The sequence below is a fragment of the Alligator mississippiensis genome, chromosome 1 (genome assembly GCF_030867095.1).
Source record: "Alligator mississippiensis isolate rAllMis1 chromosome 1, rAllMis1, whole genome shotgun sequence".
Classification (NCBI taxonomy): domain Eukaryota; kingdom Metazoa; phylum Chordata; order Crocodylia; family Alligatoridae; genus Alligator; species Alligator mississippiensis.
In genome coordinates, this window is record NC_081824.1 from 115144874 (window position 1) to 115216962 (window position 72089).

The window sequence follows — 72089 nt, forward strand, 5'->3', positions numbered from 1 at the left end:
TGTAGATCAGAATGTATCTGGTGCATTCCATACCTGCAGTACCTTGACAGTGCTTTCACATTTGCCAAAAATACTTTTGCAGGATGGAAGACAAAGCTTTTAGAAACAGCCACCAACCAGCATATTAATGGAGAATCTCATAACTAAATATACAAATAACATCGTGAAATGGATTTTCCTTGGTTTTTTCGCAACCATCTAGTTGAAGACTGAGCAAACTCTCCCCCGTTAAAAAAAGAAGAAACAAAACAAAGCTCTAGTAATTACTAATGATTATTTGTATACATTTCTTTATCTTTATGCAAACAGTTGACTTGTTTGGTGCCGCTTAAATGAAAAAAACCACCAAACAAGCATTTGTTGATTTGCATTAAAACTCTGGAAACCTGCAGTTTTTGGAATGGTTTGCTGTTATGGGATGTTATAGGCCTCATCCTCATGAGGAAACTAGCTGCCTAGTTTTGGTAATGCATATTCCAGAGTGCATATTCCAGAATGACTCCCTGTTAAATTACTCCTCCTCCCACAACAGTTATGCCAATTAATTTCTCCATGTAGACAAGGCCCCAGTCTTTACATAGGCAATTAAGACTTGACTGCAAACTCAGAGCTGGAAGAATGATTCTGGCTGTGTTTACAGAGTACTTGGCATTGTAGAAGCAAGGGAAAAGAAAGAAAGGTAACCTTGGTAAAGCAGGGAAGCATAGTCCTACATGCCCTCTTCTCTTGAAACATTAGTGATTGCTCAAAAAGTTCCATTTTTTAAAGAAGAGTCCCTGCAGGATTCAGAACATGCTGCCCACTGCACACTGCCAAACTAGTATAAAGACATAACTTTAAAAGCACTGCTCCTGCCAGCTCCATTTGCATCTGAGGGATACAGGTCTGAGAACCAGTGTCATTTCCCCACCATCCTACAAGGGCTAAAAATAGGTTAAAATGCCAAAAACAATTTCTCTGATGGCCAGTATCTATTCCATCCCTACTCTCCAAACACTGACATTCCAATGCATGCTGACTTTACACGCACACATTAGGGGTCCCGCTTGAAGAAGCAATTGGATATTAAGTTAGTTTGCAGATCCTGTATAACTTGATGAATGCTAAGAACAATTTCCAAGACAGAATGAGACAAAAGGTAAAACGAAACAAAACAAAAAAGAAACATTTCACAAGAATGTTGTGATTTTTCAGCCCTTTGAGAAAGCAGGGAAGAAAAAGTACTCCTGGTATATGGTTAAGATAACTGCAAAGAAAATATTCTCATTGGTGGCACTGAAGTGTGTTTTGATTGCATTTTTTGTTTGCCTTGCTAATCTGACAGATATTGATGGATAATTTAGAAAGGCCAACTTTATTCTGAAAAAGAAAACTGCTTCTCATACACATTATAGCCAGATGTTTTGCTAGGTTCCTAATAGATATCAAAGCTTTCTTTCAATACATGGAAATTACATTTAATAATAGTTGAGATGTGTCGGCTGGCAGCAGCGGATCACTGTCCAAAACCATAGGGTCCTCCATGTGGTGCAACATTGTGCAGCCATGAGGATACAGCTGACTTTGTGGATTGTCTACCACATTCATCTACACTGCTGTTCTTTCCACTAGTCTCCATTAGTAATAATTACTTCTAAAAACTGATTATTTTTAGATTTACTGTTTAGAGGACTCCTACCATATGACTTCCTCATCAAGTTGTGTGAGGACCATAAGTGCCAAGAATCTGTTTGAATTAAATAAGTTGGGCCCTTACTCAATGGGGCTGGTGTTTTCAATGGATTTTGGAGCTTTTGGCTTAGGCTGCTCCACCTCCCAACACAGAAACAACAGTGTAGATGAATGCAGTGGACAATCAACAAAGTGAGCTATACCCTTGTCACTACATTATGTTATAGCACATCGATTTAATAGATTTCTAGGAGACACGGGAAACCCTATGATTTTTGACAGCCATTCTCTATCAACTCCCATATCAGAAAAATGAAAACTATAGTGTTTCCTTTTGAATTGTTATTTGTATAATCGGAACAAGACTTAACCCAGATGGATCTACTAACCTCATTCAGGAATGAGAATCCCTGAACTTTAAACCTAATCCAAGCCTTCCTACATGGCACTGGTAATGAGTGGACATGTTTTACACATAAACCCACTAATATTTCCTAATACAAACGGAGCATATGCACTGTAACTGCTTCTGGTTCCCCAAGTAAGATAGTTTGGATGTTTCTATAGTACACTGCATGGTGCAGTACAAAATGTACAGTAAGAGTCTGCCAGTGAAACTTGTCTCTTCAGAGTTAAATACTCACTTACAGGGACCCATTCTCTGCTAAGAGCTCCTCTTCTTTATAGTAAAACAAGTTATAACAAATACACAGAGAAGGCTGGCACCTACCATTACCCACACCCTTAACAGAAGAAAAAAAAAATCTAGACGTTGATTTAAAATGGTATACATTTAAGCACTGGACCTGAAAACTGATATTTTTCTAAGTGAACTGTCATCTCTCCAATGTGGAATCCAATTCATGTCAATAGGCCAGCAACCAATGGCCGCAGTGCTCTCATGTGAACAAAAATGAAAGTCTGGGGACTGGCAGTCAATTTTCATGAATTGTAATCATTCATTAAAAAAAAAAAAAACCAACACAAAAACAAAAATAACTGTGAGTTTCGAATAGGGGGAAGGGTAGAGAGGAACAGGGAAAGACATTCTGAAAAAGGAAATGGGAAATACATATTCAGTCTTTAAAAACATCTTTATTTTGATTATGTGGCTACAATTTTAATCCATTGATGCTTACAGTTAAATTGTTCCCAATAAATTTCATATCTTGCCATGTAAACAGTGCATTCTCTATTAAACTGCTGTACAAGAACTTTTATAAAATACAGATTAACTGACATTTTCATCTGTACACTATTCTGGATTAGTGCACTAATATATCAATTAAAAAGACAAGACAATGTTGGCAAAACTCATTACCGTTCTAATACGGATTAGTACAAAATGGCACTATAAAGAAAAAGGCTGTAAGTGTAACCAAACTTCTGAGCAAGCTGAATCAGTTCTACTGATTAGGATCTTACCTCTAAATACCAAGACTCTGAATTTAACTCTTAGTCCTCCTCTCCCGTAGTTAAGAAAAATGCATTTTTGCAAACTGGACCTGTTGTACTATTTTAGAAGCTGAATCATGCCAGCAGGCTCAGATGATTGGAGTTCAAGTGCAGTTAAAGAAACAGGGAATTTTCACGATTCCCAATATCATATTTGGATTCCATAAGAAGTTAGAGCTAGATTTTCTTTTAGTCACATTCACTTATGTGCACTTATTTTATAGATACAGGTGTGCATAAGTTAGGTGTACAAAATGCCAAGTCCTATTTCTAAATTCAAGAATCAAATCAAAAGGTCTATGTTCATAAATTATACCATCAACCATATCTTTACAGCAGGCTTTTCTAGGCACACTGGTGTTTAGTGCCAGGTAGAGAAGTATGAAATGTCTGAAAGATTTCTCAGGCAAACAAACTAAAGGCTTCATCCAAAGCCTTCAATAGTAAAGACTGATTACATTGATATTAGCGACCTGTATTTTACTCACAATGACCCATAGCAAATAGTCAGTTTACTTCATTAGTTCAAACATAATTTGAAAGACAAGTGTGTTGCCTCAAGGACAGCAATGAGTTCAAGAACATTTGATTTGATGAGGCAACACTTAAACACTCCCTCCCCCCAGAAAAGTTATGCCCATCTTAGATCAGAGTGGTTGATTAGCTCCCACATTTAGGAGGTTTTAATTTCCTTAAGTTTAACAATGATACGGTAATTTAAAAAGTTGACCAACTGCCCTTGCAAGACAGCAATCACAAGTCCAAGACTGTAAGAAAGTTATACGAGCTTGCAATACTGAGGAAAAAAAGGTCACCTCTCAGGTTTAAAAATAATTGTTTTATAAAAAGCAAAAACTATAAAGTATGCAATCATTATTTACTCAACAGCTTCACAATGAGAAACCATGATTGTAGCAGTTTCCTTGCATAATTTAAATATCAATTACAATGGTCTTTCTACAATCTTATTTTACAGATGCCCATATGATGAGTCCAAGAACCAATGCTCCAACAGCCAGTATAAGAGCAAGGATACACATTTTCTTTCGTGACTTGTGCTGCCAAAAGAAAGAGGGAAAAAAAAAAACTTGGTTGTTGTACAATTTTCAGTATTAGAAATAATTGATTCTATGACTTTAGTCATCCAACCTAAATGACTGCATACTTAGAAAATTAGAAATGTCAAATAGCAAAAGTCATTCAGGAAATAATGGAAGTAATAGCTTTGCTCCTTAACTTTCAGAATAGTCTGCTATTTTCAGCAGAGGGAAGAGGAGCATGGGGGGTGAACAGAGATCAGGTGAGGAAGGGAGTTGCCCTGTTGAAATAAGGCAACAGACAAACTTTAATGACAGCGCATGTGGTGGCTGCCACAGTGAAAGGCTCAGAAAGCCAGGTAAAAAGCAAGGTATATGCGTTATGCTCCTGTAGTGGCTGGACTTTAGAAGGCAGGCATTTTATACAGTGAAAGAGGCAGCAGTCCTGCAGAAAAACAGCATGCAATTCCGTTAATTAAGGACTATATCATCATACTACTACAAAAGGGGGAATGAGCAAGTTAAAGTTATACCCAACATCTTAATTCTGATAACTGCCCAACTTTTGTATTTTTAACTTTGCAAGCAAACATCTTGGCAGCATTATAATGATGACCATGTGAACTGGAACTTTTAAATCCAGCACACAGCCTTTTCTTGGTATCAGTTATTCCATTAGCTCCAGTGATTGGTCTGTCATCCTCTATGGGGATCCAGCACTAGAGGAAGAACATTTACCACTAGATTTTCATAGATATTTGATTGCAGGAGAGGAACGGCAACACTTCAGTCTTGGGTTCCAGCCCAGGCTTTACAAGACAGATGAAGTGGACATATCTAGTGGATAGATATTTCTAGTGGAAATATTTCTAATGAGACACCTCTAATGGACAGATATTTCTGTCTACTTCCTACCCAAGCTTCACCACTTCAGAAGCTCTGCCCAGCTACATTGGTCACTGTCCCAGTCCTGTCTTTCTCATTTCTGGTTTCTTGTCCCAATCCCATTCTCCTCACCTACCCAGTCCCACTCTCCAATCATCAGACTTCTTTTTCCCGTTAATCTTCTTGACTGGTCAGTCAAAGTCTCCTCTTTCAGGCTTTCTGTCTGAAGGCATGGACAGATGACACATTTACACCAGTGTAATCTATTTCACCCTGGTGTAAGAAAGCAGCAGACAGATGACAAACCAGGGTAACTTCACACAATCCAGTGGAGAATTACCCTTGGAATGATCAAGGCAAAACTCTACCCATTTAGGTCCACTGACATTCTGACTTGCTAAAAATGAAAGGGCTATTACCAGCCCCCACAAGTGCCTTAAGACAAAGCACTGTAATAGCAGTCAACTGTGGTCTCTGACATTCATTTGAAGGAACAATGGGATCTGATCCACAATCCCAAGAACTGTACCTCCCTTCCATGCCACGTGTGCAAGGCAGGAGATGTGACTGTGACATCAGGGATCAGATTCTAACTGCACTAGCAATTTGGGTGCCCAGCTGATCATCAGCTGACTGAGACAGCCTTGGGACTTGAATCCTGCTACAGTCCCTGCCAGGCCAAGGCAGATTGGGACAGCACTGGGTGGGGCGGAAATTCCAGGACAGTTCCTATCTTGCCCACGATCAGTTCATCGGGACTGTTCCTGGGCTGACACCCTGGGGTGGTCCCTTTCACACATTCCATTTAAGGCAAGATGGAAACCAGACAGTTAATAAACATGTATAATTTTTTTTATAGTTGGCTTCCCATTTTATTGCACCATTAATCCCCGAAAATGTGACCACTTTACACTTTGAGACACACGATTAACTAGATCACATCTTAAGTGTCACATCTGCCTGGGGCCTGTGTGAACTACTCCAAGACTGTTGTACCTCTTTGTGTTCCTAATCCCCATGCATTTTTCACCTGTTACAAAACAGATGTAAACTGCACTGGGTATGTGTTCACCAGTCCATGCCCAGAGGCCCATTATCACTTCCTGGAGCCTGAATACTTATTCTCCCCTTCCTCCCCACAAGATTCTTGTCAAATTTAATCATACTTTCTCCCTAGCCAACTTCACGTTTTCTCCCTCTGCCATTTCACTAACTGGTTCTCATGCCCAGATTCCTTGCCCAAACAAGTCTAGCCTCCTTTCAACTATCAATCCCAGCCTCAGACTCCTAAACACTGTTTCTCTCTATACTTCTTATAGGGACATCCTACTACTTCACTCCCCTCCATCTTCTCCTTTCACCTCTGATCCAACTTGCTTCCTCTGCATTTAAATTAGGCTGATCTTTCCTCTGTGGGGCAGAGAGTTCAATGAGGGTACAGAAGAGACAGGCATTCCTGCTTCAAGCTCAGTTTCTGGCCTAACTCAAAGCATTCATTATGGGGAAAAAAGAGTGCTGTCCTTCTTGGTCTGGGCTGCAGCATGCTCACTTGATCTCTGGGCAAGAGGAAGGTGGTAGATGCACAACCTAGTAGGAGCTGTGAGGGGAGGGAACTCGTTCATTTGCTTTGGGAACAGAGTACATCCAGTTGCACCAGAACTAGCCTGTTGAGCCTTTCAATACTCCTCAGTGAGGAATGAACAGGAGGAGATTTTAGCATCTGAAAAAGGAGCCTCTATGGAACAAAGACTGCAGGAGACTGGGAAGAAGGAGGAAAGTTATTGTTACATCAGAGGTGCTCCAACGGTCGGTGTGGCCTCGGGACTGACTGAACCCATCTGATCCGATTTTTCAAGGACTTAGAACTTAGCCAAGTTTGGACATATTTTCATGGGAACCACAAAAAAGCACAGCCCGAATAAAAGGCCATGCCTGTCATATATTTCAAGTGTCTGCTCTAAAACACGTCAGAATAGAGCTGCTACCAGAGTGGTCGCCAAAATGTTTTTATTTGACTTAAAAATAAAAATCTGTTTTCCATTAGAAAATGGAAGGGATGAGCTGTTTGGCTGAAATTAAAAAAGACATCTCTCATGGAAAAAAACAGCTGGAATGGTTAGTTTGGCAAAGCTATAAAAAACTGAAAGCAGTGTCCCAGAAATCAGAAGTGTCAGGCTACTTTAATAATGGTTAGTGTTACCAGCCTCACCTATAAACACATCTTACAGAACTTACACATCCTGTTTTTCCCACCTTAGAAATGAGGTAACAGTTCTTCAAATTGGAGTATAATGACATTTTCCCATCATTTCTTTTGCCTAGCTATTACTTCAACATGTTATAGAAGGTTTAAAAATGAAAGGACTAAGGTTAGTCGAGAAGGAGAGCTTATTAGTAATAAGTTCTTTCTAACGATGCCAAAATCCATGAAACTTAAAAAACTCATTCATAAAGATTCTCTTTGAAGGCCTGAGGACAGGGGGGAAAACAGATGGGAGTCTAGAAAACTATGAAGTCAATTTAGGGACTGTGCAATCTGTGAGATATATAGCCCCAGGAAGCAAAAAGTTGATGTGCACAACAGGGATATGCTGTCAAAGCAGTACCCCTACTACCTGGGCCTTTAATTCAGAGCAGTGATTCTCAACCAGGGTGCTGCGGTAATTTGGGACACCTTGAGATCCTTGCAGCAGAGGGCGTCACATAATATTAGCACCATTAGGTGTGCTATTCTGTCTCTTCCTGATCTTGGACCCTTTAAAAGCCTTCAGGCTTTTTTTCTTCTTAATAAACTGTAAAACAGATTTGAATAGTAACCTGGACATAACAGAAACCTTCACACCTGAAATAATTAGTTATTGACTACTGTCTGACCATTAACATTGATACTACCTGATAGTCTGCTGCTCTTGAAAGCTGCTGGTTTGCTTGCTGGACATGGACCTCAGCATTTTCTACGTTGGCTTCTATGCTGTCTTTATTGCGAGAGAAAAACAAAACAAAAAAAGAAAAAAGTTTTTCAATTAAAGTTTAAGCTAATAAAGCCTGATGTGTTGATCAACCATGTTACTAATTAACTGTGATTAAACATATTGCAAATCTGTTTCTCTAGAATCCCAGAGAAGATATTTGCTTTTTTAAAAGAAATTCTAGTCGCTTTTCCCTTGAATTGCTATATGTAACTGATCAAATCAAACATTTCATTCAGAGAAAGCCACCACTAATTAAATTAGTAACGCGCAAAATGAAAATATGTGTCTCATAACAGGTTAAGAGATCTGCAACTCTTAAAAAGCATGGACCAAACTGTATTTTATGAACACAATAGTTGGAACACCAAAATATATGCAGACCAGTCGTTTGATGCTTTTGGTTTACCTTCAAGGACATGCTGACTTTTTACTACTGCTTTGTGAGTTTTCTCCTTTTCATGTTTCCTATAGGTAATGTATCAATGCCAAAACTAACTTCTGAACCACACAGGGTATTCCAAGGTTTCTTTCATGTTTCATAACTTTCTAATTCAGGCATTGGGGTGGGGTGGGCCTGGAATATGAACTCTGGAGGAAAATTTCTTGCATGTTGATTTTTCTCTCCCACACAAGATGGACTCGAGTCAGTGGAGAACTTAGAAGGCCTTGTGGGTCAGTAATTACTCAGACAAGTTATGGGGACCAAAAAATCCTCAGCAAGGCCATGAATGCTGGATAAAAGGTGTATTGTTTTAATTAGAAAAACCCACCTACATGGGAAAAATTTACCAGTGTTTTTATACTGCTATGCAGATTTAACTGCCAGTGTGGACGGTCTTTCAAAGTAACAGTGACCTTTTTTTGGTTTAACTTAATTAGTTTTGGCTCTCATAACTGCAAAGGGCATGTGTGTGCATATGCACGCTTTCATATTTTCATTCTGCTCTAACAGATCATCCAGCAATCTCACTCTAGCTAGAGAAAAACAGACTGCCCCTTAAGTACCTAAGAAGTGCTTTCCCCTCTGAGAGTGGCCAAAGTAGATTCAGGGAGAGCACTGAACCAGATCTCAAGAGTGATTTAGTATCCCCCACCTTTATTGGTTTAGAGATACCAGAGGAAACATCTCCCTTATCTTAAATTCAGACTGTCTCATGAAATGAGGAGTACTAACTGTTCGCTGAAACCAAATCACTTTGCTTTCTGGAAAAAGTAAGATTTCACTATTTAAAACAGAGATGCATGAATTTTATAAAGTGACATGTTAATTTCCTTTAACCACTGGGATGTTATTCTTAAATTTTCCCCAAGTGTTTACTTCAACATGAGTTCCATAACAAGCATTCAAAAATACTTCCATGGGGCTTACCTATCACATCTCCTTGTTCATGAATCATCATTCCTAGATCTTTAAATATTTCATTAATATCCATAATATCTGCCTATAGGAAGAGATAACGACAAATTATGATCAGTGAACATAACAGGAAATTTCTGTACCTAGGGGGAATTTTCATAGATTGATAGATTTTTGGTTGGAAGTGTCCTCAGCAGATCATCAAGTTCAACCCCCTGCCCTGGGCAGGAAAGAGCACTGGAGTAAGACGACCCCAGTCAGGTCTAGCCTCCTCTTAAAGACGCCCCAGGTAGGGGAGAGCACCACCTTTCTTGGAAGCCCAGTTGATATACATTTGGTTTTTAAAATACAATGAATATTTATTTACAAGGTATAAAATACATGGGATATAAAAAGTACAAGGGACAATTATTTGAATACTGTAAAAGCTTTGTTATCCGGCATCCCCCAGGAATGGAGGATGCCCGATAACAAAATATGCCGGTTAATTGAGTGGCCCCAGCTGCCACTTCTCCTGCCACGTCTGCGGCGTCCCTCCACCCCTCCCGCGGCATCGCCACCCCTCCCGTGGCATCACCGCCCATTCCACAGGCCCTGTGGGACAGGGAGGCAGACCCTGCATGGCCCCGCGCAGCCTGTTATGCCCCCAGGCCATGGGGGCTCGGCAGCGCAGGATGCTTTGCCCTGGGCCATTGGGGTCCGAGAAACCAGAAGCGCCGTGGTGGGCACTTCTGGTTTCACTTTATCTTACAAGTCTGCATGCCGGTTAGTGGAGCTTGCCAGCTTGTAAGATACCGGATAGCGCAGCTTTTACTGTATATCCAAGATTTATCCATCTGCTTACATCTCAGCTGAATCCAGGAGGTTTAATAAAGTAGGGCAGCACTTAATGTTTCACTGATCCATTGTTTTCACATAAAGTTCTTCCCTTGCCATGTGATAGCAATTTTTGCTTTAAAAAAATAATTACTAACCTCTCAACACAATTCTCCCCCTGATTAACTGCTCGTACTAGCTACATTAAGACATGCTTTTTGGAAGCATTATAAAAGTGTTGTCAAGACTGCTATATTCTAAATATGTACAGTGCTGTCTTGCTTACCTCAAGCTGCCTGATGGAAGACTCTCTCTCCTCAATAAGACGAAGATCATCTTCTGTAATTTCTTCATCTTGCACTTGTGCTTGAGGTTGGCTAGAAGGGAGGTGAAAATAATAATGGAAAAAGAACAATCAGCCCAACTAAATTCTTATTAAGACTAAGGTTAGGATACACTTTACAACAGGAAACTATACAAAGATATATATAACTTGCTCTTACCAGCATTCACATATGCATATGCGTTTGCATATATTTTACCCTTGAAAAAATCTAGGAGCAGCTGATGCAAAAAACCTGAATCCTCAGGGTGTTGTACATGTATGCTTTAAAGGATTTTGACAGATTAAGCTCCTATGTCTGTTTAGCTGGCTGCTGAATATTTTCTAACTAAGAAGACTGACAGACAAAAATATTTACATGGGTATAACTGGCATTATTCCAGTGTTAAAAAAAAAAAATCAACACAAACCCCTATTCTGGAGTAACTTTAGCCCAATATGGTGGCAAACTATCCCATGAGAAGAGGAGGTCAAGCTTTAATGGTTTAAAAGTTACACTAGTTAGTTTCATCTGTTTGCATCCAACCCAGGATAACCATTCACTAAAGGCAAACAAAGCTAGTAACTCCTCCTTTGCTATCTAGCAGTGAGGAGCAGTTAAAACAGTCTATTTTGTCACCTAGCCCAGGCATAGATGTTTGATCTTGGCATAATGTGCCATCACATACAAAGCTGTTGCAAACTATATAGGAATATGCATTCCTGTATCCATCCCCTGGATCCGCATATAGGGAATGCTTTTTTAGATTTGCATTCTGAACTGCAAGCGTGTCATGTAAAGTTAAAATTCATTTCTAAGTACAGACCCCCCCCAAGTTAAAACAGCCTGAGAATGAGAAGCTGCTTTTAGAGAAGGCAGGTATTCAGTCTAAACCTTAAATATCTTGATTCAAATTTCAGAGACTTAGATATCCCTAATTCAGAAGGATAAAAGAAAAGGCTATGCTGCTTTAAATCATTGTCTACTATAGAGGCAGTTGAATGAACGCTAACTACTACTGCTTCTTGCTTCAGAAAATCCTAGCATGCCAGAAGGATCATCACTGAATTTAAATTGTTGTTTTAAAACAAACAAACAAACCTGGCTATGCAAAAATTATGTTCTTATGCTTGCAGATTTTTAGTTAACAGTACTGTTGATGCACATGCACTCTTCCTCCCATCTGCGCTGCTTTATCTTGCACTTGGTGTTTTCATTACTGAAAACAAACCAGAGGGACAGCAACTGGTTGAAAGTTTCTGTTTGGGGCACTTAAATTAGTCAAAGCTGAGCAGCAACCTTGGACAAAAAAAAAGGTGACAGTAGAATCAGCACCCCAGGATGCCTTGAGATCCTTTCAAGAGTGATGTGGGGTGTCATGCAATGCTAGTACTGTCAGATGTGCAAACATGATTCATAAGATAAACCCCAAGATCTCATCTAGAAATCCACAGTGTTAAAAATATTGGGCACCTATACACATGTTGGATGCGTTGAAGCAAACTCAGGGACTTTACTCGGGAACAGATTTAGCAAAAGCTGTACAAACCAGACCAGAATCCAGAGTATGTACGGAGGGGTGGCTAGCCTCCATCAAAATCTATGTTATTTTGGCTTCACTGCCATTGTTACCAGAGGCAGGAAAATTAAGCCAGGCCAAGTATGCCACAGTCATGCCAATGTGGAAAGTCATAACCTATCATTAACTCTGCCACAAGAACTCAAGGGTGGAGACTTTTCCAATCAGCACGCTTCAGCAGCCTGTGTCACATATATTCAGCATCCCTGTGCTTCAAAATAGCAGTAGGAGTGCTTAAACTAGTTAGTTGAATTAGTTTTAAAGCACTTCCGCCACCATTTTGAAGCACGGGATGCTGAATACATGTGATACTGCAGGCAATTCAATTAAAGTGCCCCCTCCCCCCACCCTGGAGCACATGTAAAGATGCCCATTTTGATACATTGTGGGTTTTCTGAGTTCTCTGCAACAGAAACATTGCTCTACTACTTTTCTGTAGTCAGAAAACTGAGTAAGAGTTCAGAGGTGCCATTGCCAAGGGGTGCCTTGAGTCTAACATGGGATGCCACGAGTCTAAAAAAAGGTAAGAACCACTAGATTCACAGGATTAGGAACCAGAACTGCCATGAGACTTGGGGTGAAAAATTATTTCTCATTTTATGATTTATAGTCCAGAGATACTGCAGCCTTAACAATAAATCACAAATAGAATATAATAATGATATTCACACCTCATTTGCACCTGAGAGTGTTCCCATCCCCCAGCACAGGGACTTTATTTCGGAACAGACTTCAGCAAAGGCTGTACAAGCCAGACCAGAATCCAGACTAGCCTGCACCAAGATCTGTGTTATTTTGACTTTGCTGCCATTGTTACCGGAGGCAGGACAATTAAGCCAAGCCAAGTATGCCACAGTCATGCCCATGTGGAAAGTCATAATCTATCATTAACTATTCCACAAGAACTCAGGGGTGGAGGCCTTACTATAACTTACATCCCTCTTCCAGCATTTTGCTTATATCTCAGTTCACGCTAACTTGCGAACAGATGTTTGAGAGAAGGAGAGGCATTAGGAGTGTCAGATGCCGCAGCAATGTTAGCAACATTAGATTTTCAAACATGATTCACAAGATAAAACCAAACATTTCAAAGGAATTCATAGTGTTAAAACCCTTCTGCCCTGTTGTGGGCTTTCTGATCTGTTCGTAACAGAAGAATTGTTCTATTTTCCTGTAGTCAAAACATGAATGAAAACCAAAAGCTGACATTTACCTATGGGTGCCTCAAGCCTATCAAAGTTAGAACCATTGATAAAGGGATATGAAGTTAATTTGATAAATATAATTCTGTTTTGTATAGCATCTAGCATCAGTATTTCCTCACTCTTGTTTGAGAGTCTTCTGGCTTTACTGCAAGAAAAAAAATTACTTGTATTAACTAGGGGTACACCGATAAAGATTTTTTGGGCCGATACCAATGGCTGATTATTAACAAGCCATATCGACTGATACCAATCCAATTGCCAATGTGCAGCACAGCAGCTTGAAGAGCAGCATCCAGCTGGTAAGTCTGTTGAAAGGGAAGAGGTGTGGGAGTGTGTGTGGGGGGAGGGGGGGTGCAGATTGAGGCCCCCACAGTGAGGGAAGAGGGGAGCTGGGACAAGCACTGCTCAGCTGGGGCAGGGTGCAGGATGGAGCCACAAGCCCCCATTCAAGTGCAGCCACTGCCTGCCCCAAGCTCAGCCCTGGCTGGGCACCCTACCAGGAAGAGCCCAGGGCCACCCCCAGCCCCAGCCTGTATTCGCCCCACGCACAGATCCAGGGGGCATATGCCCCCCTTGTCTCATCCAGGAAGGCGCGCAGCAGCAGGATCCCCCCACTCCCTCCCTGCCCCCCTAGAGGAGCAGCTTATGACACTGTCCCACGCCCTGCCTAGGGAGCGCCTGCTCCTGCCCCAGTCCCCCTCCTGCCTCACTTCCCCCCCCCCACCCCTTCCCTCCCCTCTGTGCCTTCACCCCAACAGACTTACCAGCCAGACGCTCCTCTCCAAGCTGCCGGGCCAACCACATGCAGCTGCATGCATGCACGTGGCATTTATAGGCAACATCAGCCAGAAAAAAGCCGATTGCTGATAATGTCAATTTTCCTTTTATCAGTATCAAAACAATATAGACCGTTGTATCGGTGCACCTCTAGTATTAACTAGATCTTGTTGTTCTTCTTTTCCCTCCCAAAGAAATGGATCAACATTAATTATTGTGGCTGCTGAATAGGCAAGTGTTAAAACATTATCTAATGTTAACCAGGCAATGTTTTTAAAATAAATATAAAATAAAAATATTTTGCAAGATGTCCTACAAAATTTAAAATCAAGGTCAAGTATTAGCAATGTATAGCTGTTAACATTTAGAGGCACAGTAAAATCCTCACAAGAGCAAGTTTAACATCAAAAGCAGACTTTTAAAAGCACTGAATAGTTATCTTACAATGCTGTTTAATAATAACCATTCTCTTACTGTAGTCCATTATCACCCCTCAAAATAAACCCAAGTCTCAGCTATCAGAACTAACCAATTTTTGCCATTTTAGGCAATTAGGTTTCAATTAGATTCATCCTACCTGTCCCAGGAAACAAGTGTTCCTTCTCTGTAACTCTCTTCTGGACCACCACCCTACAGCAAATAAAAAAGAAAAGATTTTGATTATGCATGATGAGAATCCAAACATTTGTCAGCATTTCCATAATGAATCAAGATTAAGGGCTTCATAGCTTAGCCTAACTTAAAACTAAAACATGATTTAACATGTGCTCAGCCTTGGGTTGCCCTCTGCACGTATAAAACTGAAGCAAGAGCAACAAATATTCAGCTCAGTAAGAACGTGCTAACTATTTTACCAGTAGAGTAGTGCATACTGGCATAAAGTCAAAGGTTAGGATTGAGTGCATTCTATAAAAAAAAAAAGTTGCAAGATTATTTTGAGATTCTACTTGTTGGGAAAATAAAATTGAAAGTCCAGTTTGAGACTGAAAAAGACACTCTAAACGAAGGTCGGTACATTCAACATTCTGCTCTTCAGCACAATAGACTTAATTATACAAAGGGTTCTGGCAAAGATCCTCTTGCTCATGAAAATCCTGTATACTTAAGGAACTAGATAATCATAATTCTTATGGTAAGATCACAGCATAAATCACACTCAGGAACATTATTAATAATATCTGTCAAATTATATATAGGAACAAAGTTAGGGCCAAAAAACAAGGTTTAACCAGGTTATGATGAAGTTGTTTCATCGTAATTCATTAAACTAAACTGAAATGCAAGATAATTAAACTAAAATGAAATAAGATTTTCTGTAAAGTACTTGTGTTGGAAGGGTGCACAGTATAAAGATTCAACTATGTTCATGTTAAATGTGCATTCTAGCCCTCCTGCAATGAAGAAAAACTTGTAAGAATGCTATTCTATAAAACGTGCCATTATTAATTTTACAACAAAAAATTCTATTACTGTAAAGTAAAAGACACAAGAGTGAGTTTACTAGCATGTTTTGTGGTACTTACAGATACCCTGGAGCTGGCTCTCACTCTGGCTACAAATTCCTTCTCTTTCTCTGCAGCTTGCCTTTGGAGCTTTTGGAAGTTGGTTAGCGCAGTAGTGAACTCACCTACAAGACGGTCTTTTTGTATTTTTCTTTGACGCTACAGAAGGAAAAGTTGGACAGCATTTTTAGAAAGTTGATCAAACTTGCTGTTATTTCAGACTTCAGCAATACCTTATTTCAAGGGTTCCCAAAAGTATTCCATAGTGTGACCTACATGTTAAATAGAGAATGGACAGGTTCCCTCCCAGTTTCATTGCACAGACCACTTTCTATTTAATCTAGGTTCACACAATACATATCTGGAAATGCAGTATTAGGAACCCAATGCTTTTTCAATTGTTATTGCAACTGAACAGGTTGCTATAAGGACAGGGGCATCTTTCTGTAAGCAAAGTTAAAATATCAGTTTTACTTATTATGTATTAACCAGGTAATTAGTTAACTGTGCAGCCACTGAGTCATTTTGTTATTGTGAAATTTAAGCTCTGTGAAAACAGCCAGAGCAAGGAGGCACTGAGGCTTTCTTCAACTAAAAACATGCTGAATGTGTGCCATGTACTATCTAATTAAAGAAATGGGCTTGCCCCCACGGGCTCCACTCGGTTACAAAAAAGGACCAATTTCAGTTTTTTATTCTGACTGTAGGGAGACAGATACTAGGAATGAAAAACTTCTGATCTAGATTTTCATGCCCACATACATGAACTCTCCCTTTGATTTTGTCATTTGCAACTTGCCCTTGGTCAATCAACACCACCTCTCATCCTAGACTAAGGTGTGAGGATGGTGAAAGGCATCTGGTTTAACACCACACTTAGATTCTCACCCCAAATTTTCCACTTTGAGTCAAGCAAGAAATGATATAAAATAGCTTTACGTAAAATGGTATCTAATGTACCAAACTTAAATCTGAAAATATGAGAAAAGCTTAAACAATATTTAACTGACAGTCTGTGTACCAGACATTTTAAAATCTCTTGATCCTGAAGTCAAAATGCTCGTCAGCAGCAACGATAATTGCAATATATGATAGCAATTCTCATCCTTAAGTCAGTTCTGAATTTTACTGTAATTGAGACCTGTTCCAAAGCATCATATATTGATTGTAACAATGCAGAATTCATTTGTTGTAAAATCTAGTAACGTGTACAGAATTGAAGTAATTAAAATTATTTAAGAGAACTATGGACCAAGTGATCCATGTTCTTCAGTTTTATACCTGTTCACTTGTTGCAGGCAGAGCACCAAACTCTTTAATGTATTTGTCCGTTTCTTTGGCAAGCTGGTTCGTGTACTGTTGCTTCTGTTGCCTAGACCAAGTGCAAAGTTTCATTACAGCCAGAAGGGGGTTATTTTGCTACAACAAGTTGGTGGATGAGAAGCATTTTTTTTTATGTTTAGTGTCTTGCTAAATATTTACGCATTTCCATTCCATTCTTCAGTACATCTCAGAACTGATCACCCAGAACTGTTTTACATCAGAGAGAGACCTTGACATAGATTATGCTGAATTTAATAATGTGGCAGTACAAACGGCTACAAGACAGCCGATCATCTAATAAAGCAGAGGGTCAAACTCTTTGTGGACTTCAAGGCCTAGATGCAAGTCTAGGGCCATACAGTTCACTTGATTCACAAGAAGCCAACTCCTAATATTAAATGAAAGGTTTCTGTTCAACATACATCAATGCAATGACTAAAGTTTTCATTGTTTACTTTTTGTTCAGTTTCATATCTGTGCCTTTTTCTCCTTTCCCCTTTGCACTTTCTTCCTTGCAATAGCTCATTGCCTATTCCCAACTCCACTATTTCATCTTAGCAACAATTGACACCATTTTAACGGGTTCTTATTAGGCTTTAGAAGCCAACACTCTCAATAAACAAAGGAGAGCCAGGAATCACCCCTCCCAAACACTGCTTTCAATTCAGGAAGATGGCACGGCTCAATTTACCAGAGCATGATCTTCATAAGAGCAGTGGCTACTTAATTTTGAAAAAAAGCAGAGTTCAGCAAAATGCACCATATATTCACCATATTAATACAAGAAATGTATTATTGCCTGCTTTTTGGTTTGAGTATAACATCTCAAAAAATTCAACTTCTGGACATTCAAAAGCAGTCATGGACCCAAGTGTTCCCAGACTACAAACCCACATAGAAGGCAGAACATGGATTCCCTAGTTTCAGCGAGTAGGTAATCCTACCTCTAGGTCTTCCTGCCATTTTCCCTATCATCACATATTGAATCAATTTTGGTCATACAGATTAAGGAACATACCTATATTGCCATTAGGGTTTGACTGCATTTCTGTACACACACTCGAGCTAACTAACAGCTTAGCTATGTGTGCTCAGAACTTAAAAAGAGACTTGTGTAAAAGGCAGGTGATCAGCCAGCTTTGAGGGCTGTACTATCAAAGCTAGACTGCCACCGCTGTCCAAGCTTGTTCAGGTATATCTAAATGAGCACCTTTTATTGCCAAGGCATATCCTTAGTTGCAAATGTATTACCTAATCCACGCAAAACCCTATAAAACTGATAAAACCATACTAACCAAGATCCAATTTTCAACTACTGCAGGGATGCAATTATGTATTACAAAAAAATAATTTTCATGTTAAGTCATGTGCAAAAAAATTACTAAGGGAGGAGAAGCAGCACTGATACCTAATGGTCAGCAGCATTTTCCCTACCTCGACTCATGCCAAGTGAAACAGGAATTTCACTAAACTGAAAGTTTAGTTACCGTGTAACTGCTATAGTTTACTTTCAATCACTGTCTTAAGTGGGAAATCCCTGGTGGACCCAGGGTTGCAGCGTGTGGCTAATTTTATAGCTCTAGCCCAGAGCTGATAACTGAAAGTGATTTGGCCCTCTGAGGCCCCTGGTCTAGTTACAAACTTCCTTGTGCAATTCAATGACCACAGAGCAGTATTAACAGCCACAGAGACTCCATCAACTTTCTCACCCACAAGGGTAGCATAGCACATGCAGTTTGTGTGTATTTATGTTAGGATTAAGGAGTAAAAGTGGCAAAGGCCACTACTCCAAATCATTTAATCCCATCACTATGAAACTCTGTACTGAGAAATGGTGAGTGGCTAGTAGCCACTTTCAGTAGGATGCTAATGAAAGCCCATATTCAGATGTCTGAACAGACACACAGCTTCTGTCAACTACCCTGATTTCACTTCTGCTTTCCTTTGTTTTTTTGACATGTGCTCACTTCGTAATTTCACCTCCTACTGCGGTTATTATTGTATAAAAAGGAAGTCTTACTTTGCATTCTTATACTACTTGCTACTGTTTCCCAACAAAAAGCCCAGCACATTACTGCGTTGAAACTTTTTCTGCAGAATTGAAAAGGCCAACCTTTAAAGCCCTGGAGTTGCGTTGCACTTTCCAGTGTTCTCAGTTTTCTCTTGTTTACCTCTGTACGCAGCATATGATTAGCAGAAGCATTGGCAATTGCTAGTTAAGTGGGCAAGCAAAGCAATTTCTAGTACACAAAAATACCGAAGATGAATGTTTTTAAATCAATCCACATTTTTAAATTTCAGTTCTATTCTTCTTTTCCAACAAAGCTGAGCACTTCGCTACAACACACCATCACCTACTGAGAGTGTTCACAATGCAGTGAAATTAGAGTATTTCATGTGAAGTACTTACAGCTGTTGCCTCAATTCAGGCGTATCTTGTGGCGTTCCAAGTTTATATAGTATTCTTTGTATTTCTGCAGCTGTTTGAGAGGAGGAAAAGATTTTAATGGCGTACAGATATTCTTCCTTTAGCATTATGAATTTTTACTTGATAATTCTAAAGCATTTAGCAGTTGATGGAAACTGGTATGTGCAACTGCGGTAGGTCAAGGGGGAAAAAAGTAAGTTTTCAATAAGCCACAGTTAAATCATGGGCTACAGAACAAAGAAAAAACATGATGCAAGAACTAGGCAGAAAGGGACAATATAAAAAATTTCATGGCATTTACTTTAGCACATTTAAGCCCAACTAACTAAAAACGTATTTATATTATAGATAAAATAGAAACTAATATGCACACACAAAACCTACAAATTCATAGGCTTGTAATAAGCTGTGCAACTTGCATTGGAAGTGAGAGAGCTCATAAAACAGAAACTTAAAATAGTGAGTTTAAAAACTCAGACTAATTCAACTTAATTTTTTTTTAAGTCATTCATTGCATCCCAGAAGAAAAAGTCAGAATTTTTCCAACATTTAAGATTGCTCTATAAAATGAATCTCAAAATGAGCACATACCTGAGCTTTGCTTCTAAGCTAATGTTTGGCTGAATACTACACATACAGGTAATTTTTACTTTGCAAAATTAGCCCTATCAGTGCTATATCTAGCTCGATGCATGCTTACACATTTTTAGAAAATAAAACACAGAGTTTAATATGGGGAGAGAGAGTGAGAAACTATTTTTGCCCACTTCTCTATCAACAGTTGCTTGTCTTCCTCTAAAAGTACACTTGTGACTATCCTCATTCAAGCTTGTCTACCCACCCAGACAGCAGCAAATATGATGATGTAATGAAATTCAGAACATTAACAAGTGCACACTGTGTATTAGCAAGTTTTGAAGAAAATTATAATTATGTTTTGCAGTTCTGAAATCAGTTACTGTGCTAAACCCAGGAAGCGTGTTGTGGCAGGATATATGCAAGGGGTAACATTTTATTTATTAAGTAATATTTAAGTTTAGTGAAAGTTTTTATATTTTATATTAATTCTTTGGATAAAGTGAAACCCCCCCCCCCTTTTTTTAATTGAGTGTTTTTTAAAGAAACATTACATTGTACTTATATGCAAGTCAAATGTTCTGATACTCAGCATTATCATAACTGCTTACTATATAATGGAAATAAAAATGAAATTACAAATCTGGGACAACTGATTTCATGGGAAATTTAGAACTCAAATTTGGACACACCGAAAACAGTGTCAAGTTAAAGACTTCAGAAAGTCTGTAGTAGAATTGGAGTGGTGTTGTAGCAGCGACCATTCAGAAAATGTATGGGAAGCAAGAGGTTATTGTAATACCTTTAACTGGACTAACTGCAGCTGGGAAAGTTGTTGGACAAGCTTTCAGGTAACAAGGTGTCTTTCAGGTCATAAAAAAGATGCAGATCATTCAAGAAACCCAAAAGTTGACTTTACAGTAAAAGTTATTAAAATGATTTTTATAAATATAAAGGAATAAAATGTTTTAGGTTTTAACAGATCTTCAACTGAATTTGGAAAAAAAAATAATTAAAAAGGAGCCTGAACCATTAGCATAGTTTGTGAACAATGCCACCTAGTGGCAAATTTGAGAGATCTTCTGGAGATAAAGTCATGTCAAAGTATCTACTGAATATAGTGGCCAAGATATTCAGGTAAGGTTTACTGAGGTCAAGCCTTGTTAATAACTAGCATGTTAGCACTGGAAAAGCAAGCTGAAATAGGTTGTGATCACATTAGATATACAATGGATATGAGAAACAACGACAGGGGGGTAAAAACCCCCCAAACCCTTCAATTAACTAGAACTCTGTTTAATTCAACTACTCCTAAAAGATGGGCCAGAACAGCCTGAGCCCGATGGCTTCGGTGATGCATCGGTCCCACAGGGTTCGGTGCTTGGACCGGTGTTATTTAATATCTTCATCAACGATGTGGACGAGGGTGTGGCGAGCACCCTCTCCAAGTTTGCATATGATACCAAGTTATGGGGCAAAGTTAACACACCGGAGGGCATGGAGCAGATACAGGCTGACCTGGACAGGTTGGACCAATAGGCAAAATGAAATAGGTTGCAATTCAACAAAGATAAATGCAAGGTAATCTACCTAGGCAGGAGGAATCTCCAGCACACCTATAGGTTGGAGGATGACCTCCTCAGCAGCTCAGCGGCTGAGAGGGATCTTGAAGTCACAGTTGACTCCAAGATGAACATGAGCAGGCAGTGTAACGAGACCATCAGTGAGGCCAATCACACCTTGTTGTGCATTTGATGCATGACCAACAGGTCAAAGGAGGTGATGCTCCCCCTCTATGCGGCATTGGTCAGGCCGCAGTTGGAGTACTGTCTGGTGTTGGGCGCTGCACTTCAAGAGGGACACAGAAAATCTGGAGAGGGTTCAGAGGAGGGCCACTCGCATGATTAGTGGCCCCTGTGAAAGACCCTACAAGGGGAGGTTGAGGGATCTGGATCTCTTCAGCCTTCACAAGAGACTTCTGAGTGGAGACCTTGTAGATGCCTATAAGTTTATCAAGGGAGGACAACCGGGAATTGGAGATGTGCTATTTACCAGAGCACCACTAGGAGTAACTAGGAATAATGGGTATAAACTAGTGGAGAGTAGATTCAGGTTGGACATTAGGAAGAAATGTTTTATAGTAAGGGTGGCCAGAACCTGGAATGGGCTTCCAAGAGAGGTGGTGCTATCACCTAACTTGGAGGTCTTCAAGAGGAGGCTTGATAGACACCTGGCTGGGGTCATCTGACCTCGGTCTTCTTTCCTGCCAGGGGCAGGGGGTCGGACACAATGATCCTTTGTGGTCCCTTCCAACTCTACAATCTATGAATCTAGGGTGGCCATCATAGAGGACAGTCCGGTTGTCCTCTATTGATATGAAACCTGACACCTTTATGTCCTCTATTTTCTCAAGGAAAGAGTGAGGATTTTTCTCTGAGGAGCGAGATTCTGTAATAGAGCTCCAGCCAGAGGCTGGCAGGGGAAAGAACAGTAGCTGCTTTTAAAAAGACTGAGTTTATGGATTTACAAGACAGATTATACAATGTAGTGCTAGAAGAGACTGGGAAGTGAAGAGCTATTTTTCAAAATAAAAATAGAGGACATAAAGGTGTCAGGTTTCATATCAATAGAGGACAGAGTAGCAGAAAACCAGAATGTCCTCTATGATGGCCACCCTAGGTGCATCAGCAGCAGGAGAATATGCCTGAACCTGCACTGGGGCTAGGCGCTGCTGCCACTTCTCCCAGCCCTTCCCCCCCTTCCCACTGGGTCCTAAATGCAGCTTCCAGCCCATGGGGAACTGGAACCAAGGCTGAGCAGCTGAAACTACATCTGCACTGCCTCCACTTCTCCCCACCACCCACTGTTAGCAATGCAGGCACAGCTAGAAGCTGCCCAGCTCAAGCCCAGCTCCAGCTCAGTCCCTGACCAACTAAAAGCTAGCCACACTGCAGCTGGAGAGCAGAGGATGGGGAGAAGCGATGGGAATGTGGGCAAAGCTTCCACTTACCAGCCCTAGCATAGCTCTTCACTGCCCAGTCTCTTCAGCACAGGCATAGGCGGAAGCAAAGCTATCTAGCTCTGCAAGCCATAGACAGCTGCAGGCCGTATGTTGCCGACCTCTGCTTCAAAAGGTTAAGAAACTGTAATTAAGACAAGTGGCCCCATGAAATGAATCTGGAGGATGGCTGATGGCCTACAAGTTATTAAGCTTTACTGGCATTAAACTCAAAGCAAATGATTTCTGATATACTATTTCTACAAATCTATAAATTTTAAACTGAATGTGGATTAGAAAAAAAATTTGATTGGACCTTAAGTATTTTAACTGCCAAAATAAAGAGAGACTTCTTCATACACTTTGGAGGGAAACAACTTTTTTAAAAAGTGCTCTACGTACTTAATACACAGACACAGGAAAGCTTACAAAATTGGAAGTTTCTACTGCCACCTGGAGGATGAATTTTAAGTGCAATGAATGATTAAAAAGGAAATGTAAATTAAACACTAATTTAGGTATTGTGGCCTCTTGATACCTTTGAACAAAGTCAAAACTTGCATTATAAAATAGAAATAATAATATAAAATAAGTTTGCATACATGGGCCAACTTATTTCATTATACCTGTGCATCCCAGAAAGTCAGGCAATCGGACAGACCAGACCAGAACATGCATTAGATTGAGGTTGGTTTCTAAACTGCTTTATCTTATGTAGTCACTGAGAAAACTTTTTCATTCAATCTCCTTGCCCAGGGGTTGACAACATATAGCTTGTGGAGCCACTTGATCCAGACTGCAGAGCTGGAGGGTTTTGTCTGTGCACGGGAATGGACTGATAAATGAACAGCACCTTTCTGCTGTACCCATGCCACTGCTGATTCTCCCCATCCTCCCCTGCCAGCTGCAGCCTGGGTGCAACTTCCAGTTAGTAAGGTTGTGCTAGGCTTATGCAACTTCCAGCTGGGCTCACATTACAGCTGGAAGGTGGGTGTTGGGGGGTAAAAGAGAAAAGAGGCAGCAGCACAGACACAGTTTGTAGCTGCCTGGCCCTGGTGCACCTCCCAGCAGCTGGAAGCTGGGCTTGCTCCCCAGTTTGCGAACGGGGGACAGAGACATGTCGGTACTGAGGTCACAGTTCCCAGCTGACTGACCGCAGGGCAGGTTCGCGAAGAGCCCCCCCCCCACCCTTGCCTGTGCTGTGCCAGAGTGGCCTGTTCTAGCCCATGGCTTGTTACAGGTTGCCAGCTGCTGTTTTGACACATTGAGTCTTAGTCAATATGTGAAGACCTCTGGATTTTAGTATGCAACAACATCCTCCCAAAGGAAAACAATACCAGGCAAACAAATTCAGAGTCAGGCTTACTATTAGGTCCCCAGGCAGTGGAGGAGAAAAGAAAACAGGACAAACTTGTATACAAATTAGTTTTCCCAAGCAAGTAATCTCTCTCACATGCAGGATTTTACAAAAGCACCACCTGTAGGAAGTGCTAATACAAGCGTAATAGCTAGATTTCAGTTCCTCTTCTCACCCATGCCTATCTTACAAATGTATTACAAACACAAAGCTACTGGCAGATTTGAAAACTCTTCTCTCAAATCAGTGAGACTGTAAGTAACACTTCCACACCTTGTCCGATATATTTAAAAGTATATATTATGAAGCAAAGAGAAGACTGTAATCCTAATCTGACTTTTTACTGGGAAAATTGGCCTTTTACTCCAACAGTTGCTTCCATTAGTTAGAACTTCTTCCATTGACTTCAAAAGGGAGCAGACTGAGGCCAAAAGACAACGTATTGATGAGCACATTTCTAGACAAATTGTAACAATTAAGATAGCATCTAGCTCCTTTAAAATGACTTTCTAAAAAACGCATTATTTATTTATTTTTCTTACTAAAAAGATACAAGGAGTATCTACAGAAATTTGCCAAAGTTAGGAAACGGTGACAAGAGAGGATGAGTGGGGTATTTTACTAAATGACCTGGGGGACTGAAGCAGCACAAAGAAAGAGATTAAATCCAACAGTACAAAAAGCAAGGGAACGGACTTGGGGAATAATTATAAGAGTTGTTGCTATAAGTTTAGAGCCCATAAGTAGGAACTGGCAGAGATCAAGAAGGCCATAGGTGGACTAGATGATGCCAAAAGGATTATGAGCCACGACAGTGATTCAGCCATGAAGAAGGCAAATTACACCAGGAAAGATATTTACTAGAAGTGATACAGAAGTATTGATGCTGTTATAGAAGACACTAAGGAAACCTCATCAGGAATATGGCTCATCACTCCTGTTCAAAAAGGTAAACTCAAACCAGATCATTTATAAAAGATTATGACAGTCATCAGGGAACTGAAGGGAGGAAAAGAACTATTTAAGATAAAGTGGACTGAACATCAAATAAGTATAAATTAGCCATGAATAAATTTAAACCAGAGATTAGCCCCTTCTAACTACCTGAGGAGTGAGATTCTGGAATAGAGCCCCAGTCAGAGGATGGCAAAGGAAAGAACAGTAACTGCTTTTAAAAAGATGGAGTTTATGGATTTACAAGACAGATTATACAATGTAGTGCTAGACAGTATGGGACCAGACTCAATTAGCCAAGAGGTCAATGTTTTTTGTATTTCTGTCTGCATGGTGAGCCACCAGTCTTACTAGTTCCTGCCACATCTGATGTAGCACAGCTGATCCTGCAGCTGGAAAAGGCTTTAAACATCTGAATCAAAGACCAGCCTTGTCACAGATTATTTTTCACTTGGATCAGGAAAAAGGAGGTTTTTGTTTGTTTATTATTTTTATTGGGGGTGAGGGGTGAAGAACCTGTAACTTTCACCAAAAACAATGCTGGTTTTCCTCTGTTGGCTCTGCAGTAGTTTGAATACTAGAGGTAGTGCTATGCTGACAGGAATAGATAACAGTAGGCAACCACTGATCCTCTGAATCACAGTGTACATGTAAGAAGGTTGAGAAGAGGGCCACCCGCTTGGTTGGAGGGCAACAGGGCAGGCCCTATGAGGAGAGACTGAGGGACCTGAACCTATTCAGCCTCAGTAAGCGGAGGCTGAGGGGGGATTTGGTGGCTGCCTACTGACTCGTTAGGGGAGATCAGCAGCAAATAGGAAGGGTCCTATTCCCCCAGCAGCACCTGGGGTGACAGGGAACAATGGCCAGAAGCTGCTGGAGAATAGGTTCAGGTTAGAGATTAGGAGGCACTATTTCACTGTTAGGGTGGCTAGGATCTGGAACCATCTTCCTAGGGAAGTGGTCCTCGCTCCTACCTTGGGTAAATTAAAAAAGAAGTTGAAAGAACACCTGTCTGGGGTCGTGTGATCCCAGCGTGTGCTCCTGCCACAGTGGCGGGGGGTCAGACTAGATGATCTGTTCAGGTCCCTTCTGACCACAAACTACTATGAAACTATAAGGTCTACTCAGATGCCTGACGAATCTGAGGCTGGCAAGCCCAATTCAAGAGGGACACCGCTTGTTACAAGCGTCACAGATCCATCTGAGATCACAGATCATCTGAGTTTAGAGCATGCTGCTTTCTTCTCTCATTTTGTTGCCATCCTCTGAATCAAAGCCATTTCACATTGAACTGTGCCACGTGTTCCCTCCAGATCAGATGGCATTCTGCACACTCCTCTCAGCTTTCTACACTGATGTTGTATGACTTCATATCATTTTTGCACACGTTGTGATACTGCCATAGAGGGTGACCCCACTTGCTAGAACTGTTTTGAATCTCTCTGTATAAATTTTTCTTGCAGATATGGTCTCTTCCCATTCTCCTGGCATGTCCAATCCATCACAACCTCCTCTTCTGGCTGGTAGTTTCTAAGCGTCTCAGTCCTGGGCACTCCAGTACCTCTGTGTTTGGTATTCTGTCTTTCCACCTTATTTTCAGGATCTTATGCAGACATCTCAGGTGGAAGCTGTTTAGTCTCTTGACATACCTAACATATGTAGTCCACATTTCTGAACCATAAAGCAGGGATGAGAGCACACAAGTCTCATAGATTTACATCTTCACCTTAACTGCTAGTTCGCTGTTATCCCATGCACGTTTCTGTAATAGTCTGAAATTCTTAGCTGCTTTTCTGATTCTATTAGTTCAACAAAATTAAAAGCAGTTCAAAGGGGAAAATAAAGCAGGGGGAATGGATAAGAAAAGTATTCATAGCCTGCAAATAGGACAATTGCCATTGTAAATTAAAGCATGCATCACCAATGAACAGTTTCCAGTGCATTAAGAATAACTTAACACTGCTAGTCAAATCTTGACCTCTGGCACAGAAGCAGATGGCAAAGTTCAGAATGAGGAGAATATAACAAGTGATTTAAAGCAACCTTCATTCTCTACTAGGACTGAAGATGATCACACACTACACTCACTGATCCCAAGCATTAAGTCAGAAGGAACCTGAAGTCTGGTCTAAATTTATGACAGTTGTATAAACGGTCAGCTAGCTTTTAGCGAGTTTGGCCACATGACTTTCCTCCAGCCCTGCCTCCTAAGAGCCTGGAACACGGCAGAGAATAAAGCCAGGTATGGGTTATGTGTCTTCCAAGACTTCAGTGGCACTTTGCATTGGAAAAGCATAAAGAAGCTGCCCAAATGAATTAATCTTTAAGATATGCAAGTATTTAAACAATGGGAAAAGGTCTTTCATCAGTCCCTATCTAGCTAACCCATAATGCCATCATAGGACCAAATGAGAATGCACACAGAAGGACACCAAAATGGAACAATGGATATTGATACTTCCTACTGTAGAAAGAGATGGGAGGAAGAAAATAAGCAGGTAAGGTTAAGCTGTCAACCTGTCTATTCCTGAATGGCGTTTCACATCAAGTTAGCTTTGTTCCAGCCTTGCTCCCTGGCATGAGCAACCTGTGATCAGCTGCTACAATTATTAACTGAACATTAACTGCATTATGTGGAGACCCAAGTTACATTTAGAGCCAAGCATGTCTCTAGCTGGTTCAAACTCGGTTAAAGATTACAGCACAGACAGGGCCTTGATCCAAGGCCAAGCTTTATAGCTCTAAAACACTGAGTAGCAGCAGGTTGAATTAATACTATAGATCAAAACCTGCTAGTTTTTAAATCAATCTGATGGCTCTGGAGCCAAAGCAGCCTAAGCAGAAATTGCAACATGAATAGGTGTGTTCACATATGCTGCATTTTCCCTTTCTTCTCCGTCAAGCAGGGTTTTGCTAAGGATTTTTACATGACCAATTAGCAGTATTTAAAATAGCACTTCTCTTTCACCAATACTTTAGTGACATATCTTACAGCAGTACTGCTGGTTGAGTAACCACGTGTAGAAATAATCAAGTTGCTCAACTGTAAATGAGAATTTTGACAAGTAGACTATCCAGTTACAGATGAAGTCATATGAAACCTAATAATTTAAAGAGTTACTTGGAAGCAGTTTACGAAAATCATTCCACTAGGTTTGTCTAGATTTTTTTTTTTTTTTTTCATTTTTGAAGGCAGGGGAAAAGGTATCTGCTCTCTATCTGGATCAGATTAAAAGTGATTTAGGTATGATAAGAAAATGAAGTGGTTGATTACAAAGATAGCCCAACACAAAGGGTGTTGGGGGTGGGGGGGAGGAGGGAGGGGGAAACCAATGCAGTTTATTGGATTAATTTAAAAAGTCTTTAAAAAAAGTGGTATTTAGAAAGATCTCACACAATTGCAAAACTTTAGTTAAAAGAGCAAAATTTACATGTGCACAGAGCATGCCACTCAAGACTCCCGAGGCATTTTATGGACGTTAAAGATGAATCAAGCTTCATCTCTGCTGCAAGAAGCACAAAAGTATTCCCCCATCCCTACTTTTAAAGAGGGTGAAATTAAGGCATCAAAATCCAGGTTACATAATAACTATGACAGGATTAATCTTTCTTCAGCTAAAAATTGAGTGGTGGATGCTGTGCTTTCCTTATAACTGGGGTATCAAACTCAACCCAGGCTCTGAGATCCAGACTGCAGGGTCTCCCCTGGGCCAGATCTGCAGGGCTAGCAGAAACTGTGGTAGGGATACCTTAGGGCAATAGTGCGGATCAAGGGCCAAGAGGCAGCACATTCGGGCAGCAGTGTGGGGTCTGGGGGCAGGTGATGGCACAGGACCATGTGCAGACAGCAGTGTGGAGCTGTTGCCAGGCAGCAGCAGGGAGCCAGAGGCAATTGGTGGTGCGAGGCCTCTGAGACAATGGCAGCACAAAGCAGTGGATGCATAGTGGCACAGGGATACATTTGGACAACAGCAGAGCCAGGGGCATGCAGGAGCATGGGGCTGCATCCAGATGGCAGCATTGAAGTGACTGGAATGGATAAACATGAAGCAAGGGAAGCAGAAGGGATGCATAGATTTAGCTTCCAAGCTTGCCAGCAGATAGAATGTAAAAGAAGAGGAGCTTCAACTCTTGTACTTTCTAGTTATCATCATTTTTAATTTATTTTTATTTATATATATATATATATATTTTTTTTTTTTAAAGGCTTTGGTGAACTAATTAAATAAGGCAACCTGAAGTATACTTAGCAGTATTTATTATAGTTGAAGAGTAACATTAAAGTTTATTAAACAACTAGTGCTATTTTTAAATACAGCCGCACTGTATATATCAATAAAACAGTGTGCATGTATGTGCACTGAACACAATGTTTTATTGATATATTTACAATTTTAAAGCAACTTGGAAGCCTACCAGTGCCTCAATCACTATAAACACATTTTAAATTCCTATACATTGTGTTGTTTAATTCTGTGGTTTTTAATCACAGAAAAATCAGAGCTTCCCCTTCCCCCTTTACTCAGCTGCACACAGGTCCAGCTGCACCTGTCCCCCCACACTGTTTTGTGGCACTGAGCATCCCTGATATGCTGGTGCCATGCCCATGCCATTGCTCCTCACTCCTGACCCACAGTCCCCCCCGATGCCTCACTCCCCATCCATAGTCCCCTGGCCCGACCAGTGCCCTTCACTCCCTACCCACAGCCCGCCCCCCCCCCCCCCCCCCCGAGCCCACCAGTCCTGCCAGAGGGGGTTCACAGCTGCCAGGCGTATGGGGTCAGGGATCCAGGTCCCACTCTCCCCAGCCCCTTGCAGGGGAACTTTGCCAGCCTGCAGGGGACCCCACTGTTTTCTGCATTTTTCTCCTTTAAAGGGGGAAAATCTGCATTTTACCATGGCAAATGGAAAGCCCAGATCCCTGGTTAAAGCTACTGTCATGTACGCCAAGAACTGCATGAACAGACAACCTATTTACCGTGAGTTTGAGGAAGACAGAGACTTACCACAGAGCAACTGACACACAGCAATTGCTCTTATGCCACTCTCACCCAATATTAAGTGAAAAGTAAACAGTAGTAACTTAGCCCATATTTCACTAGTAGAATAAGCTGCTAGTTTAACTCTAATTTACCGCAGGATAAGAGCAGGCATAGGGATAGTTACCATGAACCAGCTGCTCAGTAATAAGTCCCCAGCCTCCTTTAATGAACTGTAATTTGTTAGTCTGTCTATATCCAAAAACCTCACACAACAGCCATAAGAAGGAAAAACTAAGGACCTAAGCATTGGACCAACACAGTGGGCTTGTATATGTAAGGTCAGGGAGGTAAGACGGAAAATACATCTACATATACCTCAGATGAGAAATAAGTGATTGTTAATGTTGCTTGATACTTGGTATGGACTTGGAGGTGCTCCAAGGCCTTGCACAGAGTATAACGGCAGATCAGCAGCTAGTAGCCACTATGTTCAATGTTTCCTAGTCTGGACAAGTGATTCACTATCCCTGCTAGACATTTTGTACGACAGTGGCCCCTGGATTGCACAACATCTTTACTGTCCAGTAGGAGCTCCCCGTTGAACTGTCCTGGATCTGCACACACAAACAGCTATGCAAGGTAGAATTTCCCTTTCCACCCCCATGATGCTCCCAAATCCCATCATAATCCTTGTTAGGATGGACATGTAATACTCGACACATTTGATCTGCAGGTAGAGTGCAGCACTGTTCCAGCCCAGACTCATTTTGCATAAGTGTAGGATCACAGATTGATTCATTTCCAAACTGAGCGACTGTTTAGTTCTATCTGGCTTCACTGTTCCATTCTCAAATGTCATCAGAGCATGTCATCCTCAAACAAGGACTCAAGAGCAGGCCCAAGTGGGTCTCGGCAGGCCAAGTAGAGTGGATCAAGACATGTTTGAGGACATACTTAACACCTGAATATCTATTATGCAGTGATGCTCAACTCCCAGCCTGTGGGCAATCCAGAGCCTCTCTAAATTTGGTGGCAGGGGAGTGGTGGCAGTGTTAATTGCTCCTTACCTGCTGTCAAATTTTTGGACCTGGGAGAAGCCCTACTAGCCAGATAGTATGACTCTGCATCCTACACTTGGGGACACAGGGCCAATCCAGGTGTGCAGGGTGGTTGGTGTGAGGCCTGATCCTAGCATACGAGGCTAGGCTGAGGCAGTACAGGACCATTCTGGAAGTGGATAGCTGGCTGGAAGTGGCGTAGGCCCAATCTAGGCATTCAGGGTCAGGAGGGGTCTGATCTGGGCCAGTGCAGACCCAGTCAAGGTGCAGAGCTGGGCAGAGGTGGCCAGCCTGAAGGGCCAAAACCTTAAGATTAAGTCCTGGATCTACTGCAGGGATTTAACATCCCTGGCATCAGGTTCCCTTCAGATACAGACATGGTCTTAGCTGCAGGAATTCTCCAAACACTCCTACAGTGGGTGATAATATAACTGGTTTGTTTGTTTTAAGAAAATCCCTTTTGTAAATTGGATTCAGGGTCTTTGGCTAAAGCAGATCAGTCACACTTTAGAGAGGCTCTGGATGTGAGAGCTTGGGGTGGAAGTGCGTGGGGGAGAGGAGGGCTGTGCAGGCTTACAGTAGATATTCTGTACCTTTCTCCCACTTAACTTGTGCAAGACAACCTGCCCTAGCAGCTGCAATCTTGTTCAGTTCAATCCATTTACATTTGCTCAATCAGTATAAGTGGCAGTGAGCCAAAATTCCAGATGTCTGAAATTGGTCTCCTTGCCATTCAGAAGTTATCCCATGGTTCTCTTTACCATGCACAACCATTTCAAAACCAAGAGAATTCCATTACCAATTGTTTCTTTTGCCCCCTGGCTTGCAAAACAACACAAGCATATAGCACTGAAACAAGTGACCTTTTCCTTTTTCCTTCATGCATCAATGCTGCCAATGGAAACTTCTCTAAGCCAGCATTTCTCAATCCATTGGTTGCGACCCAAAAGTGGGTTGCAAGAATATTTCAAAGGGCCGTGAGCAGGGAGAGGGTTGGGATGGAGTTGCAGGGCCGGGCTGGTGCCCGTGGGGGCGGAGCAGCTGGGAGACACTGCTCAGAGGGTGGAAGGGGCTGTGACAAAGCCCCAGCCCAGAGCAGGTGTCCTGCAGGCCTCCACTCCACCTCCCTCCAGCCTGTGCTGGGCCAGTCTTGCTCCACTGCCACTCACATGAGCCAGAGCTGCTACAGCCGCTGCGCTCCGTCCCAAGCTGGAGGGGGGCAGCGGGTTGGGAGTGAGGCGCCCCAGCATAGCCCAGCTGGGGACTGTGGGTCAGGCACCAGCAGGGCCAGCAGGGTGTGGGTTGGGACAAACCACTGATCTTGGCAAATGGGTCCTGGTACAAAAAAGGTTGAGAACCTTTGCTCTAAGCCAAGCTAGAATTTCATTTATAATTATGAAATTTGTGAGCAAAGTTGCACTCAGGGCAAATGCAATCTGACTGGCATTTACTTGCAGTCAAAATGCAAAGAATGGGGGAATTTTCAGCTCCTTTGCCTACAACCTCACAGAGCCAAACCCAAGAAATTTAAAAAGCAGCAAAATATTCTAACACTGAGACAGAACTCTGAATTCTCACCAACATATCTATTATGCACAGCAATGCCATTTTAGTTGTCACTTTTCAGAGCAGACAACCAGTAAGAAAAGTAGGGAAATAAGACACCCCTGGAGTTGGATAGCAAGCTGACTCCACGTACAGTAAAAATAATATTTCAACACTTCCCTGTTAATCGGTCCTGTGGCAAGGGTGCTCACTCCTGTTTTGGGGGATTCAGGATTAAGTCCTGGATCTACAGCAGGGATTTAACATGCTGGATTAATAATCTAACTGGGAGTTTATCCAGGATGCAGTTTCTTGTCTTGAGAAACTTTCCTGTCAAAAGTTTAATTGAAATAAAACATGTTCACACAGACACAACCTGGTTTTGACAAATGAGAAGTTTCAGACAAAAACTTACCAGCAAACTCTATTTCAGATTGATCAGCTTAAATATGAAAGTACAAAACTATTGTAAAATGTGGACAAAAATCCAGAGCTCTGTTTTTTGTTTTACAGACTTTGACTTCACCACTTCTGATCATGTGTACCTCATGTCTACTTCTCTTTCATTTACCCAAGAATAATTTTGCCTACAAGACATAGATTACTTCAAATTTTCTATCATAAATAAGATGGCAAAAGGTAGCTTCAAGTGAAAAGTTTTGCAAGACATTTAAAAAAATCCATCCACTTGTTAAATTTGCACAGACTGAAAGAAGAGTGTGATGCAGCAAATATGGTTCTGAATCACCAAATGTTAAAATAAGATGAAAATGCCTACTCCCAGAACACTAGGGAAACAAGAATGCATCTGACAATGTTTGCTGTTTTGTGGTATCAAGACTAAGGAAGCCACCCATTTAGGTGAAACGGACCACCAAATATGTGCTCTCTGCACTGAGGCTTGTTTTGCCTCAAAAATTGACAGTGTGTCACATCAAGACACAAAACGTTTACTGATAGGTGTGCGTGAAAGAGAATGGGAGGGGAGAAACAGCACTGAAGTGTCAAGGAGTAACAGTATCCGTGTATTGTTAGCCAAGTGAAGGTTATATCCTATATGAATATTTTATCAATTAAAAGCAGGGAAAAAGTAAATGTTTGTCCTGCTCAAGCTTCATTCTGAAATGTATTTATTTGTCCTTGTTGCATACAGTATTATTGACCTTGCAAATGCTTTTTGCCGGACTTGCAAAGTCAAGTCAACAAGAACGTGATCAACTAATCAGAGTTCTATCGTAGACTTTATAAATGAAAAAAAACAAAACAAAAAAAGGAGAATGTTATAGGCATGCCAAATTTGAAGCAACCCAATGAACTCTAGCTAAACCTCACTGCACATATTTCCTCTCTCTGAATACTGGGCTTTTGCCTTGCATCCCTAAGCAAGGTGCAATATACTGTTATACTGATCCTAAAACAAAACAAACCAGAAAACATGTCTATTTCCTCCTTCCCCAGATACAAGGCAGAGTTGATCGAGAAGCACTGGTCTTTTACATGGAGCAATTTATTTCCCCTCGGCAAACCAGCATACCTACAGTAATTGCAGGGAGGAAATATCTTGTTACACCCACAGCATCCTTTCAACTTTTGCAAATATGAAAATACCAGGCTCTCAAAATAAAAGCTGCACTTTTTTTTTTTTTTTTTTTTTGTGCTGTGACCTACAATGCAGGTAGCTGGCTCAAAAGAAGATGGGATCTCCCTTGTACCACCATACAAGCCAGGCTACAATCTGGCCCTATTATATTAACAATTTGTAATCATTAATATTTTTTTAAGGAAATGAATGAAGCACAGTGATCACATGCAACTGCACCACTTCAGTAAAAAAAAAACCCCATAAAATTAAAAAAAACCCAGAGAAATCATTATTTTATAAAATCTGAAAATGTTAGCTGCTTTACAGGCAATTAAGAAAAAAAAAATAGGCCCAAGGAGCTTGCAACTGAAATCAACAAAACCTGGGAAAGGGGGAAGGGGATGATAAAAGGAGCAATGCTGTACAAGGTGGTATTAAAGAAAAATCTACCTTCCAATTTTGTTTTGGTGGCATGCAACCATGTAAACTCCTTTCCTTAAATGTTTGCATTAATCATTTCATTTAAGGTTCATTTCCTGTGTCCCCTCCTCCCTTTCTTCTAATTAGGGCATATTTAACAAGTTCATTTAATTATAACTAATCACTATTTTTCTTATAATAAACTTTGACATATAATGAAAATGAATTATAGTTGTGAGAGCCAACACTGAAAATACCTATTAAATGAAAAACTGACCCTTTTGGAAAAAAATAATAGTAGTAAGTAGTAATAAAAAGCTTTTCACCTCTAAATCTTTTGTTCATATCCAACCTACAGTGCAACAAGCTGAAAACATCAGTTTGCTTATAAGCAAGGCAGAAAGGTGGCCAAGTCGGAAGGTAATTTGAGCCTAGATACTCCATTTTCTTCTTATGTTTAGCAATGGTTGCTCCAGTAAGGGAAGTACATTAATAGCACTGGGTGTTTAAAGGTTTTTGCTGTGTGTACTCATAATTCCCAGTTCTGACACGTGAAAAACTTGACTACTGCCTGTAAACCCAACTCCTGGTATTAGCACTTAAACTGTGGTCATATATGATATGTCCTGCTGTTTCTAATGTTTCCTGCTTATATAGGCACAAACAAAGCCTGGGTTTAGTTTCTTATTACTTAGTTGTAGTGTTGGAGGTCTCTAGAAGTGGTATAAGAGCACCTTCTAGCCTTCAGCTGAAGGGACAGATGCATTAAACGGTAAGTCTCCCCTTCTTATTCTCACACTTATAAGCAGTGTGACTTAATGGATAAAAATAAGTGAAGACTCAACTGCTCAGCTTTCAGTTTCCTGAAACCTCAACATTTTGTATTTTTTCTATCCACTAGATGGCTCTTTAGTATACATAAGGAAGTAGACATTATGGTTACAGACTCATAGACATCTAACAAACACACTTGGTTTAAAAAAAAACAAACAACCTAGAGGAAGAACAACAACATTCATGGCTTTCGAGGACAGAACAGAGAGGGGCAGGTTTTCTGCAGGCTATCTTGCTAACATGCTTTTTAGTTGTGGTCACCTCTTTCCCCAGTCTTATTTAGTTTCAATAACTAGAAAAAAGTAACAATTCTAGGTAATGTATTTTCCACATGAACAAACAGGGCCAAAGCCTCCACTCCCAACCAAAGAATCAGCTCTGCATACCTATCCCTCCCCTCTCTCCTCCCAAACAAATACACACTGCAACTCTTTCCCCACCCTCTTCCTTGATTCATTTCTATGACATCATCCTACAGTTTGTTCAGGAGAGTCCTGGGAAATGCTTCTTCAAATACCTCTCTCGGTATTTTAAATACTATGATGTATTCTTTTTGTTTTTAGTGTTCTCCGAGTATAAGCAAAGATTGCAGAGTTTGTTTTATAGGATAATCAAGGAAATCATCAGGAAAAAAAATTAAATGATCCACATTTAATGTTATTACAAAAACCAAACAAAACAAATTCTGGTGGTCTTAAAAGATTTCTGTTCAATCATGTAATCATTCAATTAACACAATTAAGCAAGTGTGAGCTACAAAAGCCAACCATTTTGAAACTGCTGTTCCTCTAGTAAACACTGATTAAATAATTACCCAGCAAAACATTTTTTTTACCTGTAAAAACAAGCAAGTTTTGAAAGAGCTGTAAGTAGTCTGAACTACACAACAGCTATATAAAACTCACTGTTTAGGGATTCATCTCAATCATTTTTAAATTTAAGAAAAAAAATCCCATCCAAAAGTGGGATAGATTCTTATACCTAGCTTTACACATGACAAGAATAGTAGTTGAGGATTAGATCCAGTCAAGGGCTCACGCACAGGGCCCACAATAAAGGGCTCAAGCACAGTTCAGGCACTTTAGATCCAAATTTGTAAGTCAGAGAGCTTCAGCTCAGCTGTACCTTAATTATGAAGACTGCTAAACTCAGGTACCTGTTTAACTGCAAAATTATCTAGACACCTAAAGTTCTGCTTCTAAAGTGTTGAGACCCATCCCCCTCTCAGCAGCTCAGTGCCTAAATTCTGGATTCCTTTCAGGCTCAGAAGGAACTCTTAGTTCCTTCCTATCCAATTAAACAGGCAAACTCAGAGACGCCTAGGTACCTGCCAACAGGAGGGAACTGCTCACAAAATGAAGTTATGCCTGCTTTCTTTTAAAACTGTATGTACCAGAAAAGTGGAGAAGCTGGGGGTGGTGCTCATCTTTTGAGAACAGACTTGTGGTTGAACAGCCACCCAGAAAGTGAAAGTTCAATGCTGTCTTCACCCTGAAGTAGCTAAGAACTGAGATCTTCCACCCTCCAGGCCATTGATTAGGCAAGGTGGAGGCCCCTCTGCACTCTTCCTATTGAAGCTGACTGTTGTGCAGTAATCAGTTCAAGGGAGCACAAATGTAGCCTAGTAATAAAGGCAATCACTTGGGCAGGAGTCCCAGGCTCTATAAATATATATATTTTTATTGAATAACCTGCAGAAGTTGTCCCTGGAGCAAGGACCCCAACCTGGTTATCTATTGCCCTGTCCACCCACTACCGCAGCAAATGTCCTAAACACAGGCGTCCACACGTGTTCTCCTTCTCATCACCCCCTTATCACCTTACAGTCTTTACTTGTGAGGGCTTAATAGCATGTGCCCAGTGCCATGCTAATGCAAACACCATAATTTCAGTGTAACGGTGTACACAGCATGCCTCTATAGTGCTGCCTGGCACTACACAGTAACAGTGCAGACCTGCATCATCATTACTATTAAGAAATTTGAGTCTAAAAAAACCCAAAACAAATTGGGGGGTGGGGAGGGGGGCAGAAAAAGAGAAGGAAAATTTAATTTATGTATAAACATCCCCTAATATTTCACTAGTGTGCCTATTCGCAGGAGAGGAAGAGTAGCATAATCTAGCTCTACATTTCAGAAACAGCTCGTACATAGAATTAAATTGAAGAAGCAGCTCAATTTCATGCAAGTTACCTTAGGAGACTTATTTCTAAGTTAAGGTTTTCATTTCAAAGGGAGTGTGGTTTAAAGACACTATGCAAATATATATATTATGATATTACAAAACTGTCTTTGTCGTTCTGAGTGTGAAGAAACTCCCCTTCATTAACAGTCTAGAGGAATTTTTAAGTGTTGTTTAATGCATCTTTACTAAACTCTGGTGAGACTGCTCTTTCAGGGAACTGCAAAGAGAATACAGAAATCATTACCAATTATGTGAACCACATGCCAATTTACAGTGTTTCAGTGTGGGCAGTTGATTTACGAGACCACCACAGCCCCCATCTGGACTCTGGAATCAGATAACCAGGTCTATATTCTTGTAACTTTAATAAGTAGGCACTTAAGGTGGACAAAAGGTTATCTGAAACAGTATAGTATTTAAGCACGTATCTGTTACAGACAAACTACATTAGCTTAAAGAGCTTCATTGTTGCAGACACTTGTTTAAGGATTTAGAAGTGTCCCGTACTTGTCACTGCAGCAAGGCCAGTGTTCATATGATCCTGGCCTCTCTACCTTCCTAATCTGCATTATCATTAATCTGGATGATCTATTGAGGTCCCTTCCGACCCTAGCATCTATGAATCTATGAATCATTAAATGGGCCCACGTTACCTAGAGGCGCAATAGATAGGCTACTTAGTATACCATAGGAATCATTATCTGCAACTTTTGATCATAGGCCCCTTCTAATGGGATCTAATGTGCAATCCACACAACCAGGCTTCATAATAGGAGGCACAATTGTGGGATTGTCCATTAGATCCCATCACACCTTATAGCTGGTGCAGGGGGAGCCTGATCCTGGGTTCCCCCTATACTGGCAAAAAGCAAGCTCCTGTGGCTGGGATGCCTGTAGTTGAGGGGCTCCAAGATACGGGGGCACCCCATGATCCCTAGGGCTCAGGGGTGAATTAAACCCTGGTGCAATCCCAAGGGCCAAGGGGTTTACAGCTAACTTTATTCATAGGGCTTGGGGGTTGCATGCATCCCTGGGGATCATGGCTGCCTTGATCCCCAGGGCCTGTGGGGTTTACACTGGACATGGTGTACCCCACAGCTTGGAGTCCCATCACCTGATGGGGCTCTTAGCTGCAGTGGAGACCCTGCTACATGTGCAAATTAAAACTTGATAGCAACCAACTGTAAAGTCACTACACATTTTTCTAGTCTAACTTTATAACTGATTGGCTTTTTATCATGGTCAGTAGCTAATTTGCACATGTAGCCAGTCTTAAGGTTAATACCTGTAACATGTAGAGGGAGTCAGTGTCCTTATTTGCAGTCCTTTAATTTTCACCAGAAGTTTATTCTACAGTGTTTTTTCTCAACTATGATAGAGGATCAGAGAAATTGGCTGCTATATATGAGGAAGCACCTGAAAACCCCATTAAGTTATTAATAGGAGTAAAACTAGTCTTACAAATCTGTGGTTTGAGAATAAAGAAGTTTAAACTTTACAACAATTAAACCACAAGTCTTCAGTATTTCCAGTCTCATTCATTAGTGAAATTACAGCAACAGTCATGTGCTAAGAAGATTTGTCCAAGGGAAATGTCTCCTTATTTCTGTAACTTGCAATCAAATTTTATTTTGGGAATTGTTACTTTTCTGTGGAGTACAAAAATGCTGAGGTATAGGAGCAAAAGTCCAAAATGACCATTCTAAGAGTAAACATAATTCAGCCTCTGAGTTATGCTGGATAATCTGGAATTTTGGTAAAAGGCTATGAAACAGATGGATAGATCATTCCTCTTCTCCCTGCTACTTCTGGGTTGCCAAATTTCCAGTGTGATGATCATCAAAAATGTACAATTTATTTGAAATTAGTCTAGTTCCTAGGAGTGCTTATCATAAAAAAAAAAAAATCATCATGAATCAGTGTGTTTGTTGATAGCTTGTCTCTGCCAAAACTAGGAAGTGAAAGAACCCACATTTAATTTTAACTGAGAAGACTTCAGGAGATGGAACATAAAAACTGCTCAAGTACATCACACAATTTCATGGCCTCTGTATTTTAATACCATTAAACTGACCTCCATCTCTTCTTTGAATTGACAGAAAGTTAAAGAGTGACTTTGATTAGAATAATTATAACTTTTTCTTCTCCCTAGTTAATGTTAATAGGGTCCTTTCAGCAAGGAGGAACTTGTTATGCAATTGTTACATTTGTTAACAGTCTGATGTATAGCATAAGCAAGTTAAAAAGATGCCACTAACTTACAGCTGTTTGTGCTTAGGTGTGTGTAACAAAGTAGCTACAAAGTTATCATAAAGAGGTTTTTATCAAGTTCATAATGTTCCTCCAAGTAAATGAGAGGAAAAACTCTGCACAGTAAACTACAAATAATAAAAACAAACACACACTTAAAAAGCCTTAAGTCATAAAAGCTTCTTACTTAGGAGGGAATAAACCCAGCAGATAATTTGTTTCCTTGGCACAGGACATGCAGATTGAGTTTTCTTAGAAAATGTTGTCATGAACCAAAAAATGACAAAGCTACAAGCCCAAGAGAGGGACTAACATATGGGGGGAGCCAGGGAAGCAACTAGGTTACAAAGAATACAATGTAAGCCAACTAATGCTACAATGGAGTTCAGTGCTGAAGAAATACTACTATTTGCTTCCTGTGCTATCCTAAAGAAATTGCTTAGGCCCAGGTCCTCACAAGTATTCAGGTCCCATTCATTTCAACAAGCCTCTGCATCTGGATTCAAACTGTATAGCCTTTTGACTGAGCCAAAAGGCAGAACAATGAAGCCAGGGACAGTGGTGACTTCCAGTTGCCTCTGGCACGACTACACAGCTGCAGTATTTTTTGTTTCCTACCCTCCCCCCTCTCCATGTCCCAGTTACACTACTGGACTGAGCAATGTTGTTCACATATTGAATTCACCTGAATACAAGTCCTCCTGTTCCCTTCCCCAACTGAGACAGAGAAAAAAAACCCTCATCTTAGAACCACATAGAAGGAAATCTTACTAAATACTTTGTCTATCACTAAACTGCTGCCAGAAGTAGCATGTGCTCAGCAACAGAAACCAACTATGAAGTTGATTAAATGCAGCCAACACTAAGCATGATTGTAAAAGAGATGGGCTGTAGCAGGCAAATGTGCTGATGGGAACTACAAAGATAACTTAGTGCAGTCCATCTGAAAAAGGCATGCGGTAATGTCCATTCAGTGCAGTCCTCCTTGCTGTTGTGGTGAGTCATGGCAAATCATGGTGAGCTGCTACATTGCATATGTTTTGTCCTCCTCTTCGCTCCCACAGCTGAAATGTGCCTTCCTTTCCCTTTTCCAATAACTCCTGTTTCTTCACCAGCCTTAAATAAGCATCATGAAAAGCCTGGCAAGCATCATGAAATGGGCTCTCAAACAGTTCATCAAGTTTGGGGGACAATTTACCCTCTGTCACCCCCTCTTTCAGCTGGGCACATACAACTGGTGTGGCTCCACCTATCATGAGGTAAAGCCAGATCAGGTTGCCCTGCACCTCATTCGCATATAAATTTTTGGAGGATCTCCAGACTTATGACAAGAACACCTGGTTCCACTCTTAAGTGGCAGCCAATTAGCACACAGATCCTTTGTGGGGGGTGTATCTGGAGTACACACACACATACTGAGAAATGTTGAGCTGCAGGGTTGCCAGGGTTTGAAATGCTGTTGACTCCTGGAGGGGGGGGAAGGGGGGGGGGTCCCAGCCCAAAGAACTATGTGGTAAATGATGAGACTTTGCCTTTGGACTAATATTGTATATAACTTTGTATATATAAGTAGATACAAAAGTGCTGCTCAAAAGTGTGTTTATGGAGTACTTGTGCTAAAACCTGCAGCAGTTTCAAAAAAAGGTAACGTATCGATGGCAGATGAACTGTCTGGGTAATATATGCAAAGTTGCTATAGCCATGTTTAATTTCAAGGTTGTTTCAAATTTGCCCCTCACTTCCATGTGCTCAGGGAGAGCAGTATCTGACATCAAGGAAAGAGGGAAAGGACTTCTGGCAGAAAAAGCAGGGGAGAAGTACAAAGCAAAGGGGCCACCTAACCCCCTCCAGATTTATTTTCTCTGCTGTAGCAGTGAGGGGGGGACAAATTCAAAGCAAACCTTCAATAATTAGATTCTATACCTGGAAAATTATAATGCATTTATAAAATTTTCCATCCATAGAATCTAATTATTTGTGTTGGTGTTATTATCAGAGTCATTTTCTATTTGAGTAAATATGGTAAATACATATCATTTACTCCCAAGCTCACATTTCAGAAGGATTGCCTTTGTCCACAGCAGCATTTTAAATTGTTGGTTTTTAAAATAAGGACCTGACTCATTCCTCTCTCACCAAGTACATTTACAAACTTTGCTGTTTAGAAGAGTGATTTTTCTCCAAGACAAGGGCCAGTTAGGAATCCAACTTTCAGTGTCAGGTAGACACTCATTTCCTACTTGTGCCTCTGAAAGGCTTCTCATATGTTCCTATCCTATGCTAGGAGCTTCAAATTCATGCTTCAGGCCAAATCCAGACCACAGAGCTCCTTGTGGGCTAGCTCCAGCCTTCAACACAGGGTGGCTCCAGCCCAGGACATGCAGTGTTGGGGGAGAAAGTAGGGCAAGCACATGGGCCAAGCAGCTGCTTGAGCACACAGGCAATAGTGTCAAGTCAAGAAGCTGCAGGACAATTGGATCTGTACCAGCCCTTGCTTACTCTCCTGCTGCCAACTGCCATGACCACCAGACCCCAAAGGTCCCAGGTTCTGCAACAGGCCACACCTCCTGGCCCCACCCCAAAATTCTGGTAGCCTGCCTGCAGCCCCATATCCCTGATGTCCCTGCCCTATATCACATGACTTTCATAAGATGCAGTCAATTTCTCCAAAGAAGATGGCTTCTCAAAAGTTTTTTTTTTCTTTTGCTATTCAAATTTGTTTCTTTTAAAAGGAACTTATGCTGTCTGTCAGAGTTCAATACAAAGTTTGAAAACAGTAAAAGCTTTTTAATATTGCACAGGAAAATACTTCAAAAGAACAAAGATGCATATGAACATCTTAACACCGAATTTCCTTCATTTACTAAATTAATATAATATCAAATTTGGGATCATCTCTTAGTCCCAAGAGGAACTAAAACAAATGCAAGTCCCAATTTCCTAAAGTTTGAGAAAAAAAAAATCAAACTGAACAGTCTTCTTGCCTAGCCACAGGCATATAAGTATATTAAATTATTTGAATATATATGAACATGCAATAATGCAACTTACAGCATTGTGTGATCTTCTGGATGTTAGAAGTTATACGTTGGGCTAACTGAGCCGGATCCCCAAAACCTGTGCTGTACGACATGGCTGGAGTGATTGTCCACTAAATTCAACCAAACTGTGAAAGGGCCAATCAGAATACTTCACTAAGTAAAAGCACCTTAAAAAGAAGAAAAAAATTATACATATAGTTATGCACCGGCAATTCTGAATCATAATACATTTTATCAGCTTGAAGTGTGCAGACAGAACGTTAAATAACTCTAGTTACAATGAAAAAGAATTCTAAACAGCTAGTTTGGACCTCTACCAAACCAGTCTGTTTGGAAAAAGGGAATTGCAATAAAATAAATAAATAAATAAATAAAAGTTTTTCTATATAAGAACCTATTTCAATACTAAAACTCAGCTAACGAATGTCTCTGAGATATGCCTACGATTTTGCACACCTCACTATCAAGTACCTATATCAGAAAGAGCTTTCTGAAACACTGTTACACCAAATCTTGCAAATGTTGAAAGAACAAATAGATCTTTAAATAATTTGCAGTTTGATTTTCCTATTTAAAAAAAAAAATTTTTAAAAAAAAAATCACACTTCTATTCCTTGTGAAAACTTAAATAATACTTACTAGGGTCTTGAGAGTGTTTTTTTCTAACAAATAACGTAACTTATCATACTTTCAGTGTTGTTTTTTAACCTTCCTTTTCAATATAGCTTAATGGTATATCACTTAGTTTTCACACCAGTGTAAACAACACACCCTTGTGTCCCTATAAACCATTTTTATGTTGCTTTAGTCTTATCTAGTACTTGGTTGCCTTGCAATGCTCTGAAGGGTCACTTTACCCCAAGACAATGGATGTGTGTTTCTCAATACAAATACGTTTGTGCACAACCCAGAGCAATTACAGAAATTGTAAACTGAATTAGAATCCCTGGTATCTTATGAAAAAACCCCAACAGCGTAAACATATCTAAAACTTCCTGCAAGTGTAAATTGACTCCCAATTTGTAACAAATGCTTGTCTTAATTGGATAATTAAACAAAGTTCTAAGCTGGGTTCAGCCGTTAACTCAGACGTGAACAAAATATGGCTCATGGGCCAGATCCAGCCCACAGGTGGGCACACTCCCAAGTGAATATCTGCCCGCAGGTGGGTGGCAGCTCTGTCTCCAGCAGCTATGTGGTGCCAGACAGCCAAGGCTGCTCCTGGCATGCTGGGCACACAAGTGTGCCCTCTCTCTCTCTGGGCCAGGGCTGCCACCAGCAGGGAAGCAGAAGCATGAACCCACTGGCAGCTGTAACACACATTCCCTGCCCTAAACAAAATCCCACATCTGGACTTGGCAGCTGCTGGCCACATCCACAGATGAGTTCCACTTGGACGCTATTTGCAGAAAGTATTTTTACGTCACTGCTAGAAGGTAGCTCTGTTATAGAAAACAAAAAGAAGCACGTACAAGCACACAAAAATAGACAACAAAAAGTTGTGCGCACTGGAATCCAGAAGAACTCCCACCAAAATAAATAAATAAATAGTAAAATCTCTCAAGGCATAGGCAAGTAGAGCACTACAGTGGATGCAGGCTTATTGACTAGTCTCTCTACCATGGATGTTGTTACACCAGGAGCAGACAAAGTCAAGTCCATGGGCCAGATCTGGCTGGCAATCGACTCAATTTCCCAGAAGCCCCTCCCCGCATGGCTGGGGCTGGTTTCCCTGGAGACCTTAGCAGCAGCTGCATTCACAGGCAGCAGCAGTGCCAGCCTCTTCCCGGTGGGGGCGCTGAAGAGGGGGCCTGTGCTGCAGGCAGAATGGAGCAGGCTCAGCTTCCACTGCCTGCGCAGGGCAGGCAGCAATGATGGTGGCGCAGCTACGGAGAACTCGGGGGTGGTTACAGCCCACCCAAACCTCCCCTTAGTGCTGCCTGTGCTGGGATCTTGCGGAGGTGACAGCACGGTCCAGACCTGGGGCAGAGCTGCAATCTGCAGCCTGCATGCTCCAGCCAGGAATGTGCAGGCAACAGATTGAGGCTCTGCCCCAGCTTCAGACCATACTGTCACCACTGCAAGGAGCCAGGGCAGAGCCATGATCCGCTGCCTGCACATCCCTGCCGAGAGCGTGCAGGCTGCAGATCACAGCTCTGCCCCAGCTCCAGACCACGCTGTCACCGCTGCAAGATCCCAGCCTGGCTACAGAGCAGCTCTGTGCCCTGTTGCATGTCCTGACATTGAAACGCTGGCCCAGCACTATCACAGCGCAGCTGCTGCTGGGGTCTCCATGGAAACCAGCCCCAGCCAGGCAAGCAGGGGCTGCTGGGAAATGGAGTCCACCTGCTGGTGGATCTGCCATTTTGCCCATCCCCATGTTACACCATTCTGGCTCAGTGGGAACACTGTATCCACATTTGATCAACCCCGGCTAATGCTACAGTGAAAACATATCCTTAAGTGCTTGCACAAGTCCTGATTTGAGCCCATTAACCAGTGTTTTTCAAACTTTTTAGATTCAGAGTGCCCTTTGCTCCATGCATCCCTCCATAACTTTTGTGAACTGAATGGCACCCCATTTTGAGACCTAATTAGTGTTTACCTCCTTGCAGAAGAGCCAGCCAGTGGGGGCCGACAAGCAGCAAGCCACACCTGAGGCCAAAGCTTGTTCTTTCCTGCTCATCTCTTCATACCCCCTCTTGTCTCTTCATACTTTTTGTGGCACCCTGAATGTGGTTGAGAATCACTGTCTTCAGCATTACTGAAAAGAAGTGCATGCACACTGCAGAGAAGCAGAGTGGTCTAATGGTGCCCTGGCTTGTCAATCAGAAGACCCAACTTGCATTCTCTGTTCTACCAATGACCTGTTGTATGAGTCTATACAGGTCACTTCACTTAGCACCTTTGTTTCTCTTTCCATCGTTTTCTGTCTCATATATGGATTCCAAGTGCTTTAGACAGTATACAGAGACTAGCAATAGCATAACTAGCATGAGAGAGCGGCTGGGTAGAGACGTCACATGGAAGCAGCCAGGAAATTTCAAGTTTCCAGGGCAGATAACCCCCCATTCCTGCTCTCCAGTGATTAGCACCCACCCAGCCCCCACTATCCAGCCGAGTTTTGCCTCTGGAAAGTGTTACAACCCAAAGTTGTGATTTTTTTGTTTGTGTGTGCTTCGGCACTGCTAAATTATTTTCCCGCTAAATTGCAGCTTCTTTGCACGGTGGAGTTTTCTGCTGCAGAAGAGAACCCCGGTGCAACGGAGAATTTCCTGCCAATTTGTAGCTTTCTTTGCATGGTGCATTTCTTTTGCATCTAGGAAATGCACGGTGCAAAGGAGTTCCCGCCATTTGTATGAAGATCCGTGCCACATTATTGGCCGATTCTAATACATGCACACGTGGCGGCTAGCAATTGGCTTGCTAGCCATATAAAGCACTTGGGTGGTTTCCGCCCAAGTTGGAGAGAAAGCAATTGGAGTTCGAGAGGGAGAGCGTGAAGAACTCTAAGCGCTGCGGGTCTTTACGGACCCAACGCTTTTCTTAAAAGGCAATAGAGGTCTGATAACCGAACCCGCGGAGCTTTAACAATTCCGGGGAAAAGAATGAACAGCCTCTAGCCTCTCCCTGTCACCGATAAATTCCTAGACATATCCCTTCCTGCATATTAAAGAAACGAACCCACAGAGCTTTAACAACTCCATGGGAGGGAACCGAACCGAACCCACGGAGCTTCAGCAACTCCATGGGAGAAAAACTACCGAACCCGCGGAACTTTAACAACTCTGGGGCAAAAGAACCGAATTTGTTGTAGTCCTCTAATGAGGATTTAAGCGGAGCTGCACTTGGAAACTGTCCAGCCTACACCACGACCACCTTTGGTGTAAGTAAACAATCTTTAAATCAACCGTTACGCATCCGTGACTAATTCTAGCTCACCCCCGGTCTCCTCTGGCCCCGCGTGCCTGGGCTGCTGCCCACAGCCCGCGTGCGCAAAGATGGGCCCGGCTCGCCCCCAGCCCGCGCAGAAAGTAGCACAACATGGCTCCAATCTGTTAGAATTACAGGCACTACTATCAAATGAACCTCCCAAAAAGCAAAATAACCATACAAAAAAGTATACCAAGTAATGTGTAAACAGTCACATAATATCACAAAGTATTTCAATTTTAAGTATTTAGCTGGGGAAAAAAAGCACACCATGATCTATAAGCTCCAAAGATGATGCCTGAAGAAGAGGGGGAGGGGAAAGAGGATAGTTTAAATGGCTGAATGCTCAAAATTGTGAATGCTTTTACTTTTTAGAAGTTATGATTTTTAAAGAAAGCTAGGATCAGCTGTAGTTTAATTAAAAACAAAAAAATCCCGCAGAATTATTAAAAAAAATATCAAAACCAGTTTTCTGTAGTTCTGCTTTTTTCTTAAACTAGTTCCTTTTTAAACTCTGCAGTACTATATGGCTGACAAGTACCTTATAGTCCAGAAAGCACAGCTCAAGGTGTTTTTTTTCCCCAAATGTTTAACTTCATTTACTTTAAGCTTTAAGTGGCCTTTTCTTAAGAAACTTGGTGCCTTTACTTCTATAAACTGTTTACATTGAACACTACTGTTCTGCCATGATCTTGATGTATAGTCATGGTGTGGTACAGTTTTTGAGCCCTTAAATTTTATAAGATACCCACTTAGACAATGACACACACCACTTAAATTGAGGGGACTCAGATTATAACTCAAACATCTACAAGGTAGTTTTTAGCTTGCTTAGCCCATGTTTTGTTTATGCACCTCTCACCATTTCATTGGTAGGCTTTTATCAGTCTGAAAGTTGACTCGATAACCCCAAGTACTGTGTGTTGATCTAATAAGAGATTTTTTTCAAAATACCTCCAACACACCGAGGACAGAAAATCTGAGACACCTGCAAAATTAAGGACTAAGCCCAGATGCTCCCATACTCAGAAAGATTACATATTTCCTAATGTAAAGAAAGCAGAAAATTAAACAGTATTACACTTCAATAGTATGTAAACACAATTACTTTATAAATCAATATTACACAAATTACTACAGCTGATCAAAAGTAATAAATTAATATTTTTTTAAGTTTCCCTCACCACTGGTACTTGCCTCTAATATCCTGAGCAAACAAATCACAAGAGAATTATGAGTAGATACTGTATACTGAAGTACTACATAAGACGCATCTTCTTCAACCATAACATTATAGTATGGCATAGATCAGACTCTAGGATTTCTTTTAACTTCAGGGCAACCAGTGACAATTAACTTTTTAAACATTACAAGACTTGAAAACAAAGACTCTGTGTTGGCATACCCAAACTTCTCATTTTAAAGCGTCAATCTAAAACCTGGGACCTTCCTCATGAGAAGCTTCGCTATTAAACATGATCCATGTTTTTGTAATTTACTTTTAAGAACAAACTGAATATAAAGAGCCTAGAAAGCAGTGTATGAGAAGAGTAAACTACTGTGTTAAATTTCTAAGAATACATTTTAAATCCAGCTGAAGCACTAACATCATGTCTTTTCTGATGCAGATGACACTGTCACACATCTGACTAGTCACAGCTCACAAAAGTCTTGATAGAAGGCAAAATCATCTAGCAAATATTCTGCCCTTCACAATACTGGGTGGATGGCTCAGTATCAACTGCAGAAACACGCAAGTAAAAGTTACTTACAGTAGCTCACGTAAAAAAGTAAAGATTTTTCTTTCGGTATCTGAAACAAAATTGCAATCAAAGAAGGTGGTATAGCAGGAATAAGTAGATATGGTTCTCACTACTGCAATATTGTAAAGCACTGTGACAATTTAGAGCAGTGGTTTTCAACCTTTTTAGACTTGAGGCATCCCAAGGAAAACACCAGCTCTTAGTTTTAACTTATTTTTCTGTAGGCAAAAAATAGAGCAATTTGCCTGTTGCAAAGAACTCAGAAAGGCCAAAATAGATCAGAATGTTTTTAATACTCTGAATTCCCATTTGAAATCCCTGGGTTTAACTTGTGAATCATGTTCGCACATCTAACAGTGTTAACAATGCATAGCACTCTGCATCACAATTGAAAGGATCTAAGGAACCTCAAGGTGTCCCAGCACTGCTTCAGAAGATGCACGAATAGTATTTCCTATATTGAGATATCATATTTTTCTCATGTTATATTCAACATCTCCAAGAATTTCTAAAGAAAACAACTGAGACACTTTAAGTCCTTAAAAGAATGAAAGCGTATGCATTATATTGTATTTCCAGTAAACTACAAAAGTCCTGAAAATAATTGAGGCTGCTGCACTACAATTTGATACAGGAAAAATACAAGCTATAAACTCAGCTACAATTCCTAGAGCTTGTGGCTGGTAAACAAGGATAAGAACATACCTAGCACAAGCCAAAAGATACAGCTGTAGAGTCACCATCTGAAAATGCCTTCCCGTGCTCTTTCCCTGCTTATTAATTTGAAATTGCTTAAAATCACTAGAACATATAGTTTGGCATCCTGACACTTAAAAGTTTCACTGACTTCACTATAATTTTTTTATAATGCCAGGAATTCACCCCGTAAGAAAAAGGTGAGAAATGTAAACATGCGCCAAGCTGAATTCATGTTTCTTACCACGTGGCATCGCACAAGTATAGTTACCATGATCTTATATCTCCAGAGCAAATACCTCTTCATTTTCACAATATCTAATTCCTCTAAGTGACACCTCAAAACATGCCTTAACTACTACTACAGCAAAATGAGAAGAAATGAATATGAATTGAGACTCCTGCCTTTGTAAAAAATATTAGTAAGCTAACAGGGGTGTGGCATTCTTTGACACAGTAAGGTTGCAAGAGAGTTAACTGTATTCAGACTAGACCATAGTCATTTTTTACATACTTCCTAGTTTCTCTTCAATGAAGTTTCACAGTCTGGACTCAGCTGTTAAAAATACGCCTTCCTCCATTGCCTACAAGCTTCATCCTTGGGAACAGACAGTCCCCACAGAGTATGCTCACTTGCCATCCTGTGTAATGGATGCTGACAAGAATCAAGGGTTAGAAATGCTAAGGCCTTGATTACACCTATTTTAATTTTCAACATAGTTATGGACTTTAGAACCAGAAGAGACCATGTGCTCATCAGTGCCTGACTCCCTGTATGTCCCAGGCCACACAATTTTACTCCCGTACCTCTGCACTGAGCCCAATAATTTCTGTTTGACCAAATGTGTCTTTCAGAAAGGCATCAACAGATGGAGAGAACTCACAACTTACCTGGGCTGTTTATATAGTTAAATCACCCTCATTGCCAAAAAAATGCTTGCCTTGTTTCTATCCTAATTTATTTGGCTTTAGCTTTTGACTGTTGGTTCTTGTTGGAGCTTCTATGCTTAGAACTACATAAGCTGCCTTTTGCCTGGACTCCTCCATGACCGTTTCAGGCTGGACAAAGGGAAAAACTTCTTTACTGTCTGAGACCCCAAGGCCTGGAATAGACTGCCACCAGAGGTGGTTCAAGCACCTACTTTGAATGCCTTCAAGAGACATTTGGATGTTTATCTTGCTGGGATCCTATGACCCCTGCTGACTTCCTGCCCCTGGTGCAGGGGGCTGGACTCAAAGATCTTCCAAAATCCCTTCCAGCCCTAGTGTCCATGAAATCTATGAAATCCTTCTGTTAATGATGGGACAAGTCTCCATATTCAGTAACAAGTGGGAAGTTGCACACTTGAGCACAAAACTTTCAAACTTCCATGACTGAAAAAGGTGTCTTTTCATGCCCCGATGTGAGAAGCACTAAGTATGTTTTAGATTTCAGTTTTTAACAATGAAAAAACACTATCCAACAATGGAGTCTCATGCCTATATTTTCATTTTCTCACTCGAATATGCTTTGAGGATTTTTCCCACTGCCCGGGAACTAGCTTATGTTCAACATTATAAAAGAACTATCTAACCTGGCTCATTGCAAATTTGATGTTGCAGCCTAGAAAGATTTGCTATTCATACTTAACTTTTAAATACAGGAATTAATGCACTGGAATCAATGGAAATATAAAATGTTTGGACTTAACCATATGCAGGCCTTGGCAGGGTTTTGCTCCTTAAAGAGCTACAGAGAAGGCAGCAGGTAGAATCAATCCCACTCTGCTTTCAATACATCCGGACATAGAAAACTCCATTTTCTCCAAATTCCCAAATAAAATAGCATCTCAACTAATGACCACATTTTTAAGCAGTTAAAATAGGTAAAGAAAATTTGGCTCAAAACTGAAGCATGTTGTCAACTTAACTATGGAAAAAAATTGTAGATTATAATCATGGTACCTAACAGGAGTTAGACAACAAGGCCTTACTCAGTTCTCATGGAAATAGGTTCCACCACAGTCTATATAATGTTGACATGCATAGGAAAGCAATTCACCAGGGCTAGGGACAGAAGTTGCACATAAACTGGCTTAAGTGATCAGAAACTGCTTTAAACCTGCTACAGAACATATGTTCGGTGCACATAAACCAATTTCAAAATGGCCAAACCTGGCTGAACACAGTAGCAGACTTCACTGATTTGGGTCCAACCAGTTTATGAAACTTCTGTCCCAGATCCCTTCCTGATTCAAGTTAAATCACAGTCCCCCAGCATGCTTTGCAGCCCTGAGCTGGGCTGTACCATCTGCTCCAGACAGCAGGGCTGGCCCTACCCCTCTGCTCCTTAGCTGGAGCAGAGGCAGGATTGTGGCCAGACACCAGCTGGCATGGCCCCTTAAGGTGAAGGGGCAGGGAGAGGGTCTACTCTCCCTTCCTGCCCTCTCCCCCCAGGAGACTGCAACCAGGGTCTGCCTGGCTGGCCCAGAGCAGCCCGTTAGGATCCTCCACTCCAGAGGCAGGGGCAGAGGCGAGGCCAGACTCTAGCTGGCGTGACCCCGCCATCTGCCATCCATGCTCAGGGCTGAGGCCAGGGCTGGAGCAGAGCTGGGCTGGCCCATGGGTGCTGCTGAGGGAGGCCTGGAAGGGTTGGGCCATGGGGGCAAGGCCCTTCGCAGCCAGCCGCGGCTTGGGCTGGGGCCACAGCAGCTGTGTGCCCGGACTGCTCCCAGCACCCAGGTCAGGCCAGGCTGTCATGGCGAGTGGCTCCTAGGCTCCAGGCCTGCTGGCCCAGGCAGACATGGGCATGCCCTGCACAGCTAGGCCAGCTGCCAAAGTGCCCAGCCGCAGTTACAGTGATGTCGCCTATCTGTAGTACTGCCCGTGCGCACTAGGCCAGGCTGTCATAGAGCTACAGCTGGCTGGGAAGGGTCCTGTCCCCATGGCCTGGCCCAGGCCAGCCCCACTATCTGCCCACCTTGCCTGGGCTGAGCAGGGCTAGCTGCAGGGACTGCTGAGGGCAGGCATGGAGGGGCAAGCCCAGGCCAGGCTGTGGGGGCAGGTTCTTTCCCAACCGGCTGCAGCTCCATGACAGCCTGGCCTGGTCTGGCCATGGGGAGCCAGGACCAATCAAAACACACAGCTTCCATGGCCTGAGCCCAACCCAGCCCATGCCAGCCCACCCTCAGCAGTGCCTGCAGGCCAGCCTGGCTCAACCCTGCAGTCCCAGCCAAGGGGGCAGATGACAGGGCTATGCCGGCTGGCTCTGGCTACACCCCCCACTCCACGAGAGGCCAGAGGGGAAGAAAGTCAAGCCAGTGGGATAGGGGAGATGGGGAGTTTAATCTCCCTCACTGCCCCACTTCACCTGAGGTGCTGCCTGGGCCAGTGTCTGGCCACATTCCTTCTCCCACCTCGAGGACAAGCCTGGCAAGGGCTGCTTCCCCCTTCCCCCTCCAGGCACACCCTGGCTGGGGTCCCTGCAGGCCAAGGTGGAAGCTTAAGCCTCTCCCCAGTCATACTTCGCAGACTGCTGGGGCTTGGCCTCACCCCTACCTCCGCCCCCCACCCCCTTCTGCTTCCCTCCAGCCTTGTGGCTGCTGCCTAAGGAAAGGGAGGGCTCACTAGCACCCCCTAGCTTGTAGCCTGAGCCATGTGGCTGCATTGCCAGAATCAAAAATGAATGTCTATTCACTTGCAAAACTCGGTTCAATCTATGCAGGTTAGACTAACCTGCAAAGATCAAATCAAGTCAGGCTTGAGGATTTTGAATGTCTGTACTTAGCCAAGATGCTCTTACATTTGGATTATATGTGCATTGTGTCTACGAAGTGATGGAGGCACTAATGTCAGAAAAGTGCCAATTGTTTCATTTAGTGATTACATGCAATAGGTAATATTTTTACTTCTGAAGAGGATACATACATTCTTATCAGGATGATCTTTTGGAAGAAACAATGAGAGGTTTATGCTACACACACATAAGCATTCCCTAGATAATACTCAGACACATTTTCATAAATGAGTCATAACACTTAGCAAAATGAAAAGGTAAGTATTTAATTAGATGCTAGCAGGTGTTTTTCCAGTAAGGGTGGGAAAGCGAAGTTTGATCTTGATTAAAATCTGTCCCCTTATATCTTACACTTAGATTGCATTCTCTTTTGGGGAAATATTGTCTTCTTTGCCCTGTTTCTAGAGCATCTAGATCAACAGGTCCTGGTTTAGAATAGGAATTCACAGGTGCTACTAGAAAACTAACAATAAACTCTGAGGGAAACTAAGGGAAGAATTATATTTATTTTACCCTTTAAAAGCCAAAATCCAAATTTGCCTTTTAGGATCACCATTTGGACACAGAAAAAACCAAGACCTACAGACATTTCAGAGGTACTTTTAAAACCTCATGTTATCCTGATGCTGCAGTGTAAGAGTACCAAATGGGGTTTTTTTTCCCACTTCATCCAGATGAATTATTAAACACATATTCAAAAACACTACACACTGAAGGCAAGGGTCCCAAAACCAGGTCCTGAAATAGTGAAAATGAGATATTCTTGCCAAAATCTAGAGCTGCTTCTTCTGTTGAAAGAAACAAATCCAGTTGTCAGGTTAGAATGGTATAGTAGTTGGAATTATTTGCCCTTTCTTGCCAAATTAAACTAATTAGAATACATTCTCAATATATTAAAAACATCCTATGGATTAAGAGTCCCAGGTGAGCCTATTTACACAGGGTACACACTAACAAAAAGAACGATCTTCACACAATTTTTTTAACTTAAATACTAGCTGAAAATATAAAAAAAAACCAACCCTAACTCTGTTTATTACCAGACTGGGCAACAGGCCAGTTGTTTTAATAGAAGTCTTCTCCAGAAGGAACTGTGCTTGAAGCAAGATAAAATTTTAATCAAACACTTCTGTTAGATTACATTTGTTGATTAGATATCGATTATATGCTCAGCGCAAACAAAAATTAAGCCTAACCTTATTCAGTGCCTCTTAGCTTGCTCTTTGTGGAAGAGGCATTCGAGTAATTCAGATTGGCACGGTCATGTCTTGTAGAAAAAAATACGTTTTCAGAACAGATCTGAATAAGGAGAAATTGGCTGGAGGCTGGCAAAATGCAAAATGAGACCCCAGATTTAGAGAAAGTACTAGACTGAGAAGGAAGAATGGGAAGGGTAGGACTGCTATGCTGGTGTATAAAGAAAATTCTAAGGGTACAGGAGAAGATGTAATTAAGAAATAAGACAGCTCAGTTTACCTTAGGCCTCGGCTTCTTAGATCACAGGTACTGAAAAATGACATTGGTGCATGTGTTAGTACAGAATTTGCCACAGTTCTCACAAATCTATTTCCTAATCTCAAACAGGCTTTTTGGGAACTACTACAATAAAATACAATTAGCTATGTTCCTTAAGAGCTTCCCTTCAAGTTAAGTTTGTTTTGTTGGCATGCATTCTAAAAAAAGTCAAATATGTAAAACTTAAGTAACATATCCCCTTACAGAAGGATATAGTTTTCATTGTGTGTACTGGAGACATGTAACCTTACAGGGAAGCTTTACTAAAGAATTTAGGAATCCTCATACTAGTTTCAGTTTAAGGGACTTTTAATGCTTCTCCCCTATTTGTTTGCAGCATTTATATAAAAAGCCTCCTGCCCTGATGTAAATATTTTTCTGCCTCAAGAACATATAATTAATAAATGCATTAGTCAGTAGTCACTGACCCAATTGATATAGGCACCTCAACTTTCTTGCCTGTTGTTTCTAGATTATTTTTTCCTCCAACTATTTTCCATTATACATATAATTAATTATCCCTGAAGCTAACATGACACAAAAATGTATCCATTCTGGGACTAAGTGCTCTAAATTTCTTCTGATAAAACCTTAACTAAGAATCCAGTGTTTACATTTCACACAGAATAGACAATAGAGCCAGACATATCACTCCCACTTTTGTTTCTAGACTTGTGAACTGTCTTGTTCTCAGGCTGAGAAAGAGAAGTGTAGAAGCTTTTCAACAGCAAAGGCCCCAGTAGCACTGTACCAGGAACGTGAAAAATCCATATAATTTACATGGAAAGTTAAGTTCCATTGTCATATACACACACATGATTACTGCAGTTGTCCATACTTGAATCTCTGTCCATATTTTCCTTAGAAGTAGTCCAAGACTGAAACAACAGTCTTGTTGCATATAAAGAACAAATTATGGCACAGAGATGATGCCCATTTTCAAGGCCGACCGATTCCCTCCCCCTCTACTACTGAATGCTAAAGTTGTCCTAAACCACATAAGTAAAACTTGACTTCAGATTCTTCAAAAGGAAAGTCCCTTGAATTTGGGGGCAAGAAAAAGGTCATTTAAACTATCATTTGGAGGTCATGGCATTAGAAGAGTGGTTCTCAACCTTTTTAGACTCAAAGCAACCCTGGAGAGACTCAACCCTTCAGAAAATGCCAGCTTCATTTTTCTGACTACAGAAAAATGATAGAGCAATTCTTTTTCCAAGAACTCAGAAAAACCGCAACAATGCATTTCTATTTGAAACTTCTGGGTTTATTTCATGAGTCACATCTGTAAACCTAATAGCACTGAAACTGCATGGTACCCCATGGCCCCCCTGAAAGGATCTCAAGGAACCCCATGATGCCGTGGCTCTGTGGCTGAGAATCGCTGTTAGAAACAAGGTAAATCCAAGTAGACTTTACAACTTCTCATCGTAAGCAAGACCTACATACACTTCTGCATCTCACATAGGACCACAGGATTATTTTTTACATGAGGCATCAAGCTAGATAAGAGCAGGGAAGGTGAGTTTAAACATGGCTGATTATTTACACATGAGTAGTATATGTGTATGGGGTTTAGGGCACAAGACCCTTGAGATCCCTTCCAACTCTGGAAGCCTTCAGCTGGCCTCTGAGATCAGCATCAGGAAAAGAGGCCATATGTGCATGTACATCTGTGCATGTGTGCGTACACATATTACATATAATGTATATGATACAGATGTGTACACACACATACACAGACATATACATACCCACTACATATAAAGTCTACATACACTATGTGTGCACATGCATGTGTATACAGGCCCATACAATGTATGTACACTATATATGTGTGCACATGTGTATACACACCTATATAATGTATGTACAGTATATACATTTGTGCATGCACGAGCATGTGTGCATAGGCATATACGCTGTATATATACCTACATGCATTATATATGATCTACAACACACATGCACACACATCTATACATATATGCACCCACACTGCATACTTTAGATTGATGGCTAGACAGATATAGTGTATACACATTATTAAAGTGTGTATACACACATATATACATATACACCCCCCCAACATTACACTATATATATATATATATATATATATATATATATATATATATATATATATATATTAGTGATAGAGATGGATAGGTAGGTAGGTACAGCATAGGCACATTATGTAGGTATGTGTATATCCATACATATACAGTATGCATCCACACTGTTTAGAGCTAGATAGATAGCGTATAGACACATTGAATAGGTCAGCGGTTCCCAACCTTTTTTTCCCCGCCATGCCCCGCTGCTGGGAGCGGCATGTGGTGGCCCAGGGAGCCCCTGGCACACGGTGCGGCGGCTCATCTTTTCTGTGCAGTGCTACCAGCATTGCCCATGACCCTCATTTGGGTCGTGGCCTGGGGTTGGGAACTGCTGCTATAGGTAAACACGCACACATATATACATACGCATGTGTGGGGGTGTGTACATATCCACCCACCCACATATACAGAGAATGTACACGTATTACACAGCTGTGTAATTTTTTTTGCAAAAAAAATCTTGTTGGTCTAATAAAATATATAATCTCTTACTACGAGTCCTGATTGCACATAGCTGTGTATACACGTACAGACACACAGACACCCACACACACCCTCGCCCGGGCCTCGGCGGGCTGCTTCCCCCTTGGCGGCGGGGCCGGGCCGAGGCCGGAGCGGAGCGGAGCGGGGCGCGGCGCTGCCTCTCCCGCCGCGCCGCGGGGCCAGGAGCCCGCCCGGCCCGGGACCCCCAGCGCGGGGGGCCAGAGGGCTGCCCCGCCCCGCATTGCACTGCACCGCCTAGCCCGGCCCGGCCCAGGGCGGTGGCCCCTGCACGCCCCACTCCCAACGCCTCTTACCCTCACCCCGGCGTCACCTCCGCTGCTGGTCCTGCTGCCCCGGCAGCTCACGACCCCAGACCTGCCCGGCCCGGCCCGGCCCAGCAGGCGCTGCCAGCTGCTGCAGTGTCAGCGGGCGGGGCGGGGCGGAGCGGGGCGGAGCGGAGCGCGGCGGTCCTGCCCGCCCCAGCCGGCTGTGGGGCGGTGCCTGCAGCGACCTCCCCGCCTCGCCCCGCCCCGCCCCGCCCCGCCCGCACTGGGGGCGGCTGTGCCGGGCTCGGGCCAGTCCTGGGTTTTGGGAAGGGTGGCGCATCCTGTGACGAGCTAGTTGTTGGGGCTGGTGCTGCTTTGAGGGGTTGGGCTCGATGCCCTCCTGAGGTCTGTTGCAGCCCTCCTCTTCTGTGAGCCTGTGATCCTGGCACTGCACCTGCTCACTCCCCCGTTCAAATGGAAAGGAGAGGCTTTCCCACTAGGCTGGGGCCGCAGCGCTGCCTTCTTCAGCTGCAGCAGGAGGCAAAAAAACAAATAAGGCCCCTTTTAGAGCGTGTTAAAAACCCGTCGGCCGCTGCAGAAGCCCCTAAAGCGGCGTTCCCCAATGTGTGGGTCGCGACCCAGAAGTGGGTGGACTTGAACAAACTTGAAAAAGGGATTGGCCTTTAAAGGAGGAAAATGTTGGAAACCGGGTGTTTTCCCTTGCAGGCTGGCAGAGGTGCAGCCTACAAGGGGCTGCTTGCCCCCTCCCTCCTCCCCCATGCCTCACCCACCCACACACACTGGGGGAGCAGGTCAGGAGTGCAGGGCCCTGGACCTAGACTGGCCATTGCTGTTTACAAATGGGTCCTGGTACAAACAAAAGGTTGAGAACCAGTGCCCTAATGGACAGCAGGGTGAAAAGAAAGCAGAAGAAAGGCTAGGTTGCTGGCTGGAGCCTCCAGAGCATGAAAAAAGATGGGAAGGTTGTTCACCCGTCACATGAAGGGCTTAGGAAGGATCAGGGACAATGAGCCACAACGTCAAGCAAGTCCCTCAGTGCTGCCTGACTCAAAATGCTGCCACTTCCATTGGACGGTAGGGCTGCTCTAGGACAGTGCAAAGCAGGGTATGGATGATGTGGCACTTTATCACATAAGACACTACACATCTTTTCCTCCAGTTAAAAGAGTCATTAACATCACCTATGTCTGTCCCCTGATAAAGGGCTGTTCAATGGGTGGCCTGGAGGCCACATGTGGCCACCAAGGGGTTGTCTTGCAGCCATGGGTTTTGAAAAGGGCTGTGCAACTGATATGGTGCATCACCACAGATGACACTTTTTTGTCCCAGTTAAAAGAGGAACTGGAAGCTTTACTAATACGCTAGAGGCCTCGTGCTATATTATTCAGTTTAAGATCAAAGCAAAAACAAATCTAACTTTATTAGCATGTTCCCTCATTTGCTAGATTCTAAATTAAGTTTAAAAAACACAAGAAACTAGACAAAAATGGTCAAAATAGTCAAGATACTGTGCCATTAGTCCTCCAGTCATCATTGTTAAATGTACATCTCTTATTCAAATTGGTAAAACAAAATCTGCTCTTCCTGAGAGTTTTGAGAGTGCCTCCAATACTTCACTGTCAGTTGTTTCTACACTGAATTAATATTACTACACCTGAGTTAAGGTTTTTAGCTGGAGCTAGAAAACAGTCTGCTGGGCTTTGAAATAGAAGAGAGATATTACCAGGAATGGCTGGCAGACAGCAAACTTGCAGAAAGACGGTTTGAATAGTGGAACATCAAAGACATTAAAATGTAGAGAGGGTCGTTAACCCCTATGGAATGAAGAGACATTAGCAGGAATCAGGTAGATTTTAGTAAGCCGTGAAGTAAATTGACTCCCTCAGTGTTGCCTGATTAGAAATGGAACCAGTAGGTTGGTTTTTAAGTTTGGGTACAGCAGGAATCAAGGAGGGGTGCAACTGCACCACTGCACCCCCACTACATCTGCTGCTGGACAGGGTGATCCTCATGGCAGGTCCCTTGGCCCCACCTGGCCCAGGGTCAGGAGGTAGCCTAGGCACTGCAGACAATGCATGCAGCTGGTCCTGCCACCCTGGGTGCAGAGGTGCCACCCGGCATAAGGTACAACCTGCCCTATCCCTAAATGCAGCTCTTGGGCACACCAGAAGCTGTAGTCTGGGGGCTGGGTGGCACGGCAATGGGGTAGCAGCTGTGGCAGCATGGTGGCCTGACTCTGCTTCCCGGCAGTCCCCATGATGGCAGTTCGCTCTGCCCTCACGCTTCCAGCTGCCACTGCCAGTGTTTCCACCACCACTACTGGACCCAGTCCTGCTGCCCAGGCACCCTGGCCCATCCACCCTGCACCTACTGATCAGAATGGGCAAGCAAGTGGGCAAGGTCTCCATGGAGTTTGGCTCAGGGCCCCCGCAAACTGGGCAAGCTCAGCCAAGCTCAGCCAAGTGAATGGGATGGGGTCATGGGCAGGTCGGGAGCAGAGTCTGGGAGTAGAATGGGTAGCTGGGGCCAGGGCTGGGTTCACAGGGCAGTGATAGAGTGGGGCCAGGGCCCAAGGCAGAGCCATGATCTGCTCCTCACATGTCCCTGCAACAGGCACTGCTCCCTGCCTACTCACGGCCCTATTCCATCTGCCTGGCCAAGCACACCCTGCCCCCAGGGGTCCTTGGTCAGTCTTTATGGAGACCCTGCCAGCCTGTTCTGTCCAGTGCCCCTGGTTGTGGATGCGGGGCCGATGGGCCTCGGGTCAGACAGGATCAGTTAGCATCTTCCCAGCCCCCCACCCCACCCCATGCACCCTGCCAGGCAGTGTAAACAGCTGTAACGGGGGGGCAGAGGCCAGGTCAGCACTACCCCCCTCCTCTCCTCTGGCCCTCCACATCTCACCAAAACTCCTTAAGTGGCCCTCCAGCCCAAATAATTGCCCACCCCTGTCTTAGTAGAATTTTAAATGCCAACTTGAACAAAAAATTGTGGAACAAGTTCCTCAGACTGGCTTGTGTGAAGCATAGTCTAAACAGGGATCCTTATCCCATTACCTGGATTAGCTTTAGTGACCCCTTCATCCATACAAGTGCATTATTTGTTTGCCCCTCTGAGCACTGCCCCTTTCCCCTACAGTCTCCAGCCTCCCTTCCTTCCCTGTCTTTTGCATCAAAATCACGCAGTGCTGGTATTGCTCAATCTTTTGGCCCCATGGGCTAGGTAAGTGTTGCAGGGCTGGTCTGTGGGCCAAACTGGGGTCTGTGCTGCCTCTGCCAGATCTCTGCCACCTCGCTCAGATTTGCACCATCTTGCTCAGATCCGTGCTACCCTGATCAACTTTATGCTGCCCTGCTCAGCCCTATGCCATCCCACTCAGCCATGTGCCATGCTACCCTGGGACATCCCACTCAGCCTCATGCACTCAGTCTAGTACACAGGGTCATGCTGTCCAGCCCATAGGGCTCCCCCTGGGTCTAGAAATATGACAACAGAGGAGGAGCAATTAGCTGCCACCACTCCCCTGCCACCAGATTTTCAAACCCAGGCAGAGTCCTATGGACCAGATCCAGCCCACAGGCCAGGGCTTCAGCATTCTGATTTATTTGGTAGCCTGCTCTCTGCATGCCCTTTCTTAGCATCTGATAAAGTTGGCTCTTACTATGAAAGCTTATGCATCTCTGATTCAGTTAATCTGTAAGGTGCATCTCTACCCTGCCTTCTTCAGTAAGCAATAATGCCACAATTCTAATAGCTGAGGCATGCTTCACACACATACTGAGCTAAGCCTTCTAGCCAAGACCTCACTATTTCCACAGAAGTGGTTGGTAGTACCATCAATAGTACACATTGTATGCTCACTTTGCATCCATGGTGTCCATGCAGTATCTTATCCAGTGATTTTATTTCTGAAAACAATCTTAAATCTCAACTCTTCAGTCATTACTATTTCAATAAGGTATAACTAAAATATGTGTATTTAAAAAAATCACATAAGCACACAACTCCAAGTCAATGGCCAATTAAGTAAGTTTTTAAATAGCCATGTTTTCTGTGGAAATCAAATAGAAACACATTTTTAATTTTCGCTTGCCTGTTATAAAGATATGTGGGAAATGTTACCACTAGAAAAATGCATTAACAGAGCTAAGAACCGGCTCCTTCTTGGTTACATAAGCACCTCAATGGGACTTACCTGGAATTTAGGTGCCCATGTTCCAAATACTGATTTCTATTGGCTCTGTTCCAGCAGCCCCAGAGTTCAGTAGGTGCCCACATTCAGATGGCACTTGGACTCCATTTTGGACTCCAAAATTTCTTGGGTACTTTGCCTGCACTTGGTGTTTGAATATGCACAGACGTGATTCAAGTTGATCACTTGTTCATCTAAGTCTCCTCCTGTCCAGTCCCTCCTTCCAATCAAGAGTGGTTTTAGGGCAATGCCGAAGTTCCTAATCTTCTAGTCAAAATTGTGGCATCTCTAACTTATACTGATGGCAATGAGTGCAGCATGAAAACACCAGTAGAGACTAGGCCCAACTTTTCCCCAGTCGCCCTAGTAGTTAGAAGTGGGGAACTTTGGTTCCAGGCTGTTGTCAACCTAAAGGGACCCAAACACCTACCTCTGACCTCCCCAGAAACTACCCTAATCATCAGAGTGTGGAATTATCTATGTAGGTACACCTCCCATCCCTCCTGTCAAAGCTAGGCTACTGCACAGCTAAGACTGCAAAACTCTTGGAGCCAGAAGGAGAGTCAGCACAACTGAATGTGCCTCTGTAGCTTAATTTCTAGGGCACTACTCTGAGATGTGGGCCTGGGTTCCCATCCCTGTTCCCAGGGTTATTTCTTTGTTTTAACCATTCACTGCTTATGTATAACATGTGCACAGTCCTAGGCTTAGGTTAGCTTTAACAGGATGGATGAAGAGTTTCCTATTACCTAGAACTTACCCGAGAAGTGGGAACTGTGTGTTTGAAACCCCTCAGGCTGGCAGGGTTATATAACCCTGGTCTCCCTCTTGCTAGCAAATGCTCTGACATCTAGATTAGCTTGCAAGATAAGGGTGGCACCACCACCCCTGGTCAATTAACTACCTACCTTCAGAAAGGACTGGATGTTTGGAGCACAAGTGAATGAAGGTACTTAATGTTCATTTAGACACACAAGTTTTTGAGAGATGAGTTCAATATACACCCCTGTACTTAGCTTTCCCTATTAGTTATTTCTAGATACCACTGAGCTTTCAGGAACACTCTTTTGATGGATCTAACATTCTCATTGACTGTATAGGGATCCATGCAAAATTTAAGAAATGCCTCCTTAAATATGGAGAAAGGGGAAGATTTTTCAAGCAATTATACCTTTGTTTGTTCTGCCCCAAATTTTTCTACCCATAGTGAACCTTTTAGTGAATCTTGATTTTCAATATATTAACAGTTGTTGGGGATTTTACAAAGGTGTTGCTAAAACAAATATATAAATTGAATCATTGGGTTGTTTCTCCCTGTGGAGGAGATGAGCAAAAAAATGTTTTAGTGCAGGACAGACATACATGTGTCAGAGGATTTGGTAAACTAACTGAAAGAGGGCCTTTTAATCCCAGAACCATTAGGATTTGGGCACCATGGTCCTTGGTACTGTACACACATAAAATAAAAGATAACTTCTTCCCCAAACAGTTGAGAGTCTACTAGAAGCAGATAGTATATTGTTTCAGGTGACCTTCAGACAGTAAGGCTAAGTGCATTCAGTTGGAAATAATTTTTTTAGGCTACACATATGAGCCTTGAGATTATTTGTGGAGTCTCAGTAGTTTCAAGTTTGTGATAGACCATAGTCAGTGGTGACAAAGCCAAAGTATTACAGACTGGAAGGAAGAACTGGAAATACCCATGCATATTACTGGGTTCTAAATTTACTGTGATCACTTAGATAACTGTAACTACTCAAGATAAAAGCACTCCAGGAAACCAAAACAAAACAGTGAAATGTGTAAGTGAACGATTTAATGGATATCTTTGTAGCCAAAGGTCAGCCTGTGTTTAGATGACACATTGGGTAGCATACCTGAAGCATGCCAGTTTCTGTAGTCAATTGCATAGCAGGAAAGAATGTGGTTAGCATTGCAGCTGGCCACCTTTGACCCCAGCTCAAATGACCAGGTACCCATTTATAGCTGGATTGTCTTCAGCATAAACTCATACCTTAACTCAGGGGTGGGCAATGATTTGGGCAGGGTCAGCACCCCCTGGCCCCCTGGCCCACAACAGCTCACCAAAACTCCCTAAAGTTGCCAGCCTGCCCTGTGCTTGGACAGCCAGATGGGATGGGGCCACAGGCAGGTGGGAAGCAGCATCCGGGAGTGGGACAGGTGGGCGAGGCTGGATCTGGGGCCATGATGGTGTGGAGGGCTATGAGTTTGAGGCAGAGATGCAATCCACTTCCCGCACGTCCCCGTGATAGGTGCCAGTTCTGCAGGCAGGGGCATATGGAGAGTGAATTGCAGCTCTGCCCCAGGATGGCTCCATCCGTATCCATCAAGCATAGCCTGGGTGTACATGGGTTTGTACTTCCTTCTCCAACTGAGGGAATTATTGTCAGGGCAGTGTGCTGTGGAGGGACACAACAGCCCAGCAGCCACCTCCGTCCCCTACAGAGTCAGGTCCGGTCAATCAATTACTTAACTATATACAGATTTATTATTACAACAAAACCATTAAAGGGTAAGGACATAGATTATATATATATGTACAAATTTACAAAACAATAAACCTATACTCTTTCTCTCTCTCTCTCTCTCTCTCTCTCTCTCTTTCTCTCTGTCTATATATACACATACACCCAGTTATCATTTAAAAATACAGATGAACAATAGAACAAACCAGAACCAAAGTATATTGATTGGGCAACCGTATAACTCTATCCCTATACAAACTTTTACTTCAAATAATTCACATAAACTGTAAGGCACTGTCCACAAATATAATCAGCAGTCCTTAGACTACCTGGGTGCCCTCCAGGGCAGGGGCCCCACCCCCAAGGTACCACTACAGGAAAGGAGGTGAGGGGAAAGAAAAACGAGAGGAAGACCCCAAAGAGTCCTAAACTGCCCCGCTATCACCCAGGAGCTGCCCACGTGGTGCCCCTTCGCAACCCTTGTCAGGGGTCCCTCCCCTGTAAGGACCCTCTCTCCAGGGTAACTTTTTACTCCACAGTCCTGGAGTAAAAAGCCTCTTGTTCTCCAGGTCAAGCACTGTTCCCTGCTGGGTTTCCTTGCTGCCTGACTCTGCTGTTGCTGTCCTGGCTTAGGGCTACATGCACTGCTGTGTGTAGTGGGTACTTTGCTTTGTGCTAGGGGTTGGAGGCCTGGACAGCCTTGTGCAGTACCGGGGCTCAGTCTGTTCCCAGACCCTCTGGGCAGCATCGTCTGCACTGAGCTGCTGCCCCGTGTCAGCGGCTGTAGACCCGAGCCACCTCAAGCGGCTCCCAGGGTTTCTCACCCTCCCTGCAGCACCTCCTGCACCGAGCTCCCAGCCTCATTTCGGGGTTGAGGACCTGAGCCTCCCCAGGGTCTCCAAAGATCCTGCTCCGTGCACTGGCCTGTGCACCGTGTCTCTGGCTGCACGCCAGAGTTTGCAGACCCAAGCTGCCTCATGCAGCTCCCAGGGTCTAGACGCCATGCTGCACACTGAAAGCCTAACCACCGAGCTGTTATCCACTCCCCATTGATAGAAGTTTTTAGGGGCTTTTCCTGGCTACTGCTGAGCAGCTCTCCTCAGCTCTTCTAAGCCCCGCTCTTCTCTTTTCCCTGTCCCCAGAGCATCTCCCTCATGCTGGGCATGCAGCTCCTTTTATACACTCCAGGGCTCTGCCCCTGAAGTCTTCTGGACCTGACAGTTTGCAGTCTTCAATCAGGTCCAGGGGAGCTCTTCACTCCCTCCCCTCAGAAAAGAGGCATAATATTATTTCTCTTGCTGACTCCTGATTGGTGGATGGGCTGCACTAATCAAGACATTAGGATCTCAAACCTGGGACTCAACCCAAGCTCTGAAAGGTAAGCCTGCTATAAAGCAATGCTGGAACGAACACTTCAAGACCCTATTCAACCGTGAATCTGAGGTCTCAGCTGCCACCATTGAGTCCATCCCCCAACACCCCGTAATAGAATCTTTTGCTAATTCCCTATCCTTCAAGAAAGTCTGGCATGCCAGCACTCAGACCAAGAGCAAGGAGGGAAGAACCGGGGTCCCCTGCAGGTCAGGGGCTGCATGACCCGCTGGCAGCTCACCCCTTAGCCACAGGAGATGCAAGCAGGCTCCAGGAGGAAAAAAAAAATCAGGCCCCTAGAAGTTTTTTTTCTGTTTTCTGGGTTGCGGAGTCCCTGAGCTGTGGGAGGAGGGTGGTGCTTCCCTCCATGGCGGTAGTGCCTTCCAGGGCTGCCCAGGCAAGTTGATATCTGTACGAGTGTAGCCCCAGCTCCCATACAGCACCCATCGGATCCAATGGTGCATAAGGCTCTGGAAGCATGCGACCACCCAGGCTAGCTGCCCCAGAAAAGTGTCAGGAAGGCGTCTGAGTGTGCTGGCAGCCAGAGAAGGTGGTGGGGATGGTGCTCAGGGCACTGGAAGCACACTAAGCCTGAGCTTCCCCGAGCATGCCCAGGCTTCCAAAGCCCCGTGCACTGTTCCAGCCGCCTTCTCTGGATAGGGCCCTTGGAATATCGCTGTAATTTGTTACTTAGCAAACTAAAATGCAGGGGCCCTAAATTGAAGCAGTGGGTTTTAAAAAACAGCGCTTCAATTTAGGGCTGATTAAACCCCCGTGTCATGCACACGCCCTGCTGACTTAACTGCCTCACCAGCGGGGAGAAAAGGGCAAGCTGCCAGCGGGCAGAGTGGTCCCTGCGCTGCAGGGGCTGGTGCTTCCCTCTATGGCAGTGGTGGCTCTCCCCGCTGGCGGCACCCACAGACAGCTGGCTCAGATGATCCCGGGGGCACCACAGCCATGGAGGGAAGCACTGAGCCCCTGCGCAGCTCAGGCAGACAGGCAGGCACCAGGGAAGAGTGGGGGGATAGAGAAAGATCAGGTTCCCCACTTTTCTTGGGTGGAGCCTGCTTTCCTGGGCTGCTGCCAGGCTTCCTACAGGGCTTCCTGCTGAGCCCCTGAGCTGCATGGAGCTTGGTGCTTCACTCAACAGCTTGAAGGAGTTTTAGTTTGCTGCACCCCAAGTCATTTAAGACGCTTTATACCACTAAATTTCCTACAGTGGCTGGAATTAATGCACAACACACTGCCAAGGCATGCAAACACCAACACCATTAAAGCGGTGCAAAAGCATTTAGCCTACTTTAAAGTGTCGTGCACACATGCCTCTGGTTTCATTTACACACGGCCCATGAGATGTGTTTAAGCTTGCTTTGTAAAGAAGTCATTTAAGTCAAAATACACCGCCGAGCCTGTACAATGTTATGAAATGTATTTGTACTATGCCGATGAATGTGTACACTGTTACACAAATCATTAAAAAGGGCAATTAAACCACTAAAAGGGGCAATTTCCTTACACGTACAAGGGCCCTTTGTCACATGTGCAAGGACTCTTGGACCCAGGGAACCCTTCAAGCCCTGAGCTGGCATTCAGCAAAAAGTTAACAATTCTACCCACTCCTGTATCTTCAACCCTTTAATGACAGCTGATTCCACCAACTGGTTTCTCTTCCTAGTCACCCCAAACAAATCTGTAACTTGATTACAGTCTGCCTAGTAGACCTATTCAAAAGCTTAATGTTGTCATTGTTTCCATTTAACTTTTAGAATTGTTAATGGTTTCTTTCAGGCTGCAATGAAAGTCAAATACTTCTTGGAGCTAAAAAAAGAGCCCAAGATATGTTATTTTTTTATATAAATATATCAGAATGCCATAGAAATTACCCATCACATGAGGTCTTCAGGCCAGGGGCTGTTACTGTGTCTTTCTGCTGTGTTTGTACTATGTCTACCAAAATGAGGGCTTACTCCCTGCTTGGGGTCCTTCAGTGGTGCCACCATATAGCAATGAGGAGGAGAAAAGTACAAAACCTAATAGGAAAAAGAAAGAAAGAAAGGCCTACTAAAACAAACTAGGCTGAAATTTAAAGATAGGTCCTAATGTCACAACCCTCATCGCCTTCCTTGATTGTTTCAGAACTGACATCCTGTGGCAGTCAATATTTTTATGTTTATAAAGCATGTTAGAGAAGTCACAATGCAACACTCAAATAGTGGAATGCTATGGATACTCAGGAATTTTGTGACTTTTTCATGATAGGGAATGGGATTCTATAAAGCTGGTCATGAGTGCTTGAATATTTTCATCAAGCATGATTAAGAAAAAGCAGTCCTGTGTAACTGTGATATTATCTACTACATCAAGTAGGCGAATCCTTTCATTCTAGATTTAATAGTTTATTTTGTTTAGTAATTCATAGCATCCTAGACTATATTGAATTTTCTTACACTGGAAACATTCAAGATTATCCATTATTACCCGCTAGGTGGCACAACAGTGCCTGTTGTGATCACTGAGTTCAACAAACAGAAGCATACATGATTGTGAACTATATAGCAGGTTTTATTCTGGAGCAGTAAGGAATCCTGCATACCCTGTGTCCTTCTTTGACCAACAAACTAAATAACAGCTACTACCTAGCTAGTTAGCTGCTGCCTGAGGGATCATCTACCAATCCCAATCCCTATTCTCCTCTTAGGGAGCATCTTTGAATCATAACTTCTATAACAGCAACTTAACTTGTGTCTGCCTGTTTCTTAGACCTGAGGAAGAATACTTGATGCTGAGAAGCTTGTCTAACAGCTCTCCCAACAACACAGTTGGTCCAATAAATGATGTCCCAAGATATCATGGCTACAGCAATGCTCTCACCCTTCATCCATAAAATAAGCATAGTGTATGTAAAGCGTACAGGAACACTTACCCATACACCCTCACAGTAATAGTATACGTGTACAAAATATAATCTTTTATATCATTGGAGAGGTGTAGGGGATGCACACAGGTGCACGTACACACCCTGAGTGTGGCGGTGCACCTCCTGCGAAAAGGTCGGGTCGGCAGCGCCTGTGGTGGTTGCTGCTTGCCACCCCCCACCAACACTGCCGGCGGTGTCTGCGGGCAGTCTGCAAGTACCGCTGGCTGCCGCCAGTGCTGCCAGTGATGTCTGCAGGTGGTCACTGACCACTGGTTGGCGCTCGCCACCTCCCCTGACTGCCACTGACAGTGCTGCTGCTGTCTGCAGGAGCTCGCTGTCCCCCCCAAGCCTCCAGAGGCACATGGCATTCATGTTTTATATCACTAGTTTTGTAATTTCTAGGTTTTTAAAGAAATTAAGTGATATGTCTGTTTCCCAATTTTTCACATGCTTTAGAAAAATTACTAAATCAAATGTCACACAATTATACATTTTGATTCTTTCTTTCTTTGTCTTTGCTTAATTCTTAGAACTCTGTTATGTTGCTAACCTCACCCAACTATCATTGGGTGAGATATCTTTTCATCCTACTCAAATCTTTACCTAAGAGTATTTACCAATACCAAAACCTTGATAACATGCAGGAAAACGTATTTCAAAATGATAAAAAAGACACAGCATGTATATAATTTAAAAGATAATATTTATTTTGGTTAAATAAAGACACAGAACGATTTATAAAATGGGTAAAGTCTATGTATTTTCATTTGAGAGACTCTATGTAAGATCCTATATTTTTAAAATAAATTAATTGTTAAACAATCATGCTTCAGTATTTTATAGCTCACAATCATTTTCATTGCCTTTCTGAACCAAGGATAAAGAAGAGAGTAAATCAAGGGATTCGTGGCAGATAAACCAAACAATAATGTTGAAGAAAAGGAGTAAAATTAGCAAGTCAAAGGAAGCATCAGCTATGAGGGTAGTTAAATAAAGTGATCAGAATATGAAGCAAGCAGTCATGGGTATTCCCAACATTTTAGCAGCTTCTTTCTCTTCCTTACTTTGCCATTTTAATTATCAAAAGACTGCATATTATTAGTCTATCTTTCTACTTAGCAATTTAGCTACATTAAAGATGTTTCTGTAAAGTGCTATCACTGAAAAAAGAGTATAAAGAATCTGATTCAAGAAAAGTTGACAGCTGCCTATACATGAAAGGGCATTCACTATAATCTGTAGCTCTTGCTAACTGGTCTCACTGTAAACTACTGAAAAACTGTACAGTGAGGAGAGTGTCTGTGCAGTAGTGGCAAATATGGATTATACTAAATATGGTGATAGTATGTCCCAATTTGAATAAACATATTTCCAATTTTTGTGGGTATGTTATAAGATTACAGTAGAAAGGAGGTTTTGTAGTGATCTTTTTTTATTGGACCAACTGAATAGTTGAGAGGGATGTTAGCCAAGCTTTTGAGCACATAGTGCCCTTCTTTAGGTCATTCCACCAACCCTCTGACTTTACTATAATAATGCGATGCCAGAACGTTAGATTTGGACAAGATACATTAGTAGAACTATGGAAAACTAAGGTCCAGGTCTTATTTGGTCACGTAAGGTCCTAAGTAGGATTTAGATCAGGGGCAGGCAATTATTTTGGGTGGAAGGCCGCTTACTGAGTTTTGGCAAGCCATCAAGGGCTGCATGGCAGGCAGCCCAGGGCAGATTAATATTAATTTTCTAAATTTTTTAGGGGCCCTACAGGCCAGATAGAATGGCTTGGCGGGCTGCATCTGGCCCACAGGCTGCATTTTGCCCACCCCTGACTTAGATGGAATTATGGACATCTATACACATGCTCAGGGTAGAGGGGGCATGCTGTTAGATCACTTAAATTTTTATGCTACACATCTAAAAGTATTAATTTGTACATAACTCCAGACCTGTTTGCCTGCTGCTGCCAGTCAGTCCAGGTGTATAGGTGTACCTAATAATTTGGGCTGGGATCAATACGCATACCTAATCAATTGAGCAATGCCTAAGAACAAGGACTGGAACCTAAGCCACATTCAAGAAAGTGCCAAAATGAAGTCTCAATACTGCCCGAACATAGGCACCTACTAAGCTTTGTGGGTCTTGGAACAAGGCCAATCTCAATCACTATTTGGACCATAGACATACAGGACACCTATACACTCTGCTCCAATGCATGCTAATTAGCATGTGTTGGAGCTGAATCAATTAATCGATTCTGGAGCAAGTCTGCTGAAGTGTGGTAATTAGCGCACTCCAGCAGCCTCTGCATCACATGTATTCAGCATCCCCGCATTTCAAAATGGTGACAGGAGCATTTTAAGTAAAGCTTGTCCAATGAGCTTTTGTTAAAGTGCCCCTGCTGCCATTTTGAAGCATGGTACACTGAATAGATGTGATGCTGAATACATGCGATGCTCTCAAAGCTGCTCTAATTAAAGTGCACACAGCATCACATGTATTCAGTGTACCATGGTTCAAAATGGCAGTGTCTGACCATGGCATGCCAGGGTGCAATGGTCTCTGCTGCTGACAGCATGTGAAGAAGGCACGGAGAGCCAAGCCTGGGAGAGAGTGCCTGCCACTGAATCCCCTCCTGCTGCTGGATCCACTCCTGTTGCTGGATCCTGCCAGTGCCAGGAGGACCTCAAATTTCTTGTATTATATCTGTGCAGCAGTCTGACAATAACTGAATATTTACTACTTAATATGTCCTGGAGATACACCTCCCATAAAAAGTCATAATTTTACTACAATACAAATGCATTTAGCATATGTTTTACTGCTTAAATACACAGAGGGTTGTGTTTTAAGTGCAGTCAACATGTCCTAAGTGTAGCGTGCAACATGGCCTTCAGTATTCCCTCCTTCTCAGCAATGGATGAACTAGAATAGAAAACATAGAAGAGAAGAGAACAAAATAGAATAGAAAAGAATAAGGGAAAAATATACTTATCTTCCCAGAGACATGTACGCATGGCACCCTTTACTTCCTTAGGCCTTTTCCAGCCCCAAAATGGAGAGGAATCCACTCAGATAGTATTTTCCATAGTGCCTAGGACAAATGGGTAGATAGGAGCCAGTCAGTCTACTCAGTCAGAAATCCTCCTACACAGAGATCATGAAAAGAGGAATAAGTCTGCAATACTGTATTGTGGATCTACGCTCACTGCCATTCCAGAGTTTTTTTGCCAGACCTCAGAAATCAGATGAAGTGAGATGGAGGTGAGGGTTACAATCCCTCCTCCCTGGTCTTCATGTGACTCTTACTCAACAAGGAGCCCTGGAGGGCAACCTAAAGTATGCCCTAAAGTATGCCTCATACACAACCATCTCCATAAAGAGACCTAGGCAACATCCCCACGAGCGGGAACATATGTTTCCCCGGGGAGAATTAGCAGTGGCACACC

At 42.6% G+C, this 72089-nt stretch overlaps 1 protein-coding gene across 7 annotated transcripts; it reads right to left on the reverse strand.

Moving 5' to 3' along the window:
• Window positions 1-2746: 2746 nt before the first annotated feature.
• Window positions 2747-57839, reverse strand: STX7 (syntaxin 7). 7 transcript variants are annotated; one of them, XM_019479644.2, is made up of 11 exons: window positions 57705-57834; window positions 54755-54784; window positions 43122-43278; window positions 19313-19382; window positions 16861-16951; window positions 15601-15738; window positions 14655-14707; window positions 10480-10570; window positions 9390-9462; window positions 7941-8023; window positions 2747-4184 (listed from the first exon to the last, which is right to left on the reverse strand). In XM_019479644.2, exons 3-11 carry the CDS (start codon window positions 43201-43203, stop codon window positions 4092-4094), a joined length of 774 nt encoding a protein of 257 aa, XP_019335189.1. In that variant the 5' UTR covers window positions 43204-43278; window positions 54755-54784; window positions 57705-57834; the 3' UTR covers window positions 2747-4091. The 7 variants fall into 7 exon arrangements, with proteins under 7 accessions (XP_019335189.1, XP_059569112.1, XP_019335184.1 ...); XM_059713129.1 differs by lacking the exon at window positions 2747-4184 and adding an exon at window positions 4191-4608 and having other exon boundaries at window positions 57711-57839; XM_019479639.2 differs by lacking the exon at window positions 2747-4184 and adding an exon at window positions 4191-4608 and having other exon boundaries at window positions 57705-57839.
• Window positions 57840-72089: the final 14250 nt, after the last annotated feature.

Excerpts from the sequence above, each read along its gene's own strand:
- STX7 (XM_019479642.2), bottom strand. The coding sequence starts at position 43,203 with ATGTCGTACAGCACAGGTTTTGGGGATCCGGCTCAGTTAGCCCAACGT. Across the intron at positions 19,383-43,121 it reads CCAGAAGATCACACAATGCT|CTGCAGAAATACAAAGAATA; the intron begins GTAAGTTGCATT and ends CCTCTCAAACAG. Across the intron at positions 16,952-19,312 it reads CCTGAATTGAGGCAACAGCT|GCAACAGAAGCAACAGTACA; the intron begins GTAAGTACTTCA and ends CACTTGGTCTAG.